The 72089-nt window shown below is 44.3% G+C and overlaps 2 protein-coding genes across 2 annotated transcripts; both read right to left on the bottom strand.

Moving 5' to 3' along the window:
* Positions 1 to 11053: 11053 nt before the first annotated feature.
* LOC137378645 (probable G-protein coupled receptor 139) lies at positions 11054 to 26057 on the bottom strand. The gene is made up of 2 exons (XM_068048936.1): positions 25973 to 26057; positions 11054 to 11988 (listed from the first exon to the last, which is right to left on the bottom strand). The coding sequence occupies exons 1-2, from the start codon at positions 26055 to 26057 to the stop codon at positions 11054 to 11056; spliced, it is 1020 nt and encodes a 339-aa protein (XP_067905037.1).
* A 30456-nt stretch (positions 26058 to 56513) lies between these two features.
* Positions 56514 to 65694, bottom strand: LOC137378644 (probable G-protein coupled receptor 139). The gene is made up of 2 exons (XM_068048935.1): positions 65610 to 65694; positions 56514 to 57406 (listed from the first exon to the last, which is right to left on the bottom strand). The coding sequence occupies exons 1-2, from the start codon at positions 65692 to 65694 to the stop codon at positions 56514 to 56516; spliced, it is 978 nt and encodes a 325-aa protein (XP_067905036.1).
* Between the last annotated feature and the right edge of the window lie 6395 nt (positions 65695 to 72089).

The raw sequence follows: 72089 nt of genomic DNA, 5'->3' as shown, positions 1-72089 counted from the left end.
TCACGGTGTGAAGAAGTGTCATCGAGGTAGCTGTGGGAGTCAGTGGGCATATAATTAATATTAGGAGACAGTCTATCCCCAGAGATGGAGACAGTGAAGTTGAGGAAGGGAAGGGAAGTGTCAGAGATGGACCTTGTGAAGCTGAGAGAAGGGTGAAAATCCAGTTCGGGGCAAGAGCAGGAAACGGCACCGATACAGTCATCAGTGAACCGGAAAAAGAGTTGGGGGAGGGGGCCTGAGTAGGACAGGAACCAGGAATGTTCAGAAATGTTCGATTTACCCGACATGCCCTTCTTTGAGCCAAATCTCCATTATAGCTATAACATCATATTTCCACGTGGTTACCTGTATCTGCAAGTCACCAATCTTGTTTACCACACTCTGCACATTCACATACATGCACAATAACCCTAATTTAGATGTTATTATTTTCCTCCTTACTCTGAACCCACCTAATAACTTAATATTCCCTACTCTAGTGCTATCTGTCTCTCCCAGTATTCTCTGCACCTTGGTATTCCTCTCTGGTATTACCTCCTGGTTGCTACATTCCTGTGAAGTTAGTTCAAACCCTCCCCAATAGCACCAGCAAATTGCCCCACAAGGAAATTGGTCCTGGCTGTGTTTAGGTGCAACCCATCCGGCCTGTACAAAACCCATCTACCACAGAGCTGGTCTAATGTTCCAGGAATCTAAAGCTCTCCCTCCTGCACCATCTTTCCAGCCATACAGTCATCTGCTTTATCCTTCAATTTCTATACTCACTTGTGTGTGGTACCGGGAGTAATCTGGACATTGCTACTTTTGAAGTCCTGCTCGCCAATTTCCTACCTAGATCCCTAAATTTTGACGATGCCCTTGGTACCGATGTGGACCATAACTCATGGCTGTTCTTCCTGCCCCCTCTGCAGCTGTTCATTGACATCCTTTACCCTGGCACCAGGGAGGTAACTTACCATCCTGGATTCACGTCTGCAGCTGCAGAAATGCCGGTCTATTCCCCTAACTATCAAATCTTCTAACGCTATTGCTCTTGCAGTCATCTTCCTGCCCCGCTGTACAACTGATCAACCTGTGGTACACTGGCCTTGGCTCTGGTTGCACTCACCAGATAATCCATCACTTTCCTCACTATTCAGAACTGGACAGTGAGATGCACTCAGGGGTCTCCAGCCTGTTTTTTCTTGACTGTCCGGTGGTCATCCATTCCCTCTCTTCCTGCATACTCTTAAGCTGTGGGGTGACCACATCTATAAACGTGCTCTCCATGAAGCTCTCAACTTCAGCGATGCACCACACTGACGCCAACCTTTCCAGTGCATCCCGCTGTTCAATTCTCACCCCACACATTGCCACTACTATCTCCGCATCTACCGATATTTTGTCAGCATCCTCTTTCTTAGTAAACACGATGCAAAGTACTCATTGAGTATTCTCACCTTGCCCTGTGCCTCTGAGTATATATCACCCTCTTTGTCCCTAATAGGCCTGACCCTGCTTCTTCCCACCTGCTTACAATTGACATGCCAGTAGAGTATTTTTGGATTCCCTTTTATGTTGACTGCTATTCTATTCTCATATTCTCTCTTTGCCAATCTTATTTTCCTCTTCACTTCCCTTCTCAACTTACTGTATTTGGCCTGCTTCTCGGTTGAAGAATTCACCTGGCATGTATCACACAACCTCTTTGTTTGTGTCATCATATTGTCTACCTCCCTCGTCACCCAAGGAGGTCTGGCTTTGGTTCCCCTACCTTTCCTTCCTTTTGGAATGTACCTAGCCTGTACCTGAAACATTTCCTTAAAGATCTCCCATTGTTCCATTACAGTTTTTCCTGCCAATCTTTGGTTCTATTTTACCCTGGCTAGATCCCCTCTCTTCCCATTGAAGTGAGCCCTCTTTAAATTTAGAAGTTCTACTTTAGATTGTCCCTTGCTCTTCATTACTGTTCTAAAACTTATGGCATGATAATCATTCTTACCCAAGTGTATCCCACGGGCACTTTTCCACTTAGCCCACCTCTTTCCCAGCACCAGATCCGGCAATGCCTTCTTCCTAATTGAGCCGAGAACAAACTAGTCAAGGAAGTTCTCCTGAACGCATTTCCAAAATTCCTCTGCCTCCTTACCCATTACTGTAAAATTATCCAAATCGATATATGGGTAATTAAAAGTCCCCCAATATCATCACTCCATCGTTCTTACACATTTCTGTGATTTCCCTGCAGATTCTCTTCTCCATCTTGTTCTCAATATTTGGAGACCTATAGAACACCCCCAGTGTCATGATCATGATCTTTTTGCTGTTCAACTCTAACCAAATGGATTGTCCTTGCACCCCCTCCAGGACATCCTCTCTTTCCAACACTAATCTTCCCTAATCAGTACTGCCACCCCACCTCCCCTTTTTCCTTCCCTATCTTTTCAGAACTCTTTGTATTAGTGAATAGGAAGCACACAGTCCTCACCATTTTTCCATTATCGCCACTACATCATATTCCCACACAGTATTTGTGATTGTCGATCACCAACCTTATTCACCACACTTTGTTCATTTACATGCATACATTCTAAACCTGAATTTGTGTTCCTTGTAATCTTTCTTAGTCTGCTTCTATCTAATATGTTACTACTTCCTCCTCTAGTACCATCCAACACTCTCATTCCTTTTTGCATCTTATTCCTCTTTTCTACCTCTAAATGCTGGTGCCCATCCCCCTGCCAATTCATTTTAAACCCTCCCCAACCACACTAGTGAACCTCCCAGTGAGGACATTGGTCCCAGTCCAGTTGGATAGGTGCCTCCTGCCTGAGAACTGGCCCCAATGCTCTATGAATCTGAAGCCCTCCCTCCTGCACCATGCTCCAAACCATGCATTGTTCTATCTTATTTCTGCTCTCGCTGGTGCATGGCACTGGGAGTAATCTAGAGATTACTACCTTTGAGGTCCTACTTTTTAACTTCCTCCTATTTCCTGAAAGTCTGACTATAGGACCTCAATCCCCACGCTATTTCGTTGGTATTGATGTGTGCCACAATTTCTGGCTCACCACCTTCCCCCGACAGAATATTCTGCAAACTCTCCGTGATGTCATTTACTCTGGTACTAGAGAGGCAACACACCAAGTAAGACAATGAAGACAGTTACAGAAACTCCTGTCTGTCCCCCTAGCTATAGAGACTCCGAAAACAACATTTCTACACTATGCCATTCCCTCCTGTGCAGTCCCTTGCCTATTGGTGCCATGGTCTGGAATGCACTCGTCCTAGGTGTCATCACTCCCTGCAGTCACAAAATCTGAGTACTAGTTTGAGAATGGCACACACCGTGAACACTCCTGAACTTTCTGCCTCTTCCTACTCTTCCAGATAGCCACCTATCAGTATTCTGAACTCTGCCTGTGGAGTGAGCAGTTCCTGGAATGGATGATACAGAAAACTGTCAGCCTCCCTGATGCTGGCTCTGACCAGGGTTGAGAGTCCACTGCAGATTCACTGGATGTTTCCTGGGATGAGGATGCAGTGTAGATTCACTGGATGTTACCAGAAATGAGGATGCAGTGTAGATTCACTGGATGTTACCAGGGATGAGGATGCAGTGCAGATTCACTGGATGTTACCAGGGATGAGAATGCAGTGTAGATTCACTGGATGTTACCAGGGATGAGGATGCAGTGTAGATTCACTGGATGTTACCAGGGATGAGAATGCAGTGTAGATTCACTAGATGTTACCAGGGATGAGGATACACTGTAGATTCACTGGGATGAGGGTGCAATGTAGATTCACAGGATGTTTTCAGATGAGGATGCAGTGTAGATTCACTGGGATGATTCCTGGGATGAGGGTGCAGCGTAGATTCACTGGGATGTTTCCTGGGATGCGGATACAGTGTAGATTCACTGGATGTTTCCTGGCATGTGCGTGCAGTATAGATTCACTGGATGTTTCCTGTTGAGGATGCAGTGCAGATTCACTGGGATGTTTGTTGGGATGAGGATGCTGTGTAGATTCACTGGGATGAGGATGCACTGTAGGTTCACTGGGATGTTTCCTGGGATGAGGATGCTGTGTAGATTCACTGGGATGACGATGCACTGTAGATTCACTGGGATGTTTCCTGGGATGTGGATACAGTGTAGATTCACTGGATGTTTCCTGGGATGAGGGTGCAGTATAGATTCAGTGGATGTTTTCTGGGATGAGGATGCAGTGTAGATTCTCTGGGATGTTTCCTGGGATGAGGATGCAGTGTAGATTCACTGGGATAAGGTTGCAGTGTAGATTCACTGGGATGTTTCCCGGGATGAGGATGCAGTGTAGATTGACTGGGATGAGGATGCAGTGTAAAATCACTGGGATGCGGATGCAGTGTAGATTCACTGGGATGAGGATGCAGTGTAGATTCACTGGGATGTTTCCTGGGATGAGGATGCAATGTAGATTCACTGGGATGAGGATACACTGTAGATTCACTTGATGTTTCCTGGGATGAAGATGCAGTGTAAATTGACTGGGATGTTTGCTGGGATGAAGATGTACTGGAGATTCACTGGGATGAGGATGCAGTGTAGATTCACCGGGTTGTGTCCTGGGATGACGATGGAGTGTAGATTCACTGGGATGAGGATTGCAGTGTAACTTCACTGGGATGTTTCCTGGTATGAGGATGCTATGTAGATTCACTGGGATGTTTCCTGGGATGAGGATGCTGTGTAGATTCACTGGGATGTTTCCTGGGATGAGGGTGCAGTGTTGATTCATTGGATGTTTCCTGGGACAACGATGCAGTGTAGATTCACTGGGATGTTTCCTGGGATGAGGGTGCAGTGTAGATTCACTGGATCTTTCCTGGGAAGAGGGTGTATTGTAGATTCACTGGGATGTTTCCTAGGATGAGGAGACACTGTAGATTCACTGGGATGTTTCCTGGGATGAGGGTGCAATGTAGATTCACTGGATGTTTTCTGATGAGGATGCAGAGTAGATTCACTGGGATGTTCCCTGGGATGAGGGTGCAGCGTCGATTCACTGGGATGTTTCCTGGGATGCGGATACAGTATAGATTCATTGGATGTTTGCTGATGAGGATGCAGCGTGGATTCACTGGGATGTTTCCTGGGATGAGGATGCAGTGTAGATTCACTGGGATGTTTGCTGGGATGAGGGTGCAGTGTAGAATCACTGGGATGATGATGAAGTGCAGATTCACTGGGCTGTTTGCTGGGATGAGGGTGCAGTGTAGAATCACTGGGATGATGATGAAGTGCAGATTCACTGGGCTGTTTCCTGGGATGAGGATGCAGTGTAGATTCACTGGGATGATGATGCACTGTATATTCACTGGGATGTTTCCTGGGATGAGGATGCTGTGTAGATTCACTAGGATGAGGATGTTGTGTAGATTCACTGGGATGTTTCCTAGGATGTCGATACAGTTTAGATTCACTGGGATGTTTCCTGGGATGAAGATGCAGTGTAGATTCACTGGGATGAGGATGCAGTTTAGATTCACTAGGATGTTTCCTGGGATGAGGATGCAGTGCAGATTGACTGGGATGAGGATGCAGTGTAGAATCACTGGGATGAGGATGCAGTGTAGATTCACTGGATGTTACCAGAAATGAGGATGCAGTGTAGATTCACTGGATGTTACCAGGGATGAGGATGCAGTGCAGATTCACTGGATGTTACCAGGGATGAGGATGCAGTGTAGATTCACTGGATGTTACCAGGGATGAGGATGCAGTCTAGATTCACTGGATGTTACCAGGGATGAGAATGCAGTGTAGATTCACTAGATGTTACCAGGGATGAGGATACACTGTAGATTCACTGGGATGAGGGTGCAATGTAGATTCACGGGATGTTTTCAGATGAGGATGCAGTGTAGATTCACTGGGATGATTCCTGGGATGAGGGTGCAGCGTAGATTCACTGGGATGTTTCCTGGGATGCGGATACAGTGTAGATTCACTGGATGTTTCCTGGCATGTGCGTGCAGTATAGATTCACTGGATGTTTCCTGTTGAGGATGCAGTGCAGATTCACTGGGATGTTTGTTGGGATGAGGATGCTGTGTAGATTCACTGGGATGAGGATGCACTGTAGGTTCACTGGGATGTTTCCTGGGATGAGGATGCTGTGTAGATTCACTGGGATGACGATGCACTGTAGATTCACTGGGATGTTTCCTGGGATGTGGATACAGTGTAGATTCACTGGATGTTTCCTGGGATGAGGGTGCAGTATAGATTCAGTGGATGTTTTCTGGGATGAGGATGCAGTGTAGAATCTCTGGGATGTTTCCTGGGATGAGGATGCAGTGTAGATTCACTGGGATAAGGTTGCAGTGTAGATTCACTGGGATGTTTCCCGGGATGAGGATGCAGTGTAGATTGACTGGGATGAGGATGCAGTGTAAAATCACTGGGATGCGGATGCAGTGTAGATTCACTGGGATGAGGATGCAGTGTAGATTCACTGGGATGTTTCCTGGGATGAGGATGCAGTGTAAATTGACTGGGATGTTTGCTGGGATGAGGGTGCAATGTAGATTCACTGGATGTTTTCTGATGAGGATGCAGAGTAGATTCACTGGGATGTTCCCTGGGATGAGGGTGCAGCGTCGATTCACTGGGATGTTTCCTGGGATGCGGATACAGTATAGATTCATTGGATGTTTGCTGATGAGGATGCAGCGTGGATTCACTGGGATGTTTCCTGGGATGAGGATGCAGTGTAGATTCACTGGGATGTTTGCTGGGATGAGGGTGCAGTGTAGAATCACTGGGATGATGATGAAGTGCAGATTCACTGGGCTGTTTCCTGGGATGAGGATGCAGTGTAGATTCACTGGGATGATGATGCACTGTATATTCACTGGGATGTTTCCTGGGATGAGGATGCTGTGTAGATTCACTAGGATGAGGATGTTGTGTAGATTCACTGGGATGTTTCCTGGGATGAAGATGCAGTGTAGATTCACTGGGATGAGGATGCAGTTTAGATTCACTAGGATGTTTCCTGGGATGAGGATGCAGTGTAGATTGACTGGGATGAGGATGCAGTGTAGATTCACTGGGATGAGGATGCAGTGTAGATTCACTAGGATGTAACCTTAGATGTGGTGTTACAAGTGTGAAGAGAAACTTTGGTCATATTACAATATGGGGTGAATTTCAATGATTGAAGGACTATGTACATGAAGATATTAATCATGATGAATAACATTTCCTGTTTCTTTTGAGGTGTTAAACTGAGGCCCATTCTGCATGTTTAGATGTATATAAATGTTCTATATTTGTTGTGAAGTTCTCCCTATGTCCTGGTGTTGGAATCACAGGACTATTAGAATGCTGGACTTTCTATCTTGTGGATTAGATTACAAGAGTGTGAAAGTTATGCTTCAGCTATACAAAGCTCTGGTTAGACCACACCCAGAGTACTGTGATCATTTCAGGGCACCACACTTTGGGCAGAATATATTAGCCTCGGAGGGAGTGCAGCGAGAAGGTATGATGTGATTTGATCAAAGTTCTCAAGATATGAAGGGTGACCAGGAAGGGTAGAGAGAAACTATTTCTGCTAGATGGGTAGTCTTGTACCAGGGACTTCAATCAGAAAAAAAACTGGGCCAGGCCTTTCAGGAGTGAAAGTGGGAAACATACAAAATGTGGTACAAGTTTGGAATTCTCTTCCTCAAACAGCAATTCAGCTAGATCAATTATTAATTTCAAATCTGTGATTGAAATATTTTTGTTATCCAAAGAGCTAAGCGATCCCATAACCAATGGATCAGATCTAAGCTCTGCAGTCCTGCAACATCCAGTCGTGAATGGCAGTGGACAATTGAACAACTAACTGGAGGAGGTAGCTCCACAAATATCCCCATCCTCAATGACGAGGAACCCAGCACATCAGTGCGAAAGACAAGGCTGATCTGCCAAGTGGTTGATCCATCTCGGCCTCCTCCTGAGGTCTCCAGCATCAGAGATGTCAGTCTTCAGCCAATTCGGTTCACTCCACGTGATATCAAGAAACCACTGAAGGCACTGGATGCTGCAAAGGCTACGGGCCTTGAAAACATTCCAGCAATGGTACTGAAGACCTGTGCTCCAGAACTTGCCATGCCTCTAGCCGAGCTCTCCCAGTACAGCTACAACACTGGTATCTACCCAGCAACGTGGATAATTGCCCAGGTCTGTCCTGTACGCAAAAAGCAGGACAAATCCAACCTGGCCAATTACCGCCCATCAGTCTACTCTCAATCATCAGTAGAGTGATGGAAGGTGTCATCGACAGTGCTATCAAACGGCACTTGCTTAGCAATAACCTGCTCAGTGACGCAAAGTTTGGGTTCTGCCAGGGACACTCAGCTCCTGACCTCATTATAGCCTTGGTTCAAACATGGACAAAAGAGCTGAACTCAAGAGGTGAGGTGAGAGTGACTGCCCTTGACATCAAGGCAGCATTTGACCAAGTATGCCATCAAGGAGCCCTAGCAAAACTGGAGTCAATGGGAATCAGGGGGAAAACCCTCTGCTGGTTGGAGTCATACCTTGCACAAAGGAAGATGGCTGTGGTTGTTGGAGGTCAATCATCTGAGCTCCAGGACATAACTGCAGGAGTTCCTCAGGGTAGTGTCCTAGGCCCAACCATCTTCAGCTGCTTCATCAATGACCTTCCTTCAATCATAAGGTCAGAAGTGGGGATGTTCGCTGATGATTGCACAATGTTCAGCATCATTCGGAACTCCTCAGATACTGAAGCAGTCAGTGCAGAAATGCAGCAAGACCTGGACAATATCCAGACTTGGGCTGATAAGTGGCAAGTAACATTCATGCCACACAAGTGCCAGGCAATGACCATCTCCAACAAGAGAGAATTTAACCATCTCTCCTTGACATTCAATGGCATTACCATCGCTGAATCCCCCACTCTCAACATCCATTGACCGGAAATTGAATTGGAGTATCCATATAAATACTGTGACTACAAGAGTAGGTCAGCGGCGAGGAATCCAGCGACGAGTAACTCACCTCCTGACTCCCCAAAGCCTGTCCACCATCTACAAGCAACACGTCAGGAGTGTGATGGAATACTCTCCACTTGCCTTTTAAATATATGGTTACGGACAGGTGGGAAATGGTGTGGATGGCTTCCACTTTTCACCTCTCAACTGACCACAGATAGTGTTTGAAAAATAGTTTTTAAGTCCCGATTGTTTCAGGGGCAAATACACAGACGAACAACTGATTTTCTCTCAGGTTAAAACAATACCCAAAAATGTTCACAACCTCACCCACTCACGTATTCACGCACATTCTTACACACAAGAAATGATATAGAGCAGAGGGTAGCATGCAATAAGAGTTCTATTGTTGTAAAGAGAGTTCACATTGAAACCTTTGGGGTTTTCCAGGAGGAACTTTTGATACCATTGCAGGCCTGAATGTTCCTCGTCTTGGAACTGATGAAGTGTCGCAGACTCAGTCTAAAGTTAATGATGGAAGTCCTCCTTCAATTTTTCAGATACGGAGTTTAAAGTCACCTTGCAATCTCTTTGCCTAAGTAGTTTAAAGATTGTCCTGGCAGGGCTTATTGCTTAGCTGGATCGATATCAGAGCTTCTCTGGCTGGAATGGTTTTCTGAATCTCTCTCCCAGAACAATTACTTCTTTTATGGTAAAAACTTATCAGGTTTTGGTTTTAGTCCGGTGACTGTAGAGGCTCTTCCTTGGGGTGTTCATGCAATGTTCCATGATGTGGGGACCATTGTTACATAATGGCGTTTGAATGTGCTCCATTTTGATAAACAGGTGTTATTTCACACCTCTTATTTTGGCCTTGGCTTTGGAGTCAGTCTGTCTGCAAAATCCTTTGCTAGCTCAGTATTTGATGATGAGTCATTAGCATGGGATAGGCTGTTTTGCATATCAGTGTGTCTCCTCAAGGCCATTCCAGACATTCGTAATGTGGATTGGCAGTACAGGAGGGGTATCAGCTGACCTTTCCCTCCATGTTGCCAGGTTGCAGAGTGTCCATTTTATTATACGTTAGTTCAATAGTTTACTTTTATTTCATAATTCCTCAAGTTCAATTAATATTTCATCACTGTTCCCTCAGATAGCGTGACAAGAGGCACAGTGTACAAAAACAAGCAAGATATGGTAAACTGTTCTAAATCACTGGTTGGGTCTCAACTGGAGTATTGTATACAATTCTTTTGGAGGGATGTCCAGGCTTAGTGAGGGAGTGGAGGAGATTTATTAGTATGGTAGCAGGAATGAGGGACTACGTGTGGAGAGACTGGAGAAGCTGGGATTGTTGTTCTTGGAAGAAGTTAAGAGGAGCTTTAATAAAGTTGTTCAAAATCATGAGTTCTGACAACGTGGAGGAAATGTTTGTACTGGCAGTAGTGACAGGAACCAGAGGACGCAGATTGAATGCAATTGGCAAAGGAACCAGAGGGGAGATGGGAATAAAAACATCTAGTCAGTGAGTTATGATCTGGGATGCACTTCCTGATAGGATGGTGGAAGCAGAAATAATAGAAAATTTCAGAAGGGAATTGGATAAATATTGTAAGGGAATCAAAGCTGAGCTGCTCGGAGCTCCGGGATTTGGGCTCTGGTACAATCCTGCTCCTCTGAGCTCTGAATTTAGCGCTGCTCATCGGGATATAACCTTATTTATGAAATGGAACTGAATTCGAATGCTGAGAAGTCTTTTTGTTCACTGTTTGATTAATTTTGATTAGAGATACAGCACTGAAACAGGCCCTTCGGCCCACCGAGTCTGTACCGAACATCAACCACCCATTTATACTAATCCTACACTAATCCCATATTCCGACCAAACATCCCCACCTGTCCCTATATTTCCCTACCACCTACCGATACTAGTGACAATTTATAATGGCCAATTTACCTATCAACCTGCAAGTCTTTTGGCTTGTGGGAGGAAACCGGAGCACCCGGAGAAAACCCACGCAGACACAGGGAGAACTTGCAAACTCCACACAGGCAGTACCCGGAATCGAACCCGGGTCACTAGAGCTGTGAGGCTGCGGTGCTAACCACTGCGCCACTGTGCCGCCCTGTGATGAATCTGAGAATCACAGTGAAAGGATATTTCACAACCTTTTTCAGCTGCTCTCGGAATTTGCTCTGAGTCACTGTGTAGATACAGGTGTTTGTGCAGGTACTGAGGAGCTGGAGCAGGTATCCGATGGTATTTGCGGTGGCTGAAGGGGTAAAGGAATCAGACATGAATGCAATTCGCTGATACAGGAAACACGTAAGATAGGTCGTCCATAAAACAATAAAACTGCCTGAGATAGTGAAGAGTAAAATGATGGATTTTCTGCGTTTGTCCATCTCAGGGTCACTGGGACTCTCTCTATCACTGTCCGCCTGGAGTCTCCGGCGGGCTCTACTAGCTATTAAAATGTGTCTGACGGTCAGAGTGTTGAGAAGCAGAATCAAAACGAACGGGAGCACAGGGGTTAGAAGGCGATGAAGAATCTCGTATGCTGCCCAGAAGATTGAAGTGTAATACTCTGGTTTTGTGATGCAAAACCATTCCAAGTTATTGAAGATGTACTGAGCTTTAAATTTGAAGAACCAGGGAATACTTTCCAAACAGCTCAGCACAGGCACTGCTCCAATAATCACCCTTGCAGTTTTCTCAGTGCAATATTTAGTTTTCAGCTTCTGGCAACAAATGGCCACAAATCGATCAAAGGTGAAAGCAACTGTAAACCAGACAGAAATCTCCGTGGTGGCAACAATGAGCATCGTTACCAAACTACATACGGGAGTAATATCCAGGAAGGAAACTGGGAAATAAACAATTAGCCACCTCAGGATCACATCAGTCATGACAACCATGAGATCGGCCGCTGCCATGGCTACCAGGTAATGAGTGACACATTTGGAGAGACCGCAGTTTCCCCGAGACAGGATCACAATCGCCAGCAAGTTAACTGCAAAAAAAAACAAGGTGAGAATAACTGGTCAAGTTCAAAGCATCAGTTATACAGGATGTTCTGTTGAATTTTCTGCATCTCATATTTGAAAATGACATCTGATTGGACCAGTGTTTACAGCAGGAAACGGTTTGTAAAATTAAGAAAAAAACATATTGTGAATCAATTGAGAGAAATAAAAGCAGCATTAATCTTAAAAACAGACATGAGTTCTGGCCATATGACCTCGGTCAGTGAGGGAGGAGGCCAAGGGAGGAGAGCCGAGTGTCAATGGCATGGGGGCAAAGGAAGAGAGAGAGGTGGGAGGGCCTGGTGTTAACTGGGGCCTAGGACCAGCCTGTTGTTAACCAAGAGAGGGGAAGGCAAGGGAAGAGGGCGGCTTACAGTTAACAGTGGGTGGGGGGTGAGGGAGTGGTGCTGGTGGTGGGAGGGGGAGGTGATGGGGGAGGTCAAGAGGGGAGAGTGAGGGGGGAGTACATGGTCTTAACTAGGCCAGGGATTGAGGGTAGGTGGAAGAAGAGGAGTGCCTGGTCTTAACTGGGGAAGGAGAGAGAGAGTGGATGGCCTGTTGTTAACCCGTGGTGGGTGGAAGTGGTAGGTAGGAAGGTCTGGGAGGAGGGAGCTAATGATTAAGGTGCAACGATCTGTACTAATTCAGCACCTTCAAGTAAGCTCACAGCACAAGGAGGGAGGGAGGAAATTTTATCCCAGGCAGACCCTCAGGCCGTTTCATTACAGTCAACAGATCTTCGGAGGTCTACTTCACTTGGGGTGCAGAGTGTAACAGAGATGTCTCATGTCCAATCAACTGTATGTCATCTGCACATAGACCTTCCTGTGTTGTCTATAGAGCAGATTACTGGTGAGTTAATCTTTATCAACTGGGATAATATGCTCTTCATCCATGTGAATTTTGCTAACTTTGAGAATGTGAGAATCTGCCTGGGGTTTCTGATTCTAATTACATAGAATTTACAGCACAGAAATAGGCCATTCAGCCCAACTGGTCGATGCTGGTCTTTATATTCCATACAAAACATACGAACATACATACAAATTAGGAACAGGAGTAGGCCACTCGGCCCTTCAAGCCTGCTCTGCCATTCAGTAAGTTCATGGGTGAACTGATTACTCCACATTTCCACCTACGCCCGATAACCTTCCACGCCCTTGCTTATCAAGAATCTATCTACCTCTGCCTTAAAAATATTCAAAGATTCTGCTTCTACTGGCTTTTGAGGAAGAGAATTCCAAAGACTCACGACCATCTGAGAGAAAATAATTCTCCTCATCTCTGTCTTAAATAGGGGATCCCTTATTTTTAAACAGTGACCCCCAGTTCTAGATTCTCCCACAAGGGGAAACATTCTTTCCACATCCACCCTGTCAAGACCCCTCAGGATCTTATCTGTTTCAATCAAGTTTCTTCTTACTCTTCTAAATTCCAGCAGACACAAGCCAAGCCTGAACAATCTTTCCTCGTAAGACAGCCCACCCATTCCAGGTATTAGTCTCGTAAACCTTCTTTGTACTGCCTCCAATGCATTTACATCCTTCCTTAAATAAGGAGCCCAGTACTGTACACAGTACTCCAGATGTGGTCTCACCAGTGCCCTGTATAGCTGAAGCATAACCTCCCTACATTTGTATTCAATTCCCCTCACGATTAACAATAACATTCTATTAGCTTTCCTAATTACATGCTGTACCTACATACTAACCTTATGAGATTCATGCACTAGGACACCCAGATCCCTCTGCATCTCAGAGCTCTGCAATCTCTCACCATTTAGAGAATATGCTTTTTTATTCTTCCCGCCAAAGTGGGCAGTTTCACACTTGCCCACATAATACTCCATTTGCCAGGTCTTTGCCCACTCAGTTAACCTATCTATATCCCTTTGTAGCCCCCTTATGTCCTCTTCATAATTTACTTTCCTACCTATGTGTCATCAGCAAATTTAGCAACCATACCTTTGTTCCCTTCATTTTAGTCATTTATATCAATTGTAAAAAATTGACGCCCCAGCACAGGTTCCTGTGGCACACCACTTGTTGCATCTTTCCAACCAGAAAATGACCCATTTATGCCTACTGTCTGTTTCCTGTTAGCTAGTCAACCTTCTATCCATGCCAATATATTACCCCCTACATCATTATTCAAGAAGGGGAGCTGGGATAAACCAGGCAATTACAGGCCAGTGAGTCTAACATCAGTGGTAGGAAAACTATTGCCAAAAATTTGTGAAGCACAGGATTAATCTCCACTTGGAGAGGCAGGGATTAATCAAGGATAGTCAGCACGGCTTTGTCAGGGGGAGATCATGTTTAACAAACTTGATTGAATTTTTCGAGGTGGTAATTTGATGTGTAGATGAGGGTAAAGCAGTTGACGTAGTCTACATGGACTTCAGTAAGGCTTTTGATAAGGCCCCACATGGGAGATTGGTTATGAAGGTAAGAGCCCATGGGATCCAAGGCAACTTGGCAAATTGGATCCAAAATTGACTTAGCGGCAGGAGACAGAGGGTGATGATCAAGAATTGCTTTTGTGAGTGGAAGCCTGTGACCGATGGTGTCCCACAGGGATCGGTGCTGGGACCCTTGCTGTTTGCAGTGTACATTAATGATTTGGACGTGAAAATAGGAGGTATGATCAGTAAGTTCACAGATGACACAAAAATTGGTGGTGTCATAAATAGTGAGGCAGAAAGACATGGATTATAGGACGATTTCGATGGGCTGGTAAGATGGGCAGAGCAGTGGCAAATGAGAAGGGGCAGAGGGTCAAGGCTACGGGCCAAGTGCTGAAAAATGGGATTGAAGTATATAGGTGCTTGATGGCCGGCACAGACACGATGGGCTAAAGGGCCTGTTTCCGTACTCTTTGTTTGTAACTCGATGACTCTATGACCATGAGCTTTTATTTTCTGCAATGACCTTTGATGTGGCACCTTATCAAATGCCTTCTGGAAATCTAAGTACAATACATCCACTGGTTCCCCTTTATCCACAGTACATCTAACTCCCTCAAAGAACTCAAATAAATTGGTTAAACCTGATTTCCCCTTCACAAAACCATGTTGACTCTGCCTGATTACCTTGAACTTTTCTAAGTGCCCTGCTGTAACGTCTTTAATAATAGCTTCTAACATTTTCCCTCAGACAGATGTTAAGCTAACTGGCCTGTAGTTTCCTGCTTTCTGTCTTCCTCCCTTTTTGAATAAAGGAGTTAAATTTGCTATTTTCCAATCTAATGGAACCTTCCCCATATCTAGGGAATTTTGGAAAATTAAATCTAACGTATTAACTATCTCACTAACCACTTCTTTTAACACCCTAGGATGAAGTCCATCAGGACTCGGGGACTTGTCAGCCCGCAGCTCCAACAATTTGTTCAGTATCACTTCCTTGGTGATTGTAATTTTATTGAGTTCCTCCCTCCCTTCCATTTCCGGACTTACAGCTAACACTGGGATAAAAACAAGAAATGCTGGAACCACTCGGCAGGTCTGGCAGCATCTGTGGAAAGAGAAGCAGAGTTAACGTTTCAGGTCAGTGACCCTTCTTCGGAACTGACAAATATTAAAAATGTCACAGGTTATAAGCAAGTGAGGTGGGGGTGGGGCAAGAGATAACAAAGGAGAAGGTGCAGATTGGACAAGGCCACATAGCTGACCAAAAGGTCATGGAACAAAGGCAAACAATATGTTAATGGTGTGTTGAAAGACAAAGCATTAGTACAGAAAAGGTGTTGACGAACTGAATATTGAACAGCAGCAAGTGCAAACATGAAAAAAAAACAGTGGGTAAACAAACTAAGATGAAATGAAATAAATGCAAAAAAAGGTTGTAAAAAATGTAAAAAAAGAAAAAAAGAAATAAGAAAAAACAACTAAAAATGAAAGTAAAATGGGGGGCTGTCATGCTCTGAAATTATTGAACTCAATGTTCAGTCCAGCAGGCTGTAGTGTGCCTAATCGGTAGATGAGATGCTGGTCCTTGAGCTTGCGTTGATGTTCACTAGAACACTGCAGCAATCCCAGGACAGAGATGTGAGCATGAGAGCAGGGGGAAGTGTTGAAATGGCAAGCAACTGGAAGCTCAGGGTCCTGCTTGCGGACTGAGCGAAGGTGTTCCACAATGCGGTCTCCCAGTCTGCTCTTGGTCTCCCCAATGTAGAGGAGACCACATTGTGAGCAGCGAATACAGTATACTACATTGAAAGAAGTGCAAGTAAATCGCTGCTTCACCTGAAAGGAGTGTTTGGGGCCTGGGATAGTGAGGAGAGAGGAGGTAAATGGTCAGGTATTACACCTCCTGCGATTGCAGGGGAAGGTGCCATGGGACGGGGATGAGGTGGTGGGGGCAATGGAGGAGTGGACCAGGGTGTCGCAGAGGGAACGATCCCTTCGGAATGCTGACGGGAAGGGAGGGGAAGATGCGACTGGTAGTGGCATCACGCTGGAGGTGGCGGAAATGGCGGAGGATGATCCTTTGGATATGGAGGCTGATGGGGTGGAAAGTGAGGACAAGGGGAACCTTGTCACGGTTCTGGGAGGGAGGGGAAGGGTTGAGGGCAGAGGTACGGGAAATGGGCTGGACACGGTCTGCCGGACACTCCGCAATATTTTGCTTTTATTTTAGGTAATATTGGGATGTTACTTGCATCCTCTATAGTTGAAGACCGATGCAAAATATCTGATCAATTCATCTTCCTACTCCCACCCCTCTTTAGCTAACCCTATCGTCATATTCTTCTATTCTTTTCTCCCTCTTGTGATTATCTAGCTCCCTCTTCAATGCATCTATGCTATTTACCTCAACTACTCCCTTTGTTAGTGAGTTGCTGTCGATGTTTACACATTCGGGCGGCACAGTGGCGCAGTGGTTAGCACCGCAGCCTCACAGCTCCAGCGACCCGGGTTCAATTCTGGGTACTGCCTGTGTGGAGATGCAAGTCCTCCCTGTGTCTGCGTGGGTTTCCTCCGGGTGCTCCGGTTTCCTCCCACATGCCAAAGATTTGCAGGTTGATAGGTTAATTGGCCATTATAAATTGCCCCTAGTATAGGTAGGTGGTAGGGAAATATAGGGACAGGTGGGGATATGGTAGGAATATGGAATTAGTGTAGGATTAGTATAAATGGGTGGTTGATGGTCGGCACAGACTCGGTGGGCCAAAGGGCCTGTTTCAGTGCTGCATCTCTAAACTAAACTAAAAAACAATTCATTTGCCAATGTAATGTCTCAGACCCTGAAGCAATAAACATATATCGAGGATCCTCCCAGATTCCCAGTAAGGGCCTTCCTGACGAGGAGGCATTGAACTCAGTGTTGATTCTCCACAATTCCTGCCTACACCTGCCTTTTGTCATTGCACTGGACAGAGGGGGAATAGAGAAGCTGCAAATGTTACAAGTGTCAGGGACAAGCTGGATCACAGGAGTCTCAGCTCAATCTCCTGAAAGGCATTCACCACCTGCTCGCCAACAATGTTGTCTGCAGAATGGAATCTGAACTGAACTCTGTGTCTGTTGAGTGTATTGAGGGGTTCAGACGCTGAGAGCAGTTGTGTTTGATTTCATTTGGCCCTTTGGGAAGAACTGCTCACAGACAGGATACACTTAATGTCTGCTCTCTTTCTAACTTAGCGTTTCTCTCAGGAATTTCCTTTGTGCCATTCCACTCTGAAAGAATTAGAATTCGAACATTACAGCGCAGTACAGGCCCTTTGGCCCTCGATGTTGCGCCGACCTGTGAAACCATCTGACCTACACTATTCCATTTTCATCCATATGTCTATCCAATGACCACTTAAATGCCCTTAAAGTTGGCGAGTCTACTACTGCTGCAGGCAGAAAGGGAGGGATTTCCTCTGCCATATGCTGTTCCATACTCTGCACTTCTTCACCCTTTTCTTCCATCAGGATATATTCTGGTGAAACATTCTACCATTTGGTATGGTGGTTGGTCCAGTGGAGGATTCCCTTCTCCGGGATCTTTCCGAGCACCACTGGAGACCCGGGATGGAGATTATTGGCCTTCAATCACCAACTGAGACAAGGCCTGGCTGTCCACTCTTTCCAGGGCCAGAAGAAAATCAATATTGACACATCTCATCCGTCTCTTTTTCTGTTACCTGAAGGAGTGCATCTCTATTTTTGATTGTATTTCATCCCTACAATGCTAATCCTAGGTCATCCAGTGTGCAGGGTGAGCAGCTGGAATGATCTTCTGAGCCTGGCAAAAGTCACCAGTTACAGGATGTGCAAGATTGTCAGGAATGATTTTGCTTCCTACTTGTACAGACCTGGGATTGAACCCAAAACTTAACGTCCTTTCTGGCACAAACACACAGTGGTCAGTGAATCATGGATTCACATGGGTTCGAATTATTGATGAAACAAAAAGTAATCTTACAAACGATATTGCTGCACTCTTACACCAGCTCCTGCTCATGTATCTTTCTTTTCTAATTCAGCTGTAGTTGTGGTAATTTATTCCACTGAATATTCTTTCAAACAACAATTTTTATTTTAGGCAGCACCTTCAAATTAGGGAAATTCCTCAAAGCATAAGGAAAAAATTGACACTGAACCGAAAAGGAGCATATTAGGAGGGTTGACCAAAAGCTTTAGAGGTGGGTTTCAAGGAATGTTTAAGAGCAGAAAAAAGTGCAGAGGTGGGGGAGGGGAGTTCCAGAGCATGGGATCCAGGTAGCTGCAAGGATGGCCACCAGTGGTCGGGTGGAGTGAAGGGGTTCACAAGTGGACAGTTAGAGGAATGAGAGATCAGAGGGGGTTTTAGGGCTGGGGAAATTTATAGAGAAATTTATAAGGGCGGCGCAGTGGTTAGCACCGCAGCCTCACAGCTCCAGCAACCCGGGTTCAATTCTGGGTACTGCCTGTGTGGAGTTTGCAAGTTCTCCCTGTGTCTGCGTGGGTCTCCTCCGGTTGCTCCGGTTTCCTCCCACAGCCAAAAGACTTGCAGGTTGATAGGTGAATTGGCCGTTATAAAATTGCCACTAGTATAGGTAGGTGGCAGGGGAATATCGGGACAGGTGAGGATGTGGTAGGAATATGGGAATAGTGTACGATGAGTATAACTGGGTGGTTAATGGTCGGCACAGACTCGGTGGGCCGAAGGGCCTGTTTCAGTGCTGTATCTCTAAATCTAAAAATCTACATCTCATTTAAAGAGAAGGAGGGGTGGGCGATGAAGGAATTTAAACAGGAGAAACAGAGGTTTAAATTGGAGACACTGGGGAAACCAGGAGCTAAATGAAGCTCAGTGAGCACAGGGTGAGTAGGAGTTTGTACTGGATAGGATAGGAGCAGCAGTGTATTAGATGGAGATGAATGGAGGTTAGAATGGGCAGAAAGAACATTACAAAGGAGGAGGTGTTGGAGGTTTGGAAGCGCATTAAGGTGGATAAATCCCCAGGGCCTGACCAGGTGTATCCTAGGATGCTATGGGAAGCAAGGGAGGAGATTGCTGGGGCCCTGGCAGATATTTATGTATCATCATTAGCCACGGGTGAGGTACTGGAAGACTGGAGGATAGCTAATATTGTGCCTTTATTTCAGAAGGGCAGCAGGGATAAGCCAGGGAACGACAGGCCGGTGAGCCTTACATCAGTGGTGGGAACGTTATTGGAAGGGATTCTGAGAGACAGGGTTTAAATGCATTTGGAAAGGCAAGGTCTGTTTAGTGATAGTCAGCATGGCTTTGTGCATGGGAAATCATGTCTCATGAATTTGATTGAATTTTTTGAGGAGGTGACCAAGAGGATTGACGAGGGCAGGGCGATGGATGTTGTCTACATGGACTTTAGCAAGGCCTTTGACAAGGTCCTGCATGGTAGGCTGGTCCAGAAGGTTCGAACACATGGGATCCAGGGTGAACTAGCAAATTGGATACCAAATTGGCTTGGTGACAGGAGGCAGAGGGTGGTAGTGGAGGGTTGTTTTTCAGATTGGAGGCCGGTGACCTGTGGTGTGCCGCAGGGATTAGTGCTGTGTCCTCTGTTGTTTGTCATATATATTAATGACTTGGATGTGAATTTAGGGGGCATGATCAGTAAGTTTGCAGATTACACCAAAATTGGTAGTACAGTGGACAGAGAAGAAAATTGTCTAAGGTTACAACAGGATATAGATCGACTGGGAAAGTGGGCAAGGGATTGGCAAATGGAATTTAACGCAGACAAGTGTGAAGTGATGCATTTTGGGAAGTTAAACCAGGGCAGGACATATACAGTGAATGGCAGAGCCCTGGGGAGTGTCGTTGGTGTCTTCCTTGGGTGCAGGTACATAGTTCCCTGAAAGTGGCAACACAGGTAGGCAGGCTGGTGAAGAAGGTGTGTGGCATGCTTGCCTTCATTAGCCTAGGCATTGAATACAAGAGATGGGACATCATGTTACAATTGTACATAGCGTTGGTTAGGCCGCATTTGGAGTGCTGTGCGCAGTTCTGGTCGCCACACTAAAGGAAAGATGTGATTAAGCTAGAGAGGTACTTGAATGAGAAAGGCATAGAGGGATATGGAATTAGTGCAGGCAGGTGGGATTAGTATAGAGAGGCATTATGGACGCAATGGGCCGAAGGGCCTGTTTCTATGCTGTACAACTCTCTGACTCTAAAGACCATTTGATCCACCTTCAATTCCAACATCCAGTAAAACCCCATAATGTGTCCGCACAATACAATATTCAGTAGTTTCTCACATGCTCCCGGGTTTCTGTTCCAGTATCGAGACCAAATCTAGAGCTTGATGACTTTTGGTGTGAAGAACTTCCTGAAATCTGACCCACTGTCATGGTTTGGTCTGAAATAGTGCCCAGAATGTTCATTGTTCTAGACTTTTTACATTGGAAAATACATCTTTCAGTCACTCCTTTCAAGGCTGAAAAAGCCAGGTTTTTCTACTTTTCCTTCACAACTTGTTCTTAGTGCCCAGAGTTCTTCTGGCTGTTCTCTAAACTGGTTCCTTTTCCACTCAGGATCAGAACGTGAGTGAGTGAGTGCTCAGTTTGAGCAATGCTCCTTCATTTTGATTCCAATGTTGTCAATACATGATTCTGTATTAAATTTATTTGGTTTAATATTACTGCACCGTGATCTTGACAACTGGCCAGTTGGTCCTCTAACATTTTGGGATTATGTTTGACAATTACATCACCATTTCTGAAGTAAACATGTTTTCACAGCAACATCTTTGAAGGGCTATCCAATTAGTCCTGCTCTTTCCCCATAACCCTGCAATCTTTTCCCATTCAAGTATTTATCCAGTTCCCTTTTATTATTGAATCTGCCCTTTCAGGCAATGCCTTCCAGATCACAACATCTTGCTGTATAAAAGGTGACCTCATGCTACCTCTGGTTCTTTTGCCAATGATCTTAAATCTGTGTCCTCTGGTTACTGAACATTAACCCATTGGTAACAGTTTCTCCTTATTTAATCTATCAAAACCCTTCATCATTTTGAACGTCTCGATCAAATGTCCTCTTAAAATTCTCTGCTCCAAGGACAAGCCAGCTTTTCTGGTCTCTCCAAGTAACCGACGTCATTCATTCCTGGTACCATTCTGGTAAATTTTCTCTGCACCTTCTCTAAATGCGTGGCTTTATTTCTAAAATGTGTTGCACAGAATTGGCCAGAATACTCCAGCTCAGGCCTAACCGGTGTTTCATCAATGTTTAGCAAAGTGCCCATGCTTATTTCCTCTATTCCATTATTAGTAAAGCCAAGAAACCCATATGCCTCTGTAACAGCCTTCTCAACTTGCCCTGCTATCTTCAAAACTTTGTGTACATACCTCTTCAAGTCTCACTTCCTGAACCCCCTTTAAAATTGTACCATGCCCTTCATATTGTCAGCCCTCGTTCTTTCTACCAAAATTAATAAACTTATACTACAGTGCATTAAATTTCATCGGCCATGTGTCTGCCCATTTCACCAGTCTGAGTCCTGAAGTCCGTCATTATACGAACATATGAATTAGGAACAGAAGTAGGCCATTCAGCCCCTCGAGCCTGCTCCACTGTTCCATAAGATCCTGGCTGATCTGTTGGTGTTTGGAATTCCACACTCCCATCTACCCCCAATAACCATTGATGACATTGCCTAACAAGAATCTGCCTAGCTCTGCCTTAAATATATTCAATGACACCACCTCACTACTTTCTGAAACAGAGAGTTTCAGAGTCGCACAACCCTCTGAGATAAAAAAAAAATTCTCCTCATCTCTGTCCTAAAAGGGTGACCACTAACTTTAAAACAGCCCTAGTTCCAGACTCACACACAAGAGGAAACATCCTCTCTACATCCACCTTGTCAAGACACTTCAGGATCTTATAAACTTCAATCAAGTCTCCCCTCACTCCACTAAACTCCAGTGAAATCAAGCCCAGTCTGTCCAATATTTCCTCATAAGACAACCTTCTCATTCCAGGTATCAATCTAGTAAACCTCCTCTGAACTGTCTCCAATGCATTCACATCCTTCCTTCAATCAGGAGACCAAAACTGCACACAGTATTCAAGATGTGGTCTCACCAATGTTCTGTATACTGGAGCATAATATCCTTACTTTTATTCAAAATTCCTCTCATCAGCAAGGATAGCCTTCTTTATTACCTGCTGTACCTGCATTCTAATTTTTTGTAACTCATGCACGAGAAAACCTAGATCCCCTCGCACCTCAGAATTCTGAAGTCATTCTCCATTTAAATAATCCTCGGCTTTTTTATTCTTCCTGCCGAAGTGAACAACTTCACATTTTCTCACATTATGCTCCATCTTCCAGATCCTTGCCCACTCACTCAGCCTATCTATATCACTCTACAATCTCCTTTTGACCTCTTCACAACATACTTTCCTAACTATCTTTGTGTCATCTTCAAATGTAGCTCCTATGCCATCAGTTCCCTCATCTAAGTCATTAATATCAATTATAAAATGTTGAGGCCTCAGCACAGACCCCTGTTTTCTCCAGCCAGCCAATCTTTTTTTCTGTGCTGCTATGTTAGCCCCTACACCATGAGCTCCTACATTGCACATAAACCTTTTATGTGGCACCTTGTCAAATACCTTCTGGAAATCCAAGTACAGACGTCAATGGGCTCCCCTTTATCCACAGTACATGTTACTCCTTCAAAGAACTCCAACAAATTGGTTAAACATGATTTCCCTTTCACAAAACCCTGCTGACTATTTCCGATTACCTTGAGTTTTTGTCAGTACCCAGCTACAAACTCCTTAATGACTGATTATCACACCTTCTCCACAACAGACAGCAAGCTAACTGGCCATTAGTTACAGGTTTTCTGCTTCCCCCACTTCCTGAATAGAGGGGCTTTCCAGTCTGATGACACCTTTCCAGAATCTAGCGAATTTTGCAAAATTAACATTAACGCACCTACTACCTCATTAGCCATCTCTTTTAAGACCCGAGGATGAAATCGATCAGGACCCAGGCCCGCAGCTCCACAAGAAAGGAGTCAGTGACCTTCCAAATATCTTTGGTCAGTGCCACTTCTCTGGTGATTGTAATTTCACCAAGTTCCTCTCATCCTTCCACTTCCTGATAAACAGCTGTTACTGGAATGTATTTTGTATCCTTTATAGAGAAGACAGAAGCAAAATATTAGTTCATTGCATCCGCCATTTCCTTATTACCTACTATTAACTCCCCATTCTCACTCTCTAGAGGACCAACACTTACTTTACTTACTCTTTTCCTTTGTAAATACCTGCAGAAACTCTTGCTATCCATTTTTACATTTCCAGCTAGCTTCCTCTCATACTCTAATTTCTTTCTCCTAATTAACCTTTTAGTCATTCTCTGCCATTCTTCATATTCTGACCAATCATCTGAACTGCCACTCATTTTTGTGCAATTACATGCTTTTTCCTATTGTTTGATGCTTTCCTAAACTCCTTTAGTTAACGACGGATGGCAGGTCCTCTCGCGAGAATTTTTCTTTATGGTAGGAATATAATTATTCTGAGTATTCTGAAATATCCCCTTAAATGTCTGCCACTGCTTCGCTATTGATCTATCAACCCAGTTCACATCATCTTGCTCAGCTTTCATGCCCACATAGTTACCCTTATTCAAGTTTGAAGTACTAGTCTCAGACCCACTCTTCTCTCTTTCCAACTAGATGTAAAATTCAATCATATTGTGGTTGCTTCTACTTTTACTCTGATGTCATTAATTAATCCTGTCACCTTACGCAATACCAAGTCTAATATAACCTGATCTTTGGTTGGTTGCAGAACACGCTGTGGTCCTCTGAGAAACTGGCTTGAAAGCATTCTATGAACTCCTCATCCAGGCTAATATTGTCAATCTGATTTTTCCAGTTTATATGTAGATTAAATTCACCCATGATTATTGCCATCCCATTTTCACAAGCACTTAATATTTCTTCTTGTACACTTCATCCTGCATTGTGATTACTGTTCAGGGGCCTGTAGACACTCCCACTGGTGACTTCTTTCCCGTACTATTCCTCATCTCCACCAAAACTGATTCTCCATCCTGATCTCCTGAACTAAGGCCCAAGGTCCTATTATCCTATTGTTTACTACATTTCCAAGTTGTGTGTCACCTGGAAGCTTTGAAATGATGCCCTATATATCTAACACAATGTCATTAACATATATTAAAAAGAGCAGTTCTCCCAACACTGACTCCAAGTGTATACCACTGTATACCTCCTTCTAGTCTGAAAAATAAATGCCCACCACAACTTTCTGCCTCTGAGCCAATTTCATAGTGACACAGCCACTTTCCTTTTAATCCCATGGACGACAGTTTTGATAACAAGTCTTTAATAAGTGAAGAATTTTGTCAACCACCTATCTAAAATACATGGACATAACATCAACTGTGCTACTTTCATCCTTTGCTCCAACAAAGTCAATTAAGTTTGTTTTCTGCCTATTTGAAATGCATTACACTTATTACTTGACATAGATCATTGTTGAGCCCAGAACATGCCTTGCCCATAAATCTCTAGTAATCTCCTTTCAGGCTCACGTTCCCCTTTCCCCTTTACAATCTTCTCAATGGCCTCCTAAACATCTGCGAAAAGAGCAGGAAGAGGAAGTGAGGCAACACATGAGGTCAAGCATCTCACAATGGATTCCACGATCATTATTATTATCAGAATCATATTAAGCAAATACCATATCTGCAGTGTATACACACTGAAAACAGACTGCAGATGAAGATGTAATGAAGATATCAGACACAGTGCCACATTATCAGACCTCCAGAAATAAAACAGTCAAAATGTAAAGACATCAGTAGCTTCGGTTTTGCAGCATTATTCACCCCAAATCAGCCAAATTACGTTCAGTGCAAAATAGTATTTGCATGATCTTTTGTGTTAGCTTAAAAATATTTCGCTAGATACTGGTACTGTCCACAAAACTGTCCACGTTTCCAGATCTAATCCATCACCATGGACAATTTTCACCAATTCTCCCTATTCATGAGCCTTCAAGGAGGCTCCCAAAATTAAGCTGTTTTGTTTAGGCACAAGGACACTAATAGACATGTTTTAAAATCATTTCAACATTACTTTTTTATTACTAAGAAACTGACTATTGTATATCAATGTAACTGGTAAACAGTTCTGTACAGCTTTTCAAATTCATTTTCAATTATTTAAATCTTAGATTTCAAATGCTTATTTTTTGCGTTAAATCCATTTTCAACTGTATTAATAAAGCTGCATGAGATTATCACTCTTAAATATATCAAGAAATATCTGTAATGCACTCCAAAATGCTGACCGATCGTGCTGGTTCATGGCAGATTTTATTTTCAGAGACATTCAAATGAGTTTGAACAGAACTTGAGGAAAGAAGCATTTCTCAAAACTAGCGCAATTTGCACTCAGATCGCAGAAACACTTCACCAATGACACAACAAGGAATAGATATTAGGAACTTATTAGTAACTTACTGGGCACTCCAATGGCACCAAGCACAGGACAATAAATGATCTCAACATCAGCGAGTGTCGGTATTAAATTGAACAAATATTTCATGCTCAGTTTAAAGCAAGAACTCCAACTTTAACTGAAACTGTGATCATCTAAAGGAGCCTTTATACATACACAACAAATCCTCCAGGGACATAATTAGGTTGGGTGATCATTGATATTGCTTCCAGTCATTTGAACAAACAGATCTGAGAGAGGCAAACAGCATTAGCATCGAGTAGTTCAGAAGTAGGAGGGATAAGACAGGGTATTGGGGGGGGGTGCGGTTTGGGGCATAGAGGAATGTGTGATATCTAAAATGGGTCTGTCGCGCAGGTGTGTACGTACCTGCAGTGTGGTCAATGAGGTTGGAGGGCTGCAGGCTCAAGTAGCTACATGGGATTATGGTAATATGGTAATAATGGAAAAGATAAACTAACACTCTCTGTCTGACTGTCTTTTTGCAAACCGTACACCCGAATGAGTAACTCCACCCCACCCCTAACTTCTACTTAAATAATAAACTTTGATCCATGTTATATTTGTGCTCATCAAATAGAGGAATATGAATCTTCAGAAATCAGTTTAATTCTGGTCATTTAACGTCAGCATTAGGCCTGCTGATCAGGTGTTTTAGAGGGCGATGTGCCTGAAAATGGACTTTATTCTGCTTCAACCTTCAAAGACCACCACAACTGTTCCAAAGTAATATAGTATTATTATCATTATTACTTTTATCAACATGAAAAAAGGAAATTAAAATCAAAGAAATGTGACCAATTTGGGAGCAAAAAGGGAATCAGCTTTCGAGCAGAGAACATGGAAGAGGTAATCAGTACTTTATTAATCTGTCCTCAGAAAACAAGAAGATGCTGCTGCCAAAGTCTGAGAATAATGGGGTGGGAGTAGAGAAATTGGATATGGTAAACTGTATGAAAAGAATAAGAACATAAGAAATAGGAGCAGGAGTAGGCCATTTGGCCCCTCGAACCTGCTTCACCATTCAAGAAGATCATGAATGATCTGATTTTTGTCTTAACTCCACTATCTGCCCCCCATAACCCTTGATTCCCTTGTCAATCGAAAATCTGTCAAAGTCAGCCTTGAACATATTCAATGACCCAGCCTCCCTTGCTCACTGTGGAAGAGAATTCCAGAAACTAATGACCCTCTCGGAGAAGAAATTCCTCCTCATCGCCATCTTAAATGGGAGTCCCCTAATTTGTAAATTGTGACCTCTTGTTCTAGTTTCTCCCACAAAGGGAAACATCCTCTCTGCATCTACCCTGTCCAGCCCCTTCAGAATCTTGTGTGGTTCAGTAAGATCACCTCTCGATCTTCTAAACCCCAATGACTATTGGCCGAACCTGCTCAAACTTTCCTCATAAGCCAAACCCTTTGTCCCAGGAATCAGTATAGTGAACCTCTCTGGTCTGCTTCCAATGCAAGTATGTCCCTCCTTAAATAAGGTGACTTACACAGTTCTTTAGGTGCAATCTCACAAATGCCCCTTTGAGTTGTAGCAAGATGTCCCTACTTTTATATTCCTCTTGCAATAAGGGTGAATGTCCCATTTGCCTTCATAACTACTTGCTGTTTTTGCATCCTGACTTTTTGTGATTCATGTACAAGGACCTCCAGGGTCCCTCGGTACATCAGCACTCTGCAGTCTCCATCCATTGAAATAATATTCTGCTTTTCTATTTTTCCTGCCAAAGTGGACAAACTCGCATTTTTCCACATTATACTCCATCTGCAATTTTTTTCCCATTCACTTAACCTATTGTTACGACCGGCTGCTCCAGTCAAAGCCCCCAATCAAAATATGAAACTCTGATTGTGCTGGGAGAAACACACTGTTATTTCGGTCCCGCCCCTCCACCGATCGCCTAACATATCATCTTAAACTTTTCAAAACAAAGAAAGACCCAGCCAAATTGTACCATCTATTAACCCCCAAATGAGGCTAACCAAACCGGGTGTCTTGAAATCAACAAATTAACCGTTTAATTAGAAAAAATTAAATTCTTAAATGCTACAAAGATATAAACAACATCTAAAATAGAAAAGAATTAGAGTCCTTTCAGATTTACGCTCCTGCCGGAGGTGGAAAAAGTCCAAGCAATTTTCCCGGGTCCAGTGAGGAAAGGAAAACAGTCCAACACCCGAAGTTTCAAACTCCTTCTTCTTCCAGCGATGACCACAGTAGATCAGCAACTTGCAACCACTTTCAATAGAATCAATTTGGCTTTAGAATTTTTGAGGGATAAGAGATTGGCACAGTCCCGCATCTCTTCCTTCAGTTCAAATTATCAGAGATCTCTGTTTTGGCTTGACTTTTTAGAATTTTGATTGAGAATAATAAATAAACAGACTAAATTCTCTTCCTTCAGTTTAAATGGTCTGAGCCGCTCCTTTCAGGTGCTAACACACAGCTGTCTGTCTGTGTCCTCTCTTCGAACAATCTGTTTGCACCATAAGTCTGTTCAAAATTAAATTGTAACAAATGCTCAGTCCGAGTGGCTGTATCCAAGGTAACGAGAATGCATCCTTTGAATTGCAGTCTCTGAATGGCTGTATCCAAGGCAATGAGAATGCATTCTTTGGCTCAGCCATCAGAGCAAGCTGCCTGAAAGCAGTACGGCTCTTTTTCCAGCCTTCAAGGCTCACCGTATTCTTCCTGGAAAAAAAGCTACAGGATCATAACACTATCTATATCCCTTTGCAGACATTTTGTATCCTCCTCACAACTTGCTTTCCTAGCTACATTCATATCACCAGCAAATATGGCTGCAATACAGTCGGTTCCTTCAGCCAAGTCATTAATGTAGATAGTAAATAGTTGAGGCCCCAGTCACTGATCTCTGTGACACTCCACTAATTATAGTTTGCCATCCTGAAAATGACCCATATATCTCGACACTCTGTTTCCTGTTAGTTAACCAGTCCTCTATCCATGCTAACAACATGAGTTCTTACCTTGTGTAGTAACCTTTTATGTGGCACCCTGTGGGATGCTTTTTGTAAATCCAAATACACTACATCTACTGGTTCCCCTTTATCCACACTGCTTGTTACATCCTCAAAGAACTCTAATAAATTTGTCAAACACAATTTTCCTTTCACAAAACCATATTGACTCTGCCTGATTGTATTGTAAATTTCTAGTTTTCATGGTACTCCCTCTTTAATAATGGATTCCAGCATTTCCCCAATGATAGATGTTAGGCTAATGGCCTAAACAGTCCAGCTTTCTGACTCCTTCCTTTCTGAACAGAGGTGTTACATTTGAAGTTTTCCAATTCATTGGGACCTTTCCAGAAACTAGGGAGTTTTCAATGATTACAAGCAGTGCATCCACTATCTCTGCAGTCACGTCCTTGAAGACACTTGGATGTAGGCCATCAGGTCCAGGGGTATTGTTAGCCTTTAATCCCATTAGTATTCCCATTACTTCATCTCTAGTGATGTGATAATTTGAAGTTCCTCCCTCCTTTTGCCTCCTGATTTTCTGCTATTCTTGAGATGCTTTTTGCATCTTCTCCTGTGAAGACAGTTACAAAATACTTGTTCAAAGCCTCTGCCATTTTCTCATTTCCCTTTATTAATTCCACAATCTCACCCTCTAATAGAGCAATGTTCACTTTAACAACTCTTTTCCTTTTTATATATTTGCAGAAGCTTTTACTGTCTGTTTTTATGTTTCTTGCTGGCTTTTTCTCATCCGTCAGTTTCTCCATCCTCATTTATTTTTAGTCATTCTTTGCTGGTTTCTAAATTTTTTCACTATCTTCTGGCCTACCATTAATCTTTGCAGCATTGCATGACTTTACTTTCAATTTGATACCACCCTTAACTTCCTTAGCCACGGATAGTGCATACTTTCGGTGGAGTCATTCTTTCTCAATAGAATGTATCTTTGTATAGAGTTATGGAATATCTCCTTTAACATCTGCCACTGCTTTGCTAATATCTTACCTTTTAACCTATTTACCCAGTCCACTTTAGCCAATTCAGTCTTCATACCCTTGTAATTGCCTTTATTTAAGTTTAAGATGCGCGTTATGGCCGACATTTCTCTCTCAAATCCAATGTGAAATTCTAGCATATTATGATCAGTCCTGCCTACAAGATCCTTTACTAGGAGGTCTCTAATTACACATACAGAAATAGGAATTAGGAGCAGGAGTGAGCCACTCAGCCCCTTGAGCCTGCTCTGCTATTCAACAAGTTCATGGCTCATCTGATTGTAACCTCGCCTCCACATTCCCGCCTACCCCCAATAACTTTCCACCTCCTTGCTTATCAAGAATCAATCTACCTCTGCCTAAAAAACTTTCAAAAACTCTGCTTCCACTGCCTTTTGAGGAAGAGAGTCCCAAAGGCTCGTGACCCTCAGAGAAAAAAAAAATCTTCTCACCTCTGTCTTAAATGGGACAACACTTATTTTTAAACAGTGACCCCTAGTTCTAGATTCCCCACAAGGGGAAACATCCTTTCTGCATCCACCCTGTCAAGACCCCTCAGGATCCTATATGGTTCAATCAAGTTGCCTCTCACTCTTCCAAACTCCAGTGCATATAAACCTAGTCTGTCCAACCTGTCCTCATAAGGCAACCCGCCCATTCCAGGTATTTGTCTAGTAAACCTTCTTGAACTGCTTCCAATGCATTTACATACTTCTTTAAATAAGGAGACCAGTACTGTGCACAGTAGTCCAAATGTGGTCTCAACAATGCCCTGCATAACTGAAGCATAACCTCCCTACTTTTGCTTTCAATTGCCCTTGCAATAAACAATAACATTCTATTAGCTTTCCTAATTACTTGCTGCATCTGCATACTGACCTTTTGTAATTCATGCACGAGGACACCCAGATCCCTCTGCATCTCAGAGTTCTGCAATCTCTCACACTTTAGATAACATGCTTCTTTGTTATTCTTCCTCCAAAAATGGACAATTTCACATTTTCCCACCTTATACTCCATTTGCCAGATCTTTGACCACTCACTTAACCAATCTATATCCCTTTTTAGCCTCCTTATGTCTTCTTCATAACTTACTTTCCTCCCTATCTGTGTGTCATCAGCACATTTAGCAACCATACCTTCCGTCCCTTCATCCAAGTCATTTATATAAATGTAAAACGTTGAGGCCCCAGCACTGATCCCTGCGGCATACCACTCGTTACCTCTTAACAACCAGAAAATGAACCATTTATGCCTACTCACTGTTTCCTGTTGGCTCGCTATTCATCCATCCATGCCAATATGTTACCCGCTGCACCATGAGCTTTTATTTTCTGCAAGAACCTATGATGTGGCACCTTATCAAATGCCTTCTGGAAATCTAAGTACAGTACATCCATGAGTTCCCCTTTATCCACAGCACATACTACTTCTTCAAAGAACTCTAATAAATTGGTTAAACATGGTTTCCCTTTCACAAAACCATGTTGACTCTGCCTGATTGCCTTGAATTTTTCTAAGTGCCCTGCTATATCGTCTTTAATAATAGCTTCTTATATTTTCCCGATAACAGATGTTAAGCTAACTGGCCTGTAGTTTCCTGTTTTTGTCTCTCCCCACTTTTTGAATAAAGGAGTTACGTTGGCTATTTTCCAATCTAATGGAACCTTTCCTGAATCTAGGGAATTTTGGAAAATTAAAACCCACACATCGATTATCTCACAGGCCACTTCTTCGAGGACCCTAGAATGAAGTCCATCAGGTCCCGGGGACTTGTCAGCCCACAGCTCCAACAATTTGCTCAGTGCCACTTTCTGGTGATTGTAATTTTCCTGAGTTCCTCCCTCCCTTCCATTTCCTGATTTACAGCTATTTCTGAGATGTTACTTGTATCCTCTATAGTGAAGACCGATGCAAAATACCTGTACAATTCATCTGCCATCTCCTGATTTACCCTAACTGGTTCCCCAGATTCACTTTCTATAGAACCAATGTCACTTTGTTAACTCTTTTCTTTTTTAAATATCTATAGAAACTCTTACTACCTGTCTTTATATTTCTAGCTAGCTTTCTCTCGTACTCTATAAGTTTTCCCTCCTTATCAATCTTTTAGTCATTCTTTGCTGTTCTTTATATTCTGCCCATTCATCTGACGTTCCACCCATCTTTGTGCAATTAGATGCTATTTCTTTAAGTTTGATGCAATCTAATTTTTTTCGTTAACCATGGATAATGGGTCCTCCCCTTGGAATTTTTCATTCTCGTTGCAATGTTTCTATTCTGTGTATTCTGAACTATCCCCTTAAGTGTGTGCCACTGCATCTCTGTTGATTTATCTCTCAACTGAATTTGCCACTTTGCTTTAGCTAGCTCTGCTTTCATGCTCTCAAAATTGCTCTTATTTACACTTAAAATACTAGTCCTGGACCCATTCTTCTCTCCCTCAAACTGAATGCAAAATTCAATCATGCTACCTCGTGCCGTCTTCACTGTGAGGTCATCAAAAAACAAAGAACAGTGCAGCACAGGAAGAGGCCATTCAGCCCTTCGAGCCTGCGCCGATCTTGATGCCTGCCTAAACTAACACCTTTTGCACTTCCGGGGCCCATATCCCTCTATTCCCTTCCTATTCATGTATTTGTCAAGATGTCTCTTAAACGTCACTGTCGTATCTGCTTCCACTACCTCCCCTGGCAGTAAGTTCCAGGCACTCACCACCCTCTGTGTAAAAGAACTTGCCTCGCACATCCCCTCTAAACTTTGCCCCCCGCACCTTAAACCTATGTCCCCTAGTAACTGACTCTTCCACCCTGGGAAAAAGCTTCTGACTATCCACTCTGTCCATGCCGTTCATAACTTTGTAAACCTCTATCATGTCGCCCCTCCACCTCCATCGTTCCAGTGAAAACAATCCGAGTTTTTCCAACCTCTCCTCATAGTTAATGCCCTCCAGACCAGGCAACATCCTGGTAAACCTCCTCTGTACCCTCTCCAAAGCCTCCACGTCCTTCTGGTAGTGTGGCGACCAGAATTGCACGCAATATTCTCAGTGCGGCCTAACTAAGATTCTGTACAGCTGCAACATGACTTGCCAATTTTTATACTCTATGCCCCGACCGATGAAGGCAAGCATGCCGTATGCCTTCTTGACTACCTTATCCACCTGCGTTGCCACTTTCAGTGACCTGTGGACCTGTCCGCCCAGATCTCTCTGCCTGTCAATATTCCTAAGGGTTCTGCCATTTACTGTATACCTCCCACCTGCATTAGACCTTCCAAAATGCATTATCACACATTTGTCCGGATTAAACTCCATCTGCCATTTCTCCGCCCAAGTCTCCAACCAATCTATATCCTGTTGTATCCTCTGACAATCCTCATCATTATCCGCAACTCCACCAACCTTTGTGTCGTCCGCAAGCTTACTAATCAGACCAGCTACATTTTCCTCCAAATCATTTATATATACTACAAACAGCAAAGGTCCCAGCACTGATCCCTGTGGAACACTACTAGTCACATTCCTCCATTCAGAAAAACACCCATCCACTGATACCCTCTGTCTTCTATGACCGAGGCAGTTCTGTATCCATCTTGCCAGCTCAACTCTGATCCCGTGTGACTTCACCTTTTTTACCAGTCTGCCATGCGGGACCTTGTCAAAGGCTTTATTAAAGTCCATATAGATAACATCCACTGCCCTTCCTTCATCAATCATCTTCGTCACTTCCTCAAAAAACTCAATCAAATTAGTAAGACACGACCTCCCCTTCACAAAACCATGCTGTCTCTCGCTAATAAGTTTGTTTGTTTCCAAATGGGAGTAAATCCTGCCCCGAAGAATCCTCTCTAATAGTTTCCCTACCACTGACGTAAGGCTCACCGGCCTATAATTTCCTGGATTATCCTTGCTACCCTTCTTAAACAAAGGAACAACATTGGCTATTCTCCAGTCCTCTGGGACCTCACCTGTAGCCAATGAGGATGCAAAGATTTCTGTCAAGGCCCCAGCAATTTCTTCCCTTGCCTCCCTCAGTATTCTAGGGTAGATCCCATCAGGCCCTGGGGACTTATCTACCTTAATGTTTTGCATGACACCTAACACCTCCTCCTTTTTGATAATGAGATGACTGAGACTATCTACACTCCCTTCCCTAGGCTCATCATCCACCAAGTTCTTCTCTTTGGTGAATACTGATGCAAAGTACTCATTTAGCACCTCGCCCAATTCCTTTGGCTCCACACTTAGATTCCCATCTCTGTCCTTGAGTGGGCCAACCCTTTCCCTGGTTACCCTCTTGCTCTTTATATACTTTTAAAAAGCCTTGGGATTTTCCTTAATCCTGTTTGCAAATGACTTTTCATGACCCCTTTTAGCCCTCCTAACTCCTTGCTTAATTTCCTTCATACTGTCTTTATATTCCTCAAGTGCTTTCTCTGTTCCTAGCCTTCCAGCCCTTACAAATGCTTCCTTTTTCTTTTTGACTCGGCTCACAATATCCCGTGTTATCCAAGCTTCCCGAAACTTGCCAGACTTGTCTTTCTTTCTCACAGGAACATGCTGGTCCTGGATTCTAATCAGCTGACGTTTGAAAGACACCCACATATCAGATGTTGATTTACCCTCACACAGCCGCCCCCAATCTAAATTCTTCAGTTCCTGCCTAATATTGTTATAATTAGCCTTCCCCCAATTTAGCACCTTCACCCGAGGACTACTCTTATCCTTATTCACAAGTACCTTAAAACTTATGGAATTATGGTCACTGCTCCCGAAATGCTCGCCCACTGATTCTTTGACCACCTGGCCGGGCTCATTCCCCAATACCAGGTCCACAATGGCCCCATCCCTAGTTGGACAATCTACATACTGTTTCAAGAAGCCCTCCTGGATGCTCCTTACGAATTCTGCCCCATCCAAGCCCCTAGCATTAAGTGAGTCCCAGTCAATATAGGGGAAGTTAAAATCACTCACCACCACAACCCTGTTACCTTGACATCTTTCCAAAATCTGTCTACATATCTGCTCCTCTACCTCCCGCTGGCTGTTGGGAGGCCTGTAGTAAACCCCCAACATCGTGACTGCACCCTTCCTATTCCTGAGCTCCACCCATATTGCCTCGCTGCATGACCCCTCTGAGGTGTCCTCCTGCAGTACAGCTGTGATATTCGCCTTAACCAGTAATGCAACTCCCCCACCCCTTTTACATCCCCTCTATCCCGCCTGAAGCTTCTAAAGCCTGGAACATTTAGCTGCCAATCCTGCCCTTCCCTCTGTAATAGCAACAACATCATATTTCCAAGTACTAATCCAAGCTCTAAGTTCATCTGCCTTACCTGTTATACTTCTCGCATTGAAACAAATGCACTTCAGACCACCAGTCCCGCTGTGTTCAGCAACATCTCCCTGCCTGCTCTTCCTCTTAGTCTTACTGGCCTTATTTACTATGTCCACCTCATTTATTTCACTAGCTCTCCTACTGCTCTGGTTCCCACTCCCCTGCCACACTAGTTTAAACCCTCCCGAGTGACGGTAGCAAACTTGCAGCCAGGATATTAGTGCCCCTCCAGTTTAGATGCAACCCGTCCTTCTTGTACAGGTCCCATCTGTCCCTGAAGAGAGCCCAATGGTCCAGATATCTTAAACACTCCCTTCTACACCATCTGCTCAGCCACGTGTTTAGCTGCACTATCTTCCTATTTCTAGCCTCACTGGCATGTGGCAGAGGGAGTAATCCCGAGATTACAACCCGAGAGGTCCTGTCTTTTAACTTTCTACCTAACTCCCTAAACTCCCCCTGCAGGACCTCGTCACTCTTCCTGCCTATTTCGTTGGTCCCGATGTGTACCACAACCTCTGGCTGTTCACCCTCCCCCTTCAGAATGTCCCCTGTCCGTTCAGAGACATCCTTGACCCTGGCACCAGGGAGGCACCAAACCATCCTGGAGTCTCTTTCACGTCCACAGAAGCGCCTATCTGTGCCCCTGACTATAGAGTCCTCTATAACTATTGCTCTTCTGCGCTTTGTCCCTCCCTGCTGAACAACAGTGGCAGCCGTGGTGCCACTGCCCTGGCTGCTGCTGTTTTCCCCTGATAGGCCATCACCCCCAACAGTATCCAAAACGGTATACTTGTTAGAGAGGGGAATAGCCACAGGGGATTCCATCAATTAATCCTTTCTCATTGCACAATACCAGGTCTAGTATAGCCTGCTAACTGGTTGGCTCCAGAATATACTGTTCTAAGAAACTAACCCCAAAACATTCTCTGAACTCCTCATCTAGGCAACCTTTGCCCATCTGATTTTTCCAGTCTATAAGTAGATTAAAATCCCTCAGGAATATCGCTGTACCTTTCTGACATACTGTCTTTTTACATAAGACCAGGCCTAAATAGCCTGGACCCTGGTAGGTTCCAGAACTTATTGTTTCAAGAAACAGTCCCAAATACGCTCCATGAACTCCTCCTCCAGGCTATCTTTGCCAATTTGATTTGTCCAATCAATGTGAAGATAAAAGTCACGCACGATTATTGTCGTAACTTTCTTGCAATCCCCCAATATTTCTTGATGTATTCTCTGTCCTACTTTGGAGCTACTGTTTGGGGGCTTATAAACTACTCCCACCAGTGACTTCTTTCCTTTGCTTCTTCTTATCTCCACCCAAACTGATTCTACTCCATGAACTTCTGAATCAAGATCATTTTTCACAGTTGTACTGATCTCATCATTTATTACCAGACCTATCCCAACTCCTTTTCCTTTTCCCCCAACCTTCTGAAATGTCAAATATCCTTGAATATTCAGGTCTCATGCTAATATATCACCCCCAACACCATGTGTTCATATCTTGTGTAGTAACCTTTTATAGAGCGCCTTATCAAATGTCTTTTGGAAATCCAAATGCACTACATCTACTGATTTCCCTTTATCCACCCTGCTTGTTACATCCCCAAAGAACTCTAATAAATTTGTCAAACACGATTTCCCTTTCACAAAACCATATTGACTCTGCCTGATGGTGCTACGATTTTCTAGTTGTCTTGCTACTCACTCTTTAATAATAGATTCTAGCATTTTCCAATGATAGCATTTCCCCCCCCCCGCAACTGTTTCCAATTGACTTCAATTTTTCTAGGGCTGCTTAATTCCACTTTTGGGTCAAATGCTGCCTTCATGTCAAGGGCTGTCACTCTCTGTTCACATTCGGGATTCAACTCTTAGTCCATGTTTGGACCAAGGCTGTAATGAGGTCTGAAACTAAGTGGTCCTGGGGAACTCAAGCTATGCATCAGTGAGCTGGTTGTTGTTGCCACTTGCTAGCACTGCCAACAACATCTTCCACCATTTTGCTGTTGATTGAGAGTAGACTGATGGGGCAGTAATTGTCTGGATTGGATTTGTCCTGCTCTTTCTGGATAGCACTTACCTGGGGAATTTTCCAGTTGCCTGTGTTGTAGCCATACTGGAATAGCTTGACTAATGGCACAGCTAATTCTGAAGCACCAGTCTTCAGTACTCCAGTCGGGATGTTGTCAAGGCCCATTATCCAGTGCCTTCAGCCGTTTCTTGATATCACATAGAGTAAACCAAATTGTCTGCTTATAGAAAGACAGAAAATTAATTTATGTGGATGGAAGTGTGACATATATGAGAATGTCAACAGAAAAGGAAAGTGTCGTGATAGGAGCATGGTTGGTGAGAACAGCAGCCAAAAATAGGGCTCTGCCTACATGAAAGGGGACAATAAGGCCGCAATGTAATAGAGAAAAGCAAAGATGTCACACTGGCACCTTCATCACTTGGATTACAGGATGCACGAAATAACTTCACTGCATGATGAAGAATGTCATGTTATTCTCTCTGACAAAGTCGTGACTCACATTCCATTTGTTACACCCGTATCTGGCCCACTGTTCTAACAGTTCAAACTAATATGGTTGTGTTGTATCAAAGGTGGAATTGGGATTATCACCGGATCTGCATGAATTCAGCAAAATTGGGTCGCTAGTGGTGATAGGGCTCCCACAGCTTCACAATGATCTCTGTAAAACATAATCATACAGCACAGAATGAGGCCATTCGGTACATCGTGTCTGCCTGGGCTCTGAAAGACCAATCCAATTAGTGCCACTCTCCTGATCTTTCTCCTTTGTGATGTAATTTGTCTTCCTTTTCCAATAAACATCTAATTACCTTTTGAAAGGGATATTGAATGTACTTCCACTAAACTTTCATGTCGTGCATTCCAGATCATCATAACTTGCTGTGTAATACAAATTCTTTTCAACTTTTCTGCCTCCTTTGGCAATTATGTAAAATTTGTGATCCCTGGGCACCGATCCACCTACAAGTGGAAACAACTTTTGCTTACTCGATCAAAACTACTCAGAATTGTTAAGACCGGGTGAGAAAGATGTCTGGGGTTCCCTTTCTGCCTTCACCTGGTCTTATCACAACAGGGTTTCATTTTAAACACACTGTTTTATTGGTTGCAGTCTCATTTGCTGCATTCTATTACTATGGGCTTGCTTGCCCCACTCAAGGGGTATGGGGTTAGAGTCAAAGAGTTATACAGCACAGATACAGGCCCTTCGGCCCATCGTGTTTGTGCCAGCCATCAAGTACTTAACTATTCTAATCCCATTTTCCAGCACTTGACCTATAGCCTTGTACACTATGACGTTTCAAGTACTCATCTAAATACTTCTTAAATGTTGTGCGGATTCTGCCTCTACCACCCCTTCAGGCAGTGCGTTCCAGATTCCAACCACCCTCTGGGTGAAAATATTTTTCCTCAAATCCCCTCGAAACCTCCTTCCCCCTCTAAACCTCCTTCCCCTTACCTTAAATCTATGCCCCCTGGTTATTGACCCCTCTACTGAGGGAAAACGTTTCTTCCGATCTAACCTATCAATGCCCCTCATAATTTTGCATACCTCAATCATATCCCCCCTCATCCTTCTCTGCTCTCAGGAAAACAACCCTAGCCTTTTCAGTCTCTCTTCATAGCTGAAATGCTCCAGCCCAGGCAACATCCTGGTGAATCTCCTCTTCACCCACTCCAGTGCAATCACATCCTTCCTATAGTGTGGTGCACAGAACTGTACACAGTACTCCAGCTGTGGTCTAACTACCATTTTATACAGCTCCATCATAACCTCCCTGCTCATATATTCTATGCCTCAGCTAATAAAGGCAAGTATTCCATATGCCTTCCTAATCACCTTATCTACTTGGGCTGCTGCCTTCAGTGATCTATGGACTAGAGCACCTTTCTTCTTGGCTAGAGGAGGGCTCCCATGTCTCTTGCTTTTCTTTCTCTCGCAGGACTGCTGGGGCTCCTATCACCTTCCCACCCTTTGTCCTTTTCGGATTTGTGCGGGTGACTGGGAAAAGGTTCTCCCCGGGAAACCAACTTATAAATTAAAGCAAACTCATCAGGCAGAACAGCCACTTGCTGGGCTCTCTGGACCTGCTGCTCCTCTACATGGGTCTTTATGGAGAGTGGGAGAGAGTTTTTAAATTCCTGCAACAAAACTACTCCCATGAGATTCTCATAGCTGAGCTTTAAGAGCCCTCAGGCACTGGTCAACAGAAAGCTGCTTGCTTCTTTCAAACTCCAGATAAGTTTGATTAACTTGCTTCTTAACGGTTCTAAACTTTTGGCGATAGGCTTTGGGTACTAATTAATCTGCCCCGAAAATAGCATTTTTGGTCAATTCATAATTTGATGAACTCTCATCTGGCAACAGAAAATAAACCTCATGTGCTTTTCCGGATAGCTTGCTTTGTAGTAAAAGAGACCAGGTCACAGCTGGCCATTTTAGTTGCCTTACAGGTTCTCAAAGAACACAAAACTTCTTCTACATCTTCCTCATTGAATTTTGGAATTAGCTGAGCTAGTTTTAACAATTCTGTATCTAGCCCTGAATTATGCTCCTCCATATTGGCCATGCTTTAACTGGGGTTACTCTGTCGCCCCCTAGTTAGCTCAAGCTGCTTCAGCTCTCTTTCTTCATATTCTTTCTCTTTTTCTCTCCCCTCTCCCTCGTTCCTTCTTCTGTCTTTCATTTTCTTCACGTTCCTTCTGGAAGGTGCTTTCTTTCTCCCTCTATGTTTCCTCAAATTCAAGTTTCCTCTGTTCCAATTGTATCTTTGTCAGCAATACCCTGTCGGAGTCTGCTTCTAACCCTGTTTCTCTTTCTTCAGATTCAATGGTTGGCCACTGGTCTTAGGAGTTCCGATTTCCTAGCCTTGCCATGTACAGTGATCACACACTGCTCAGCCATTTTCCTCAACTCCTCCATAGACAGTACTTTTAACTTATCCCAAGTTACCTCACCCTGGCTTGGAGAGCTACTCGCTTCAGCTGCAGACATGTTCGTATTCAAGCACACACAACCACAAACAAACCTGTTTTGAAATCTTGCTCTTTTTTGACTGGGAACAATTTGGCTTCCCACTTCCAATTTCTCTCATTTGTCTGTGGGTCAATTCGAGACACTAGCACCCAAATTCCTGTTACAACCAGGTGGGAAAGAAGTGTAGGGTTCGCTTTCAGCCTTCACCTGGTCTTACTGTCAACAGGATTTAATTTTAAACGCACTGTTTTTAGCTCCCCCTTGTTGAATCCTTGTTAGCGTTTTCGAATTATAAGGCAAAGAAACCAGCACAAACAGGCTTCCTTAGATTTAAAGAAGAAAAGTTGTATTTTATTAAACTTAAACTTCGCACGTTTGCTGTAGCTGGTCAAAGCTGACTCAAAGATGGCGTCTCTGATGTGGGCCCACTTGGTCTCAGCATCCCCTGTGGGAGTGTTTTGAAGGGCTGTTACAAGTGAATTTAGAAATTTTTGTAACAGTTGTGGATGAGAAATTCTGCTCGTGTTGATGCGCGGGTGGCCCTTCTGCTTGGAATCCAGATTTTTTTATTTAGATTTAGAGATACAGCACTGAAACAGGCCCTTCAGCCCACCGAGTCTGTGCCGACCATTAACCACCCATTTATACTAATCCTACACTAATCCCATATTCCTACCACATCCTCACCTGTCCCTATATTCCCCTACCACCTACCTATACTAGGGGCAAATTATAATGGCCGATTTACCTATCAACCTGCAAGTCTTTTGGCTGTGGGAGGAAACCGGAGCACCCGGAGGAAACCCACGCAGACACAGGGAGAACTTGCAAACTCCACACAGGCAGTACCCAGAATTGACCCGGGTCGCTGGAGCTGTGAGGCTGTGGTGCTAACCACTGCGCCACTGTGCTGCCCCAAATATTCTTCATATTCTTTTTAGTCTAGCTTTTGTGGGAGATTGCTAGATTATCAAGAACTTTCCTCTCTCGTTATTCGCAGCCCGTTTTGCTATTGTGGGAGATTTATAACTGCTTGATCTTGTCAAGGGTTTCTTGGTCTGTTGGAAGAGGTCGGTGTCACAGTCCGCACTGTGGAAGCTGCGTGTGATTTGAACACTGTTTAAGGAGGCTCGCCTTGTCATGATGAGGTCCAGCTGGTGCCATCGACGCGATCTTGGTGCCTCCATGAAACCTGGTGACAGGGTTTAGTGTAAAATAACGAGTTGGTGATGCAGAGGTTATGATAGGGACACAACTCAAGCAGTCTCTGTCCATTCTCATTCATCCTTCCAACACCATCGCGCCCAAGGCAGGAGGGCCATGAGTCATGGTCAGCCCCAACCCTGGCATTAAAGTCCCCCAGCAGGAATAGGTGTTCGGTGTTGGGGATGCTACTAATGATATTATGGAGTTCCTCATAGAACTGGTTCTTAAGCTTCAGGAGGGGAGCAGAGTGTTGGAGCATAGATGCTGATCAGGTGTACTGGACCAGTGGTGGTGAGCAGTCGGATGGACAGTATGCGTTCCGAGCCATTTGAGGGATGCTCTATCATGCTGAGCAAGGAGTTTCTGATGGTGAAGCCCACTCCATGCTGTCTTGGTTCTTCAGGATCCCTACCCTGCCAGAAGAAGGTGTAGTCTTGCTCTGCTAGAGATCCACCCGTGGGGAGGCGTGTCTCCTGAAGTGCTGCAATGTCCACATTGAATCTACTGAGCTCGTTGTTAATGATGGCGGTCTTCCGAGAATTGTTGATTTGTGTAAGGTCTTCTGACAGGCCAGGACACATCGTTCTGACGTTCCAGCTTGCAAAGCGAAGGGCTGGTACCTTCTTTCCTTTTTTCATGTTGTTTGGTGCGGTGTTGCAGTCCACTTTTCGGGCAATGACCCTGAGCTCCAAGCACCCATTGAAGCAGGTGGACTGTGGCGTGACAGAACCTTATTGACCGGGGGTTGCCCGATTTGAGGCGGGCAGTAGCTGTCCAGTGAGGTGCGATGACCTCTCCCACCGACAAAGGCAACCCGTGGCGCCCAATCTCTACGCCAATTGAGCTGGACTTATAACCCGTAACTGCTGCCTTCCGTGTTGTTTCAGTCGCTGTGAGGCGACTATGGAGTGACCTCTCCATGGCGCATGCCTGGGCAAATGTATGGAGGTTGAGAGTTGCCCAAGCGGCAAAATCCCCCTCTCGGCCTTTCTGGTGGGGTCCAAAGGAGTGCAGAGCACGACGTTTGGCACTGGTATGGCTGCAGGAATTGCCGGAAACATGCCAAGGGTGACACATGACCGCCTACGGGGTTCCGCTCTGGATTTTCTGTTAGGGTTTACGAAGAGGAATGCAGACTGGTTTCAATCTCATACTGAAGAGCTGGAACTTGTCATAGCTGCTAAGCGCATTGCACTGTTGAACTACAAGAAAGACCCCAGCGAGTTAACATCCGTATCACTGAAAGCCGCCAGAAGCACTGCACAAAGAACAGCCAGGTGCTGCGCAAATGACTACTGGCAACACCTATGCAGTCATATGCAGCTGGCCTAAGACACTGGAAACATCAGAGGAATGTATGATGGCATTAAGAGAGCTTTTGGGCCAACCATCAAGAAGATCGCCCCCCTCAAATCTAAATCAGGGGACATGATCACTGACCAACGCAAGCAAATGGACTGCTGGGTTGAGTACTACCTAGAACTGTACTCCAGGGAGAATGTTGTCACTGAGACTGCCCTCAATGCCGCCCAGCCTCTAACAATCATGGATGAGCTGGACGTCCAGCCAACAAAATCGGAACTCAGTGATGCCATTGATTCTCTAGCCAGCGGAAAAGCCCCTGGGAAGGACAGCATTACCCCTGAAATAATCAAGAGTGCCAAGCCTGCTACACTCTCAGCACTACATGAACTGCTTTGCCTGTGCTGGGACGAGGGAGCAGTACCTCAGGACATGCGCGATGCCAATATCATCACCCTCTATAAAAACAAAGGTGACCTTGGCGACTGCAACAACTAATGTGGAAACTCCCTGCTCAGCATAGTACGGAAAGTCTTTGCTCGAGTCGCTTTAAACAGGCTCCAGAAGCTGGCCGAGTGCGTCTACCCTGAGGCACAGTGTGGCTTTCGTGCAGAGAGATCGACCATTGACATGCTGTTCTCCCTTCGTCAGATACAGGAGCAATGCCGCAAACAACAGATGCCCCTCTACGTTGCTTTCATTGATCTCACCAAAGCCTTTGACCTCGTCAGCAGACGTGGTCTCTTCAGACTACTAGATAAGATTGGATGTCCACCAAAGCTACTAAGTATCATCACCTCATTCCATGACAATATGAAAGGCACAATTCAACATGGTGGCTCCTCATCAGAGCCCTTACCGATCCTGAGTGGCGTGAAACAGGCTGTGTTCTCGCACCCACACCTTTTGGGATTTTCTTCTCCCTGCTGCTCTCACATGCATTCAAGTCTTCAGAAGAAGGAATTTTCCTCCACACAAGATCAGGGGGCAGGTTGTTCAACCTTGCCCGTATAAGAGCGAAGTCCAAAGTACAGAAAGTCCTCATCAGGGAACTCCTCTTTGCTGACGATGCTGCTTTAACATTTCGCACTGAAGAGTGTCTGCAGAGTCTCATCGACAGGTTTGCGGCTGCCTGCAATGAATTTGGCCTAACCATGAGCCTCAAGAAAACGAACATCATGGGACAGGACATCAGAAATGCTCCATCCATCAATATTGGCGACCACACTCTGGAAGTAGTTCAAGAGTTCACCTACCTAGGCTAAACTATCACGAGTAACCTGTCTGTAGATGCAGAAATAAACAAGCGCATGGGAAAGGCTTCCGTTGCTATGTCCAGACTGGCCAAGAGAGTGTGGGAAAATGGCACACTGACACAGAACACAAAAGTCCAAGTGCATCAAGCCTGTGTCCTCAGTACCTTTCTCTATGGCAGCGAGGCCTGGACAACGTATGTCAGCCAAGAGCGACGTCTCAATTCATTCCATCTTCGCTACCTCCGGAGAATACTTGGCATCAGGTGGCAGGACCGTATCTCTGACATCGAAGTCCTCGAGGCGGCCAACACCCCCAGCTTATACACATTACTGAGTCAGCGGCACTTGAGATGGCTTGGCCATGTGAGCTGCATGGAAGATGGCAGGTTCCCCAAAGACACATTGCACAGCGAGCTCGCCACTGGTATCAGACCCACCAGCCGTCCATGTCTCCGCTTTAAAGACATCTGCAAACGCGACAAAGTCCTGTGACATTGATCACAAGTCACTCCAGGCGCTGATCCACACACCACTGACCACCTCCAGGCGCTTACCCATTGTCTCTCGAGATAAGGAGGCCAAAGAAGAAGAAACCTAAACTGTAATTCCATTAACGCCTATGGATGCATGACACACCCATGCTAACATGCACACGCGATACATACACGCAGATAGAGACAGAAAGAAAACCGAAGAAATAAAGTGGAAAAGTTTAAGGTAACATCTGAGGACGTTTTCTGTGTTACGATTGTTCGAGCTCACTGTAGTGTCCTTTTATTGTAGGTAGATCTTGCTTTTCGTTGGGGCCTAGTATTCTTCTTAAACCTTGTTCACTGTAAGAGATGTATCTGTTTTGGGGTTCATGTGTCTTCAGTGGATTTGGAGTTCCGTGAAAAAGAGATGGGAGCAGGCAAACAGGAGAGGCTGTGGTGAGCCAGCCAGGAGAGAACTTCTCAGTCCAGGAGCATTTTGCTTTCTGCCCAAACTGTTTGTACAATTTCAAAAAACTCAGGTTGCCCAGCAGGTTAGTCATGTGACTAGCTGGTTTGACAATATCCATTTGTATATTTGACCATCTTAGCAGTCATCCTGGAATACGAGCACCCCCACCTTCAACATCTGGTGATCAAAAGTCCATTGTCTTTGAATGTGTCAGGGAATGGCTGCTTTGTCCTTTCAAACATTGCCGGTTCATAAGCAAATGTCTTTCCAGCCACGGCTGATCTGTTTAACAAATCCTTTCTTCACTCCAGTAACAGTTTAAAATCAATGTTCATGACAAAATTCATGTGCCTCATTTTTGGCAGGAGGGGGACCAGCATGACACCTCCGCACCCAACGGAATGAAATGCGATTTGAGAAAAGAGCATTTCATTTAAAGGCTCATGAGAAACTTCGTAAAATCGCCCCTTTTTTGACATCCCAATAAACATGTGGTTCTTTTCTGGGGAAGTTTCTCTTCCGTTTCCCCATTTCCGTGGTTGCCTCGGGTCTTTGTTCCTGCTGAGTTAGATGCAGGTTGATGTTATTAAACGAAGGCAGCCTCACTGCAGGCTTGTGAGGGGGGCGGGGGTACGGTGGATGGTGGGGGAGTGTCCTCCTCCAAAGGCAATCTGTGGCCCACAATGGGCCTCCAGTGGCAAAAACTGCCCCTCTGCTAACCCCACCCCAACTTCAAAGATCACCAGCCCCCATCTCACCAGCGCCTACTGGACTGGCCCCATCGACTCTGCCTCACGTACCTGGGGTCCAGAGCTTCAGCGGTGGACCCAGTATCGGGCCTCTTGTGCTACCAGCTATGGCAACCACTCCCAGTGGCGCCCTGACTGGCCAGCAGCTCTTGGAGGCTGGATCCTCGTCCTGAAAAAGGATGAGGGCCATGGCATTGAGCAGTTAACTGCCTGAACACCGTTAAATTGAGCCGGTGGGCCTCCAAAGGGCCAGGGTGGTGGTCTCCTTGCCTTTTAGGCCTGGCATCAGGTACTCTGCTGGCTCCACAAAGTTAAGCTCTGAGAGTGCAGTGTATTCACTGGCATTTTCCTTTGACCTGAATGCTCGAGGTATGGAAAAGACTTTGGGTTTGTTACAGTATCGGTGTGAAGTTCAGTGGATGAATAATAGAGCTGAAGAAGATAATTATGATAAATAACATCCTGTTTCTTTTGAGATGTTGAACTGAGACCTATTCTGCATATTTAGATGTATATAAAATATCCTATATTTGTTTGTGAAGTTTACCCTGGGTCCTGGTGTTAAAATCAAAGGGCTAATGGAATGCTGGACTTCACATCTAGTGGACTAGAATACAAGAGTGTGGTTGAGAGAGAGAAACTATATTCACTTGTTGAAGAGTCTAGTACTGGGGGGCACAATCAAAAAATTAGAGCCAGACCTTTTAGGAGTAAACTAGGAAACATTTCTTCTCACAAAATGAGGTGAACGTTTGGGGAGGAATTTCAGAAATGTGTTCAGGAGAACTTCCTTGATCAGTATTTTATAAAATTCATTCCTGGGATGTGGACATCTCTGGCTAGGACAGCATTTATTGCCCATCCCTAATTGCCCTTGAGAAGGTGGTGGTGAGCTGCCTTATTGAACCGCTGCAGTCCATGTGGGGTAGGTACACCCACAGTGCTGTTAGGAAGGGAGTTCTGGGATTTTGATCCAGCGACAGTGAAGGAACAGCGATATAGTTCCAAGTCAGGATGGTGTGTGGCTTGGAGGGGAACTTGCAGGTGGTGGTGTTCCCATTTATCTGCTACCCTTGTTCTTTTAGATGGTAGAGGTCGCGGGATTGGAAGGTGCTGTCTAATGAGCCTTGATGAGTTGCTGCAGTGCATCTTGTAGATGGTACACACTGCTGCCACTGTGCGTCGGTGCTGGAGGGAGTCAGTGTTTGTAGATGGAGTGCCAATCAAGCGGGGTGCTTTTTTTTCGATGGTGTCGAGCTTCTTGAGTGTTTTTGAAGCTTTTCCCATCCAGGCAACTGGAGAGTATTCCATCACATTCCTAACTTGTGCCTTGTAGATCGCAGCCAGGCTTTGGGGAGTCGAGAGGTGAGTTACTCACCACAGGATTCCTAGCCTCTGACCTGCTCTTGTAGCCACGGTATTTATATATGGCTGCTCCAATTCAGTTTCCAGTCAATGGTAACCCCCAGATTGTTGATAGCGGAGGATCTGGTTCTGCAGAATGAAGTCGGACAAGTGGACAAGTGTCTGTAGGAAGCACTTGGGTGAGAGTGATCATTGTATCAAAGTTTAGACTAGTAATGCAGAAAAGCAGGGAAGAATATGAGGTCGAATATCTCGATTGGAAGAGGGCTAATTTCAATACCATGAGGAGGGATCTAGCCAGAATAAAATAAAACCAAAGACTGATAGGAAAACTGTAACAGAACAATGGGTTATCTTTAAGGAAGGCGTACCTCAGGTATAGGCTAGGTACATTCAAACAAGGGCAAAAAATAGGGGACAGATTTGTAAGAGCTTTTATAAATATATAAAAAGGAAGAGAATAGCTAAAGTAAACAGAGACAGGAGAAATTATCATGGGGAATGAGGAAATGGCAGAGACATTGAACAAATATTTTGTCACTGACTTCACAGTAGAAGACACAAGTTCCATGCCAGAAATAGAAGGTAACCAAGGGGCTAAAAAGAATGAGGAAATTAATATCAGCAGAGTAAAATTATTTGAGAAACCTAAGGGAGTAAAATCTGGCAAATCCCTGGGACCCAATGGCCAACATCCTTGGGATGCAGAGATAGTATGTGCGCTAGTTATGATTTTCCAAAATTCTTTAGATTCAGGAATGGTCCATCAGATTGGAAGTTGGCAAATGTTACACCACTTTTCAAGAAAGGAGGGAGAGATAAAACCATGAACTGCAGACCAGTTAGCCTAACATCAGTTGTTGGAAAAACGCTGGAAGCTATTATTAAGGAAATCTTAATAATGCAGTTGTAAAGCATAGTATGATTAGAACAAGCCAGCATGGTTTTACTAAAGGAAAAGCCTGTTTGACAAATTTATTAGAGTTTTTTGAGAATCTGCCTAACAGGGTAGATAAAGGAGAACCAGTAAATGTCGTAAACCTAGATTTCCAAAAGGCATTCAATTAGGTGCTACACAAAATGTTAATAGGCAAGTTAAGGACTCATGGAGTTGGGGTCATATATTAGCCTACATAGAGGATTGGGTAACAGACAGGAAGCAAAGAGTGAGCATAAACAGAGCATTTTCAAGTTTGCAGGCAGTCAATAGTGGAGTGCCGCAAGGATCAGTGTTTTTTCTTAGTTTTTTTTTTAGAGATACAGCACTGAAACAGGCCCTTCAGCCCACCGAGTCTGTGCCGACCATCAACCACCCATTTATACTAATCCTACACTAATCCCATATTCCTACCACATCCCCACCTGTCCCTATATTTCCCTACCACCTACCTATACTAGGGGCAATTAATAATGGCCAATTTACCTATCAACCAGCAAGTCTTTGGCATTTGGGAGGAAACCGGAGCACCCGGAGAAAACCCACACAGACACAGGGAGAACTTGCAAACTCCACACAGGCAGTACCCAGTATTGAACCCAGGTCGCTGGAGCTGTGAGGCTGCAGTGCTAACCACTGCGCCACTGTGCCGCATTAATAAATAGCTGGAGCCTCAGCTATTTAGTTAGATGACTGAGATGAAGAGGTCGAGACTAATGTATCTAAGTTTCTGACGATACAAAGATAGGTGGAAAAGTAGACTGTGGGGAGGTCACAGAGAGGCTGCAAAGAGATATAGGACAGAATGTTACCTTGCCCAGCGGATCCACAGTCCCGGAGGTGGAAGTGGGTTCCGCAGTCGCTCCTGCTCCGTGCTCAGCTGCCACCGCAATTCAGTGCTAAGTGTCCAATCAGTGGCTCGGCGGCATATTTTTGACAGAAAAGGGCATGCATGGGCAGGAGGGTGAGCGTTGGTGGGGGCAGCGTTAGAGCCGGCAGAGGGTGCTCAAAACAGGCTTCAACAACCTCAGTGGCTCGGAGAGGCTTACTGCAGCAAGGAGGAAGTTTAAGGAGCAGCATATTAGAAAAAGGAATATAGCTGCCTCAGTGTGAAAGGAGTGCCACAGGAATTAAAGGGGCACCACCTTCAGTAAACATTAATTTACCTGAAACATACCAGAACCCACTTGAGGCAATGGCAGAGAGATGCAACCGCATGTCACCCAGGTTCTCTGAAGACTCCATGCATGTCCTGCTCCAAGCGGCTGAGGCAAGGCAGGAGGTCGTCTTCCCAGCAGAAGGAAGGAGGAGGCCTCCCAAAGTCAGCAAGAAAGAATGGCTGGAGGTAGTGGAGGACGTCAGCAGCCATGGGGTAGTGAGGAGGACATGGCTGCAGTGCCGCAAGTGGGTCAATGCTTGTGCACTCTGCCAGGGTGAGGGGCATTCCGCAGTCATTGCAGCTTTTAAATGACACGGGAGGGTCACTGTGTGCTGATGCTACAAAGTCAAAGCCATCCATCTGCAGTGAATTTTGCAGCCCTGTCGTGCGCCGTGTACTGGACACATCTGAGATGCACAATGGTCCAGAGGTGTGCCAATCATGTACTTCAATGGCATTGTTTCCAGATGCAGCATGCAGCACGAGGAGTGAGTGGGTGCTCTTGCAAGTCAAGGGTCTGAACTAATTGCCATGAACTAATTGTGTCCCAACAGAAGAGGGCACAGAATGCCCAAGAAAGTGCCGAGGACCGGTGGCGGAGTGGCCAACCTCACCTTTCTCACCAGAGTGGAGGAGGAGGCATTGACGTTTGCAGGGGAGGACAAAGGATGCTCAGTAGCTGATGGTGAGTCCAGAGCACCTGGCCAGGAGGGTGAGTTCCCCAGAGTATGTTCGAGGTGGAGGTGGGGGGTTAGGGGCTTGGCTCAAGGTTGCTCACAAGGTCAAAATCACACACATGTGGCCACACTGCAGTCAACGACATGTCCTTCAGTCGGTGTGCTGATCACAACTGATAATTCTTTATCTCCTGCAGGTGAAACACAGGACTGGCCAGGCAGTGTCTCTGGCGCACATCCGTCCACCTTTGAGGAGGTTGAGGGGACCTCAGAGGGTGCAGCGTCATCCTCTCCTCACACCAAGCACCAGCACAGAGGCAGTCACCTCGGTTGGGCTGTTAGCCTGCTCCGATTCATGCTCACAATCTGGTGCCAGTGCCGCACAAGTGCCAGACCAGCTGGCAGAGGCAGTATCGGCCGAAGCCTCTGACACTCAGAGGACTGTGGGAGGTCAGGCCAGTGCTGAGCCCCATGATGATGATGAGCCTCTGCGAACATCCATTCAATAGGAGATGTTGCAGGTGCAGTGTGCGGTGTGGGGAGATCTGGCAGAGGTACCAGAGATGATGCATGCTCTGGCTCAGACTTTGGAGATCTCCATCCAGGCCATGAGTACCACACAGTCCCTGTCCTCTGTCCATCAGGCTTCCTTCATTGACAGATTGGTAGCTGCTGTGGAGGGCCCGATCCTGGAGGTCCTGCAGAAACTCACAGAGGAAGTGATGAGGCTCCTCCGACATCCAGAAGCTGCTCATCCCTCTGAGGTCAGCAGGGAGGCCTGATTGAGCCTCGAAGGGCACAGGGGCAGCAGCAGAGTTTATATGGGGTGTCCTCTCAGGGCACGTCTGATACATTCAGCAGCTCCTTGTCCTCTCCGCCAGTGACATCAGCACCTCATAATCCCAGGGTATCAGAGGGTGGTCCTGGGACTGCTCAGGATCACCTCAACATGCCGGAGCCCTCACGGCCTCGGGCAGGCAGAGGATGCCTGTTAAATTCATCCAAAGCCACGGTGCATCCTGAACAGGCACCAGCCTCTGCCATGGCTGGCGGCGAAGGGTCGTCCACATGGGTGAGCACTCGCAAACGGTTCAAACAATCACAATAAATGCACTACGGGGTCACTGGTGTGATTTGTAAATATTTATTTGCTGTTACAACTCACCAAAAATTTCCAAAATTTTCACTTGGCATTTTCATTTTCATCTGTCACAAGACAATGCTGATGTTTTAGACGATCTGGTTGTTCTGCATGAGAAGGATATTAGGGGAGGTGGCACATTTGGACTTTGTGGTGTTTGAGAGAATGGTCGGCCATTGCAGCTGAGATTTCCCCCGAAGGTGAGTACCTCTGTGCTTCCAGCTGATGTGAATGCCTCATTTCAGACTGATATGTCAATCCCTGGGTGATGAGCCTCCGTTCAGGAGAAACGCCTGAGTATTAGGGCCTCCCTTGCACTCAACTCCAGCAAACCTCCAGCTCCCTCCCCTCGCCATTAATGTGGCTGTGCCCCCTCATCCTCAGCCGTTTCATCATCCTCATCTGAGGATGCCTCGCGCTGAACAATATCCTCATCCTCCAGGGCCTCCCTCCTCTGCAGCTCCAGGTTATGTAAGGAGCAGCAGATGACAGCAATGCGTGATACCCTTTCTGTCGAGTACTATAGGGCACCACCTGAGTGATTGAGACAGTTAAATCTCATTTTCAGCAGACCTTTCGATTCATGAAGGCCACTGACAGACCTGCACGTGCTCTAATGGCCACATGTGTGCATTGAATTACACCTTGGACCATGGGGAACCCAGTGACAACACTGACGCCTCTGGTTCTCTTGGCCTGACTGGCGGAGTCTGTCTGAAACTTGATGAACAGGTTGGCATGTCTGAATATGGCATCAGTTACCACCTTAATGCAGTGCTGCACTGATGACTGTGAGACTCCTCACATGACTCCTGATGAAGTCGGGAAGGAGCCTGATGCGTAGACGTTCAGAGTGACTGTTCGCTTCAGTATGACCAGTATTGAATGGCCACCCACACAGTTGGAAGCGACCTCCGCTGCCATCACCTCACACAGAGATGTGGCTGTCTCCCGTGATAGGCGCAGTCTTCTTCGGTACTGGTGCTCTGACATTTGCAGAAAGCTCAACTGTGGGCGGTAGACCCGGCCTACTGAGTAGGCTCGCCTCCTCACTGCTGATTGCTCACAGCGCACTCTGTAAGCATCTGCCCCTCCCTCATTACCAGGCTGCACTTGGCCAGCAAGTTACTAATTTCCCTGGCCAGTTTTCCTCCTGTCCCTCCGTGTGGCCTCGTCTTCCTCAGTAGACAAGCCACCTCCAGAGCGCACAATTCCCTGGCTACAGTGTCCCAGAGATGTTATGAGGACAGGTATTTGCAACCTGCTGTAAGGACAGGTGCTCACAACCCCCCTCCCCTACACAGAATAAATCAGTGACGCTGTGGCCCTACCAGAAGTTTGAAACACTCAGGTGAACCCTGGTGAACCAGCAAAAACAGCCCCAACCTTCAAAACAGTGCACAAATCCATCAGAGTAATGAAAAATACAGTACCTCCAACTCCTTCACAGATATACTGATTGCTGCTCTTTTAAACTGCCGGGATCCTGACTCCCCCTTCGACTTGTTTGACAGACGTAAAATGTGACAGACGACGTAAAATGCCTGTCAATTGAATTTTAGATGACCTCAATTGGTCCTTAATTGCTGCAAAGCAGATGGCGGACAGTGCGTCGATCTCGATCTCGCCCGCCTGTTGTCCGACCTCCGTAAAATGGGGATTGGGCAGCGTGACATCGGAGACCCGGCCCAATGTCATCACTCGCCATTTTCTGCCTCAGCCACCTTGGAGGACGTCCTTTTTGTGCAGGTAAAATTCTGGGCATCGACAGGTTTATTTGTGGGCAACAAGATGGCAGATGGAGCATAATATAGTGAAGTGTCAATTTATTCTCTTTGGTCATAAAAATAGAAAGGCAAAATATTTATACAAGGTGTGAAACTTGTAAGTGTTGCTGTTTAAAGAGACTGGGGTTTGCTCATACAAGGAACAGAAAAGTTAACATGCAGTGCAGCAAGCAATGAGGAAGGTAAATGGCATGTTGACCTTTCTTGCAAGAGGATTGGCAGACAGGAATAAAGAAGTCTTGCTACAATTGTGCTGGGTTTTTGTGAGAACACATCAGAAGTACTGTGTGCAGTTTTGGTCTCCACATTTAAGAAAGGATATATTTGCATTGGAGGCTGTGCAGCGAAGGTTCACTAAATTATAAGAAAGCATATGATAAAGTACCACATAAAAGGCTGGTTAACAATATCGAGGCTCATGGAATAGGCAGGTCAGTGTCCAATTGGATAAAAAATTGTCTGAAGGGCGAAAAGTTGTGAATCACGGTAAATGGCTGTTTTTCAGACTGCCGCATGGTAGACAGTGGTGTTCCCCAAGGGTCAATGCTCAGATCACTATATATAAATGACTTGGATCTTGGAATACAGAGTCGAATTTCAAAATTTGCCAATGATACCAAATTGGAGGAGTGGCAAACAGTGAGTATGATATGAACTGCCTGCAACAGGACATAGATAGGCCAACACAATGGGCAGACAAGTAGCAGATGGAATCGAATACAGATAAGTGTGAAGTGATGCATTTTGGCAGCAGGGATAGAGTGAGACAATATCGGATTAATGACACAGTTCTAAAGAGTGCGCAGGAATAGAGAGACCTGGGGGTGCGTGTGCATCGATCTTTGAATGTGGCAGGACATACTGAGTCAGTGGTTAGTTAGTTAAAGCCTATGGGATCTTGGGCTTCATAATTAGAGACATAGAGTACAAAAGCAGGGAAGCGATGCTGAACTTTATAAAGCGCTAGTTTGGTACCAAGTACAGTATTGCATCCAGTTCTGGTCACCACACTTTAGGAAATATGTGAGTGTCCTTGAGAGGGTGCAGTAGAGATTTACCAGAATGGTTCCAGCGATGGGTGTTTTAATTACACGGTTAGGGTGGAAAAGCTGGGTTTTTCTCCTTGGAGCAAAGGGAATTGAGGGGAGTTATAACAGAAGTTATACCCATTGTGGGCGGCACAGTGGCGCAGTGGTTAGCACCGCAGCCTCACAGCTCCAGCGACCCGGGTTCAATTCTGGGCACTACCTGTGCGGAGTTTGCAAGTTCTCCCTGTGTCTGCGTGGGTTTCCTCCGGGTGCTCTAGTTTCCTCCCACATGCCAAAAACTTGCAGGTTGATATGTGAATTGGCCATTGTAATTTGCCCCTAGTATAGGGAGGTGGTAGGGAAATATAGGGACAGGTGGGGATGTGGTAGCAATATGGAATTAGTGTAGGATTAGTATAAATGGGTGGTTGATGGTCAGCACGGACTCGGTGGACTCTGACCCCCAAGGACTTACATTTAATTCCTTGCCCATTCAGCACCCCCCCAAATACTTACCTTAACTACGTGACCTTCCCCCACAACCAAGTTCATAAACTGTAACCCTCAAACCTTTCCCACCATCTCCCCCCCGGCCAACCAATCCAAGGATTTTTACACTGCTCTCCCCTCCCGCACTGAGAAAATGACCTCCTCCCCCCTCCCCACAGTTGCAGTGCCTCATTTCCCTGGACGGGGAAATGAAGGGGCGTCAATTCCAGCCACCAGATTGAAGATCACGGCGGCTCATCAGGAGGTGACGGAACAATCATTAAATCAGGTAAGTAAATTTATTTCCATATTAAAATTGAGGTCCTGTCGCTGAGCAGCGGGGAGGCCGCCACGAGGCCTCGTCACTGCTGTCAGGATCGGGCTGGTGTCAAAGTCCATTGTGGGCCTCGTCTGGGGCAATCTTCATGCCTCCCCCCCCACAACAGATCCAGTCATCGAGGGCTCGATAAATTCCTACCCAATGACTATCTTCTGAAAGCAGCAACTGATGCTAAATTAATTGTTAATCTTAAATGTAAGATTGATATATTTTTGTTATCCAATGGTATTCGGGAGATGGGGAAAAGATGAACATATGAAGTTAGGTCACAGATAAGCCATGATCTCATTAAATGACAGAACAGGCTCAAAACATGAAATGGCCTCTCCTGTTTCTTTGTTCCTATCTTCCTAACATTAATCCCTCAACTAACATCACAAAAAGCAGATGAAGTATTCATTCACCACATTGGTGTTTGCTAGATTGTCATATTTCAGAATTTTTAAACATTAAATTACTATCTGTCTTTTCAGCTGCTGGGAGATGGGTTGTGGTTTAGGAGTAGGTTGTGCTTTTATTCCATTATTAATTTATGTTGTGTGTTATAAGTAGTTGGGTAGACTGTCTCAGTGTGGCACAGAGGATTGATTGCATAAACAGTGAGATAGATTGTCTTGCTGTAACACTGACAGAGTGTGAGGTGTAAACAGTGAGGTAGACCTTCTCGGTGTAACACCGATGGTTCAGTTACTCAGTTCAGAACTTGCCCAATTTTTATCTCTGCTCAAGGCCATGTTTTATAGCCCATTTACTTTGAAAGTTGCCTGTAATCAGTTACAGTGCACACACTTTAGCCTCCTCCTTGCCAACAGTCTCCAACCTCCCAAATTAGCCCAGCACAACACAGTGAAATGCATAATTTCCTGTCATGTTGCTGTTAGAACGACAGATTTACAGTCCAGAATATTTTACAATTATGTAAATCACAGCCATTATCAATCATCATAAAGTTCCATTGTATAGTCTTCACAAACATCATATGCTGCACTGCTATCACTGAATTCTATCAGATTCAGTTTATTAGAGTTTTATTTAAACATGCTGGAAGAAAAAAGGAAGAGAGCCAATATTGATTAAAAGGTACAATTTTAAAGGGTGTGTAACACAAAGAGACAGAATAAAACAGAGAGACCTGGGGGTTCACATACATAAATCTTAGAACGTGCATGACATATTGAGAAGGCTGTTAAAAAGCCTTTGGGATCTTTGCCTTTATAAACGAGGCACAGAGTACACAAACAAGGAAGTTATGGTAAAATGTTCGAAATAGTTTTTTGGGCCTCAGCGGGAGTTTTGTGTCCAATGTGAGCATCACATTTTAGGAGGGATGTGAAGACATCAGTGAGATTGCAGAGGAGTACTAGGGTATGTACCAGGGATGAGGGACTATATGTGGCGAGACTGCAGAAGCTGGGATATTTCTTCATGGAGAAGGTTAAGAGGTGATTTAATAAAAGTCTTCAAAATCATGTGGAGGAAATGTTTGTACTGGCAGTAGTGTCAGGAACCAGAGGACACATTGAATGCAATTGGCTAAAAAGAACAGAGGGGAGATGGGAATAAAAACATTTAGTAAGTGAGTTATGATCTGGAATGCACTTCCTGATAGGGTGGTGGAAGCAGAAACAATAGAAAATTTCAGAAGGGAATTGGATAAATATTGTAAGGGAATCAATGCTGAGCTGCTCGGAGCTCTGGGATTTGGGCTCTGATACATTCCTGCTCCTCTGAACTCTGAACTTAGCGCTGCTTATCAGGATATAACCTTATTTATGAGATGGAACTGAATTCTAATGCTGACAAATCTTTTTGTTCACTGTTTGATGAATCTGTGAATCACAGTGAAAGGATATTTCACAACCTTTTTCAGCTGCTCTCGGAATTTGCTCTGAGTCACTGTGTAGATACAGGTGTTTGTGCAGGTACTGAGGAGCTGGAGCAGGTATCCGATGGTATTTGCAGTGGCTGAAGGGGTATAGGAATCAGACATGAATTCAATTCGCTGATACAGGTAACACGTAACATAGGTCATCCATAAAACAATAAAACTGCCTGAGATAGTGAAGAGTAAAATGATGGATTTTCTGCGTTTGTCCATCTCAGGGTCACTGGGACTCTCTCTATCACTGTCCGCCTGGAGTCTCCGGCGGGCTCTACTAGCTATTAAAATGTGTCTGACGGTCAGAGTGTTGAGGAGCAGAATCAAAACGAATGGGAGCAAAGGGGATAGAAGGCGATGAAGAATCCCGTATACTGCCCACAAGATTGAAGTGTAATACTCTGGTTTTGTGATGCAAAACCATTCCAAGTTATTGAAGATGTACTGAGCTTTAAATTTGAAGAACCAGGGAATACTTTCCAAACAGCTCAGCATGGTCACTGCTCCAATTATCACCCTTGCAGTTTTCTCAGTGCAATATTTAGTTTTCAGCTTCTGGCAACAAATGGCCACAAATCGATCAAAGGTGAAAACAACTGTAAACCAGACAGAACTCATTGTCGTAGCAGTAAGGAGCACCTCAACCAAACTACATACAGGAGTAATATCCAGGAAAGAAACTGGGAAATAAACAATAAGCCACCTCAGGATCACATCAGTCATGACAACCATGAGATCGGCCGCTGCCATGGCTACCAGGTAATGAGTGACACATTTGGAGAGACCGCAGTTTCCCCGAGACAGGATCACAATCGCCAGCAAGTTAACTGCAAAAAAAAACAAGGTGAGAATAACTGGTCAAGTTCAAAGCATCAGGTAAACAGGACGTTCTGTTGAATTTACTGCATCCTGTATTTGAAAATTGTACCAGTGTTTTCAGCAGGAAACGGGTTGTAAAATAAAACAAATTGTGAATCAACTGAGAGAAATAAAAGAAGCATTAATCTTAAAAACAGGCATGAGTTCTGGACATATGGCCAGGGGAACAACGAGGGAATAGGTTCTAGTGTTAATAGTGTGGGGGGACAAGGGAGGAGGGTGAAAACTTTGCAACACATGGTCTACCTGATCAGATAGTCTCCGATAATGGACCACAATTTAGAAACGACTACTTCAAGCACTTTGTGGAAATCAGTGGATTGATACATTAAACAAGTTCCCCTAGGTATCCACAATCTAATAGAGAAGCTGAACAAAGAGTCAGAACTAGTAAAGCACTGTTAAAGAAAAATCAACACTTCTAAACTACAGACATACTCCATTGTCATGTGGATTAGCACCATCCGAACTGTTAATGGGAAGAAAACATCGAAACCAACTTCCAATCCTACTCAAAAAATTACTTCCAGGGCTACAAATCTAGATTATCTGAGAGTTCAAGACAGAGTAAAGTCTTATCGAAAGAAATAAGCCCATTATTATAACAGTAAATACCATACCAGGAACCTATTGAAATTGTCAGAATGGCAGAAGGTAGGGGTACGAGACCAAAGCAGAGAAGGAGTAATTGTCCATAGAGAGGAGAATCAGCAGCTATATTATTTTGTTGAACTTTGGAAGGTACTTTATGAAGAAACTGAAGGAATCGTATTCCTATTCATCAAAGACGTCAGTCAGTCAAACATTTGGACGAATCAAAAGCTAAACCTGAAATTCAGAAAGCACCGGATATTACAAACCTCAATGAAGGCTGCCCAAGTCAAGAAACAAAAGTTCAGAGAAAGGCCACCTATCTTCTGTATCTGATAACAACAAGATCACGGAGAGTTATGAAGCCTCCTGACAGCTTGAAGCTGTGAAGTCAGAGATTTGGGAGGAGTTGGGGTAAAATACTGTTTTCCATGCATTAGTATCTAATTCACCACGATCCTGCCTGGAGTTCACAATCTTCTAATGTGCTGCACTCACGTGCCTTCACTTTCCCATCTTTGAAAAGCTAGTGCCACTGAGGCGAGAGTCCTCGGTGTCTGCTAAAGTTAGGGAAGTAATTTGTTGTTATCTTGCTGATTATTTTTAACATCGGACATTGCCAGTAAGGTCAATCTGCAGATGTGAGGGGAGGGGGGACTCTGCAAGTGTTGGGGGTGTGGAAGGGAAAAATTCTGCAAGTGGATACTGCCGGAGCGGAGCGGGGGAGCTCTGCAAGGGGGGTACTGTTACGGGGGGAGGTTGAACCCTGCAATCCAACATCAGGAGACAGCGTAATTAGCGATGCCAGTGCAATCCCCGGTACATCATTATGCTACGTGACCACCTGCCTTTAATTGTGGTGGCGCGTCCAAAAATATCATGGGACCACTGCCATTTTGCACAGCCGCGGCCGTGATTGGCGGGATAACAGAATCCAGCCTGTAGTATAAGGGTCTGAAAGGGTTAATATTGAGACAGTGTAAAGAATTCCTCCTACCATGGTGATGTAAGGGATCACGTGAGAGAGACTTCAAGATAGATGCAGCGTGGCTTTAGAGGAGAGACTGGTGTGAAGCTGTACATAGTTAGTATGTGATAAGGTTAATGTTCTAATTGCTCCAGACAGAAGAATCTCTGAGCTAGACTAAGGTGGCAGCGTACCAAACAAACATACAACACACACATTCATATATATTCACAGTAACCCTAATTTACATCGCATTACACCCCTCTTACACTGACCCCACCTAATGCCTTCGCATTTCCTACTCTGTTTCTCTCAATTCTCTGTGCACCTTGATTTTCCTCTCAAATATTATCTACTGTTTCCCAGACCCCTGCCAAATTAGCTTAAACCAGGGTTGTCCAACCTTTACACGTGGGAGGGGGCCACAGTACATTTTTTGTCTTACATAGGGGGCCGGTGAGACAATTTTGGAAAGATAAAGGCTTTAACAATTAATCTTGCTTTAAATCAAAACAACAACAAATGTGTAATTTTGTGAAGAAGCTTTAAATGAAAGGATTAATTTATTGACTTACTTTCTCATCACTGTGTTAGATACTGATTTAGAGAGACACCTGGCATTTTTAATTTGCTCGCAAAAGTAGTCAATGTTTGCCTGCACACTTCTGGTAGCGATGCAGAGTATCCTGGTTAGATATCCATCTGTCAGGAGTGATCTTGATCATTCTCTCTCTCTCTTTCTCTTCCCTCCCCCACACTTCACCTTTGCCTCTCTGCACACCCCCTCCTCCCTCTGTACCTCCCTCTCCCTCTGTACCCCCTATCCCTTTGTCCCCCCCATCCCAAATCTCCCTCTGTCGCCCCTCTCCTGCTCTGTTCCACCCTCTCTCTGTCCGTCTCCTTCTCTCTCTGCCCCCCATACGCCTTCTCTCTCTCTCTCTCTCTGACCCCACTCTCTCTCTCTCTCTCTGTCCCCCCTCTCTCTGTCCCCCCCTCTCTCTGCCCCCCCCCCTTTCTCTCTGTGCTCTTCTCTCACTCTGTCCCCTTTCTCACTCTGTGTCCCACCTCTCACTCTGTGTCCCACCTCTCACTCTGTGTCCCCCTCACTCTGTGTCCCCCCCATCACTCTATGTCCACACCCTCTCACTCTGTGTCCCCCCGCTCACTCTGTGTCCCCCCCTTTCTATCTCTTCGCTCCCCATCTCCGCACACCCCGCAGTTCATGGTACTGGGAATATATGGAGATTACCACCTTTGAGATCCTGTTTGCTAGTTTCTTTCCTTGCTCCCTAAACTATGCCTGCCGGATCACATTCCTCTTTCAACATATTTCAATATGAGCTGTGACTGATGGCTGTTCAGCTCCCCCCTTAGAGGACTATGCAGCTGCTCTGTGACATCCTTGTCTCTGGCACCAGGGAGGCAACATACTATCCTGTATTTGCCACTTGTCTCTTCCCCTAACTGTAGCGTCCCCTTGCATTTTTGCTTTTCCAATCTTCCTCCTGCCCCTCTGTACAGCTGAGCCATCCATGAGGTTGTGGACTAGATTCTGGCTGCACACCTCAGAGGAACCATCACTCTCACCAATATTCAGAACAGAATACTGGTTCGTGAGTGGGATGAACTCAGGGAGCTCTGAATTATCTGCCTGGTCCTTCTTGACTCTCTGGCAGTTGCCAATTCCCTCTCTGCCTGAATACCATTAAGCTGCAGGGTGACCACCAGTCTCCTTCTCTCTACATTGCTTTCCTCCTTTAAGATACTCTTAAAACCGACCTCTTTGACCAACCTTTTTGTCATCTGACCTGGTAGATCCTTATGTTACTCAGTGTCATATTTTGTTTTATAAATGCTCCTGTGAAGCGTGTTCGGACGTTTTATTACATTAAAAGTGGTGTATAACTGTTAGTTGCTGTTAAGAGAGAGACATTTCTCAGGGCACAATAGGGCAGCACTGTGGCGCAGTGGTTCGCAAGGGTGGCACAGTGACGCAGTGGTTACCACTGCTACCTCACAGCTCCAGTGACCCGGGTTCGATTCTGGGTACTGCCTGTGCAGAATTTGCAAGTTCTCCCTGTGACCGCGTGGGTTTATGCTGGGTGCTCTGGTTTCCTCCCACAGCCGAAGACTTGCTGGTTGATATGTAAATTATCCATTATAAATTGTCCCTAGTATAGGTCGGGAATATGGGATTACTGTAGGGTTTAGGATAAATGGGTGGTTGTTGGTCGGCACAAACTCGGTGGGCTGAAGGGCCTGTTTCAGTGCTGTATCTCTTGAAAAAATAGGCACTGAATCAAACATTGAAATATTCAGAGTGGCGATCAAAAGTTGTTTTAAGGAAGGATTTAAAAAAGGAGAAAGAGGTAGCAGAAGGATTGGGGAGCAAATTCCAGAGCGTGGAATCCAGGTAGCTGCAAGAATGACCAACAATAGTGGAATGGAGTGAAGTGATGCACAAATGGACAGTGTCAGTGGAATGGAGAGATCAAAGGAGTTTGAAGGGCTGGAGGAGTTTGTGAAGATAGGGAGGGGGCAAGGGTATGAAATAATTTAAACAGCAGCTTGAGGATTTTAATTTGGAGGCTTTGGAGGAACCAGGAGTAAATGAAACATGGCGAGGGGTGAGTTGGATTTTGTGTGGGATAGGCTATGGACAGTGGAGTATTCGATGTGCTGAAGTTTGTGGAGGGGGAGGATGGGAGGCTGACCAGGAGAGCATTGGAAGCATGGAGGTGGGTTTCAGCAGACGGTGAAATGAGTTGGGGCAGAGGCTGTTCATGTTGTGGAGGTGATGGTAAATGTGGGGTCAGATGGTTAACTCAAGGTGAGGTTGTGAACGATCAGTTTCAACTTGAGGCAAGAGCTCGGGTTCAGGATGAAATGGTTGTCAAGGTTGCAGAGTTTGTTTTCGGGGCCGGAGGCAACTAATTCAGACATCACAGCTCAATTTAACCGTTTTTCTTGACTTGTTGAATGTTGAACACTGAAGAATTAAATACATGCTATCTACATATTAGATAGAGGGAAATCTACCTGATTGCTATTGCCTGATATTGACTGGAACTGCACATTGTTCACCTGGTTTAAAAGGAGCTCCTTTGAATTTTGGAGGTTTATTAACAGTGGCTTTCAAGACTTATACATAAATAATACGTGAGATATTAGGGGCAAAGAGTTCAAATGAACCCAACTGCTGCAACCAGGCAACAGTTTGAGAGAGGAGGGAATCGAACTGGCCGGGAATACATTTACTTTTTATACTTGCTTGGTGATCCATAACTAGCCATGCCCCATCCTGCATCGAATTCACAAATACAAACTCAGAAATGATACAATATCACACTAAAATTTCAACATAAACAAGTTCAAGCATGTGACGTCACGATGTCAAGAATGGAATTTAGACGTGAATGGGGAGTGAGGGAGAAGCCAATCCTGGAAAGGCCAAAGCAAAAAGAGACAGAAGAAACAAAATAGAAGAGAATTTCACAGGACAGGACAGAGATGGGTGAAGGTTAGGGTGGAAGATGAGATTCAGAAGGTAGGATCCAGGGATTTATAGACAAGTACTTCAAATTAATGAATGGAGAACGGGAGCCAGTAGATCACAGTAATGACAGGAATGGTAGATGAATGGAGCTTCGTGTGTAAGAAGGAACTTGCATTTAAATCATGATTTTCAGGGCCTTGGGATATCTTATAGTGCTTCCCAACCAAATCTGGATCAAGGTCAGAAAACAGATTTAAAAAAAAGGACCATTGGATTTACCTTCAATTCCAACATCCAGAATAACCCCATAATGTAGCCACTCTCCACACAGGAGAGTATTCAATAGTTTCTCACAGGCACCAGGGTATCTGTTATAATATCCAAACCAAAATCCAGTCCAAATGGCTTGATGACTTTTTATTTGAAGTACTTCCTGAAATCTGTTGTAAATTTGTCAATATCCAGTTTGTAACTGTATCCACTTGACCCCTTGTCATGGCTTGGTCTGAAATAGTACCCAGTATGCATATCGTTATAGCCTTTTCACATCAGTAAATACATCTTTCAGCCACTCGTTTCAAGGCTCAAAAGCCCAGGATTTATCAATTGTCCTTCACAACTTGTTCTTCGTGCCCAGAGATCTTCTGGTTCTCCTCTAAACTGCTTCCTTTTATACTCGGGACCAGAACTGGACTGAGTGCTCAGTTTGAGCTTTGCTCTTTCACTTTATTTCCAATGTTATAAATACATGATTCAATTTCAATTTATTTTGATGAATATTGCTGCACAGTGATTCAGCAACTGGACAGCAGGTCTCCGAGAACTCTGGGATTATACTTGACAATTACACCAGCATTTCTAAAATAAACATGCTTTTATAACATCATCTAATAATACAATACAGAAGGAGGCCACCTGATCTGTTGTGTTAGTGCTAGTTCTTTGACAAAGCTATCCAATTAGTCCCACTCCCCTACTCTTTCCACATAAAACTCCAATTTTTTTCCCCTTCGTGTGTTTATCCAATTCTGTTTTATTATTGAATCTGCTTCCACTGCTCTTTCAGGCAGTGCATCCCAGATCACAAGAACTTGCTGATACAAAGTCCCCTCATGTCACCTCTGGTTCTTTTGTCAATTATCTTAAATCTGTGTCCTCTAGTTACCTTGTCCCACTGGTAACAGTTTTGCCTTATTTAACCTATTGAACCCCTTCATGATTTTGAATGCCTCGATCAAATCTCCAGTTAAACTTCTCTGTTCCAGGGTGAACAAACCCCCAGCTTCTCCAGTCTGTTCAAGTAACTGATGCAATTCATCCCTGGGACCAATCTAGTAAATCGCAACTGTGCTCTCTTTAAAGCCTTGGCTTTATTCCGAAAATATGGTGTGTGGAATTGGCCAGAATACTGTAGCTCAGACCTAAACAGTGTTTAAGAAACGGTTAGCAAAACTTTGTTGTTTATTTGTTCTGAACATGTCTTCGTAAAGCCAAGAAACACCATATGCCTTTTTGACTGTTTTCTCAACTTGCAGTGCCATCTTCAAAAAGATGCACATCCATCCTCATTCTTTCTACCAAACTTAATCACATTACATTTCACTGCATTAAATTTCACCGGTCTTGTCTCTGCCCATTTCACCAATCTATGTCGTTCTGAAGTCTGTCATTTCCAAGTTTTGTGTCACCTGTAAACTTTAAAATGATGAGCTGTATCCCCAACACCACTTCCTTCATATAGATCTGTCAAAATGAGCAGTAGTCCAAATTTTAAAGCTAGCAGATGCCACTGTATACCACCCTTCAGTCTGAGAAACAATCATTCACCACAACTCTCTGCTTTCTGTCCCTTAGCCAATTTCGTATTGACACAACTACTGTCCCTTTAATCCCATAGATTTTCATTTTGCTATCAGGTCTTTAACAATTGTGTTACTTTATCAGTCATCTTTCCAAAAAACTGTGCTACCCTCATCAACCCTCTCCATTACTTCATCAAAGAACTCAATCAGGTTTGTTTTCTGCCTATTTGCATTGCATCGCACCTATTACTTTTGATGGATCATTGTTGAATCCACAACATATCTTGTCCATAAATCTCCAGTAAGGCTCAGGTGCCCCTTCCCCCTTTACAATCCTCTCATTGACCTTCTAAGTATTTGCGAAAAGAGCAGATCGAGGAAGGTGAGGTAACACATGAAATCAAACATCCCACAGTGGGATTCCACAACCATTATTATTGATATAAAAATCACTAAGTAAATACCACATGTGCAGTACATACTCACCAAAAACATGTGACTGTGTTATGAAGATATTAGACACAGTGCCACATTATCAAACCTCCAGAAATAAAACAAATAGTAAAGACATTGGCAAGAATTGCTTGACAGTAGCACTGGTTTTTCAGCACAATTCACCTCAAATCGGCCAAACAATTTCAAAAAATCGTGGAATTATAAGCACAAATTGTGTTAAGCACAAATAGGATTTCTCCAATCTTTTGTTTTAGTTTTAAAACTATTGCACTAGATACTGACCCTGTCCACAGAACTGGCCCCATTTCCTGATCTAATTAATCATCATGGAGCGATTCCACTAATTGCACCTATTTGTGAGCCTTCAAGGAGGTGCCTAAAATTAAGCTTTGTTTTTGTTTAGGCGCAAGGACTCTAAGAGGCATGTTTTAAAAGCATTAAACATCATTTTTTTTAATTACGAAGAAATTGACTATTGTACACCAGTGTAATTATTTTTACGTTATGTTCAATCTTTAAAATATGTTTACACAAAGGTGAAGGACTGGACATATTAAAACTACATGAGATTATCATTCTTAAATATATCAAGGGATATCATAAACAAAATCTTTACATCATTAGATGCTAAAATGCTGACCAATTGTGCTGGTCCATGGCAGATTTGCAGATTTGATATTCAGAGACATACAAATGAGTTTGAACGAAACTTGAAAGGGGAAAAAAAGCATTTCTCAAACTGGCATAATTCTGAGCACAATTTGTAACCAGATTGCCGATTGTGCTCAAAGCAGAAACACTTGGTCAATGACAGCAATGAACAGATATTAATTACTTACTGGGCACTCCGATGGCCCCAAGCACAGGACAGTAAATGAACTCAACATCAGCGAGTATCGGTAGTGCACTGAATGGATATTTCATGTTCAGATTAAAGCAATGACTTCAACTGAGACTGTGATCATCTAAAGGAGCATTTATACAGACAGAATGAATCCTCCAGGGACACAGTTAGTTTGGGTGATCTTTGGCATTACTTACAGTCATTTGAACAAACAGATCTGATAGAGGCAAAGAGCATTAAAATAAAGATTAGTTCAGAAAGAGGAAGGATCAGAAACTGGTGAATGGCGGAGGTGTGAGAGATAAACCGAAATGATTTCAGTGAGTGTCTGTGTAAATACATGCAGCGTGGCCAATAAGGTTAGAGGGCTGCAGCAACACATAGCCACATGGAATTATGATTTCGTGGCAATAATGGAAAAAAAAACATAATACTCTCAATTGATATGATGGTCTTTTTATGAACCATGCACCCAACGGAGTAACTCTGCTTCTCTCTCCACAGATGCTGCCAGACCTGCTGAATATTTCCATTATTTCTTGTTTTTATTTCACATTTCCAGCATCCACAGTATTTTGCTTTCAATTTAGTGAATATTCAGAAATCAGTTTCAATTGTAGTCATTTATCATCATTAGGCAAACTGAGGGAGAGGGAAATGGGCGCCAAAAAATAAACCTCATGCTGCTTCAACCTTCATCAACTATCACAACTGTTCCAATGGAACATTGTTTCATTTTTATTATTATCATTATTACTAAAATAAACAAGTTGAAAACCAACATGAACAGAGAAAGAGTAACTGAGCAATGGGAAGCCTCCAAAGTAGAGACTGTTGGAGTATAGATGAGGTACATTCCATGAGGGGGAGAATGGTCACCCAATGCTACAGTTCTGTGGATGACGAGATTAACTTGAAACACAAAAATAGGTTTCTGATAAATTTCAGGGTCAGATACACGACAGAGCCAAGAACAATACAAAAGAACAGAAGAGAATTTATAAAGGAAATAAGAGGGACAATGAGATGTTATTGGAAGCGATTAGTGGGTATCATTAAAAATGAGCAATGAAGTTTTTTCTCAACAGGCAAAGTAAAAAAGGTTTATTTTGGCACCAAAAAGGAAATCTTATTGAGAGTGGAGAATGTGGCTGAGGTAATAAGGAAAAGGAACTAGAGTCGGCCATTCGGCCCCTTGACCCTGCTCCACCGTCCAGTAAGTTCATGGCTGATATTGGAACTCAATTCCACCTTCCCGCACTGTCGCCATATCCTTTAATTTCCTTCATACACAAAAATCTGGGGAAGGGAATTCTAAAGATTCACAACCCTTTGAATGAAGAAATTTCTGCTCATCTCAGTCCTAAATGACTGACCCCTTATTGTTTCTGATGAGCAGGTACATGCCAGTGTTTATGCTTCTCTCACCATACTTCATCTGATCCCATCAACAAATTCTTCCATTCCTTTCTCCCCACTATGTCTTTATCTAACTTATCTGTGGCTAAGTTTGTAGCAGGCCTGCCTCTGAGTTAGAAGGCTGTGGGCTCAAGTTGCACTCCAGGACCCGAGCACAAAAATCGAGGCTGATACTCCAGTGCAGCACTGAGGGAGTGCTGCACCATCAACAGTGCTGTACTTTGGATGAGATGCTAAAGCAAGGCCCCATCTGCCCTCTCAGATGGCTGGAAAATATCCCGTGGCACTATTCTGAAGAAGAGCAGGGGAGTTATCCATGGTGCCCTGGCCAATGCCAATCCCTCACTCAACATCAGAAGAACAGATTATCTGGTTTGTGGTAGCAAGTATCACATTCTAACCATTCCCTGGGTAAAGAAGTCTCTCCTGATCATAAGAATATTAGAAATAGGAGCAGGAGTAGGCCATCTGGCCCATCGAGTCTGTTCCGCCAGTCAATTACTGATCTGATTGTGGTCTTAACTCCACTTTCCTGCCTGCCCCGATAACCCTCGACTCTCTTGTAGTTCAGAAACTGTCCAACTCAGCCACAAATATAATTAATGACCCAGCTTCCTGGGGTAGAGAATTTCAAAGATTAAAGACCCTCAGAGAGAAGAAATTCCTCATCATCATCTTAAATGGGACACCCCTTACTCTGAAACTGTGCCCACAAGTTCTAGATTCTCCCATGAGGGGAAACATCCTCTCACATCCCTCTGTACCTCAACATTCTGCAGTCTCTCCCATTTAAATAGTATTCTGCTTTTCCATTCTTCCCGCCAAAGTGGACAACCTCACATTTTCCCACAATATCGGCTATCTGCCAAACTTTTGCCCACTGACTTAACCTATCTATATCCCTTTGCAAACTCTTTGTGTCCTCCTCAAAACTTGCGTTCCCACATATTTATATATCATCGGCAAATTTGGCGACAATACATTCAGTTTTTTCATCCAAGTCATTTATATTGTCATGCTGATGAGAAGTGCAGCAATGGAAATACAGAATCAAATTGAAGAGTTATAAAAATTTGTAACAATTTTAAAGAGACTGGTACATGTGCTGTCAACAAAATGGAGGACAAGACACATGACCCTCAGCATCTCTTGCACTCATCCACATCCTTGTCTACTAAAACTGAAGAATAATTAAGCCCTGTCTGCATTGAAATGTGACAGATAATCACACTTGGATGTGAGCTGTACTCAAAAACAATGAGACAATACTTTTCTCAGACTTCCCATTTCCGAATATCCTCCATTACAACGGAGTGTGAACCACCCTGAGTTCAGAATGGGGCCAGTTTCAAGGTCATTATACAGCTCAACTTGGACTGAAACCTGAAGTCAAATGGACGAAGCCAACCCTTGTGAAGTTCACCTTATCAGGTCATCATTTTGAGGAACACAGGGAGAGAAGACAGCACCATCACAGAAGGCAATTGAGCCAGGGGCTGTGGAAAGATCCAGCCAAAACAAGGAAGGAGGCCTGCTGCAAATTCTACACTTCAACATTGTGCAGCAGAGAACTGGAAGTGTCTGTCACCTTCAATCTGAAATCTTAGCCACCAAAAATCTACAGCATCTCAACAAGTCAATACTGCAAACAAACAAGGCCTGCATCTTCAAAAAAAAATATTGTCCTACTTGGGAGATTCAACAGTTTTACCGTAAACCATAAACACCTACCACACCTTGAATTCTTACCCTTAACCTTCTATCTTCTCTTGAGAGTGAATATGTGTGCGTGAGTGGAGTTGCAAATATTTCGGGGAATGAATATTGTTCAATAATTAGTTCACCTTCTGTTTTAAACCTACAAGGAAACTTGTCACTGTCTGTTTATTTGGAAAGTAAAATGCTCAGGGGCTTATCATTTTAAACAAAACATGATTGCTATCAGTTGGGAGGTGAAAAGTGGGAACTACCCACTTACATCTGTCTCTAACAATGTAGATTGTAAATTGTTGAAGCCCCAGCACTGATCCCTGTAGTACTCCACTAGTTACTGTTTGCCAATCTGAAAAAGACCCATTTATCCCAACTCTCTGTTTCCAGTTAGTCAGCCAGTCCTCTATGCATATTACCCCCAACACCATGAGTTCTTATCTTGTGTAGCAACATTTTATGTGGCACCTTATCGAATGCCTTTTGGAAATCCAAATGCATGCAACTACTGATTCCCCTTTATTCACCCTGCTTGTTACATCCTAAAAGAACATTAATAAATTTGTCAAATATGATTTCCCTTTTGTTTTTTCTTTAGTTTGTTTTGGGAAGAATGTGGTGTGCCTTTGAGGCTGGAAAAGGTGCCGTACTGCAACAAGGCAGCAAGCCCCAAAAACTGAGTCGAAGAATGCATTCTCATTGACCCGGGATACAACCATTCGGAGACTGTGATTCAAAGAGTGAATTCTCGTTGCCTGGGATACAGCCATTCAGGACCAGAGATTGAGAGATACATTGTTACAATTTAATTTTGAATTGGCTTATAGTGGAAACAGAAAGATCTAACTCAAAAAACAGACATATAGCTGTGTGTTAGCATCTGAAAGGAGTGCCCACAGACCATTTAAACTGAAGGAAGAGAATTTAGTCTGTTTATTTATTATTCTCTCAAATTTCTAAAAAATCAAGGCAAGACAAAGATCTCTGCTCATTTAACCGAAGTAAAGGAAGTTGGACTGTGAGAATCTTTTATCCCTCAAACATTCTAAAGCCAAATTGATTCATTAAAATGTGTTTGCAAGTTGTTATTCATTGAACATCATCACTGGAGAAGGAAAGCATCGATTTCAACTTCTGAATTAGACTATGGACTGTTCTACTGATGAAGAATATTTTTTTCCCCATCAGACGGCTGTGAGGACTTCAAGCAACCTTGGACTGTTCCACATCCAGCAGGAGCATAAATCTGCAAGGACTTTATTTTTTTTCTATTTTAAATGCTGTTTATATCTTAGTGGTGTTTATGAATGTAGTTTTTCTAATTAAACAGTTAACATGTTGATTTAAAGACACCTGGTTTGGTTCACCTCATTCGGGGGTTGATAGATGGTAAAATCAATTATCAACTGCACGGCCAAGGTTTGTGTCATCAGCAAATTTGCCCAATCATGCCTCCCACATTTAAGTCCAAGTCATTAATATATACCACAAACAGCAAGGGACCCAGCACTGAACCCTGTGGAACACCACTGGAAACAGCTTTCCATTCACAAAAAACATCTGTCGACTACTAACCTTTGTTTCCTGGCCCTGAGCCAATTCTGGTTCCAACCTGCCACATTGCCCTGTATCCCATGGGCTTTCATTTTACTGACCAATCTGCCATTTGGGATCTTGTCAAATGCCTTACTAAAATCCATGTAGACCACATCCACTGCACTGCCCTCGTCAATTCTTCTTGTTAATTCCTCAAAAAACTCAACTAAGTTAGTAGGACATGACCTTCCCTGAACAAATCCATGATGACTATCCCTGATTAATCTGTGCCTTTCTAAGTGGCAGTTTATCCTGTTCCTCAGAATTGATTCTAACAATTTACCCATGACCGAGATCAGGCTGACCAGACTATAATTATTTGGCCTATCCCTTGCACCCTTTTTAAACAATGGTACAATGTTCACAGACATTCAATCAACTGGTACCTTGCTGGTATCTAGTGAGGATTTGAAAATGATCCTCAGCACATCCATTATTTCCTCTCTGGCTTCCTTTAACAAACCTGCAGAACAATAACTGAACAACCACTCCAGCAGAGACATCACAATGTGACTTTAAGACTCTTCATCCACACCACCAGCTTTGTGCTGAGTTGTAACCTCGAGACCTGTACGGTACCTCAACAAGTTCACGACTCAAACACCCATGCCTACACTTTTAAATCCTGGGAAGATACACCAGGTTTACTGTAAACAACATACACTTAGCTCACTTTGGACTTTTGGCTATCCACTCTTCTTTCTATCTATGTATTGTGTATATGTGTGTGAGTAAATGGTGTATATGTGTGTGAGGGAATGTGTATCTGGGTGAAGTTACAAACATTTTTGTAATTGTGTAAAAATAAATATTTATCCCTCACCCCACCCCCACACAGAAGAAAAGATAGAAATTGAAAGATAGCATACAAATAGATCTTCTTTTGGGCCTCCTTATCTCGAGAGACAATGGATACGCGCCTGGAGGTGGTCAGTGGTTTGTGAAGCAGCGCCTGGAGTGGCTATAAAGGCCAATTCTGGAGTGACAGGCTCTTCCACAGGTGCTGCAGAGAAATTTGTTTGTTGGGGCTGTTGCACAGTTGGCTCTCCCCTTGCGCCTCTGTCTTTTTTCCTGCCAACTACTAAGTCTCTTCGACTCGCCACAATTTAGCCCTGTCTTTATGGCTGCCCGCCAGCTCTGGCGAATGCTGGCAACTGACTCCCACGACTTGTGATCAATGTCACACGATTTCATGTCGCGTTTGCAGACGTCTTTATAACGGAGACATGGACGGCCGGTGGGTCTGATACCAGTGGCGAGCTCACTGTACAATGTGTCTTTGGGGATCCTGCCATCTTCCATGCGGCTCACATGGCCAAGCCATCTCAAGCGCCGCTGACTCAGTAGTGTGTATAAGCTGGGGATGTTGGCCGCTTCAAGGACTTCTGTGTTGGAGATATAGTCCTGCCACCTGATGCCAAGTATTCTCCGAAGGCAGCGAGGATGGAATGAATTGAGACGTCGCTCTTGGCTGGCATACGTTGTCCAGGCCTCGCTGCCGTAGAGCAAGGTACTGAGGACACAGGCCTGATACACTCGGACTTTTGTGTTCCGTGTCAGTGCGCCATTTTCCCACACTCTCTTGGCCAGTCTGAACATAGCAGTGGAAGCCTTACCCATGCGCTTGTTGATTTCTGCATCTAGAGACAGGTTACTGGTGATAGTTGAGCCTAGGTAGGTGAACTCTTGAACCACTTCCAGAGCGTGGTCGCCAATATTGATGGATGGAGCATTTCTGACATCCTGCCCC

The sequence above is a fragment of the Heterodontus francisci genome, chromosome 17 (genome assembly GCF_036365525.1).
Source record: "Heterodontus francisci isolate sHetFra1 chromosome 17, sHetFra1.hap1, whole genome shotgun sequence".
NCBI lineage: Eukaryota > Metazoa > Chordata > Chondrichthyes > Heterodontiformes > Heterodontidae > Heterodontus > Heterodontus francisci.
The sequence above is the reverse complement of the archived record's forward strand: the minus strand, read 5'-3'. Positions and strand labels throughout refer to the sequence as shown.

Excerpts from the sequence above, each read along its gene's own strand:
- LOC137378645 (XM_068048936.1), bottom strand. The coding sequence starts at position 26,057 with ATGAAATATTTGTTCAATTTAATACCGACACTCGCTGATGTTGAGATC. Across the intron at positions 11,989-25,972 it reads TGGTGCCATTGGAGTGCCCA|TTAACTTGCTGGCGATTGTG; the intron begins GTAAGTTACTAA and ends TTTTTTTTGCAG.
- LOC137378644 (XM_068048935.1), bottom strand. The coding sequence starts at position 65,694 with ATGAAATATCCATTCAGTGCACTACCGATACTCGCTGATGTTGAGTTC. Across the intron at positions 57,407-65,609 it reads TGGGGCCATCGGAGTGCCCA|TTAACTTGCTGGCGATTGTG; the intron begins GTAAGTAATTAA and ends TTTTTTTTGCAG.